Raw genomic sequence first — 72,089 nt, 5'->3', positions numbered from 1 at the left:
CATCAGCTGTTAGGCTCTTTAGCAAAGAAATGGCTGTTTTAAGACCTACCGAATGCATGTATGTACATCTATGTGTATGTATATATGTGCTTCAATATGTATGTGTAAGTATATTTTGGATTGGATTGGATTGGATAACTTTATTCATCCCATATTCGGGAAATTACATTGTGGCAGTAGCAAGAGGGTGATTAGACAGAACAGATGTGCTTCTAGATCTATATGTGTGTATATATGTGCTTCTATATGTATGTGTATGTATAAATGTGCTTCTATATGTGTGTGTATGTATAAATGTGCTTCTACACCCTGAATCGGGACACCCTGAATCGGTGGCCAGCCAATCACAAGGCACAAGGTGTTACGGCTGTCACCCTGGGTATACATTATGTTGTAGGTTGTGTTGTTTTTGTGTTTGGTTTTGTTCTGCAGGTGCCTGGAGCTGTGGCACCCCTGTGGCAGAGCCCTGCCCAGGCCAACACAGCTGTAACGACTCCCCACTCATTTATCGTCCAATGCAGGTCCTCATCCTGCCCTTATTTAAACCCTCCTATTTTGCAGCTCTGGGCTCGACTGTCTGGCATGCAGGTTTTAAGGCAGTGGAGTCCTTACTTGCTTTAGAAGGCACCAATTGTCTAAAGTTACGTAAGTTTTGTTTTCCCCAGCTTCACCTGAGTGAGTATGATATTCATTGTTTATTTATTTATTGAGTATTTATGTGGATAAAGTCAATCATTTTAGGCTGCATAGGGGGACTTTAGATGAGTTTAGACACCCCGGAGTATACATATAGTTTGTTGCACTTATAAATGTAGCTCATTTCTATGTCAAGACTTTTATTCCATCAGTTCTGAGAGTGGCACCCTTAGGCCTTATTTCCTGTATTTTGGGGGTGTTCATTTGAACACCTCTCTGGGAGGGTGTTTTTTTACCTTTTTCATTTAAAGGTGCCACTTAAGTATCTTTTGCTTCCCCCATGTTCTCCCATAGTCCCGGTTTTCTGTGGACTTTGTTGTTAATAAATTATCACTTCATGTTAATTGCATTGTGTTAGTCTCATTGGCCGGTACAGCAATACCTTTACTTACGAGTGCCCCGACATACGAGCAATTTCAGATATACGAGTAAATTTTTCGAGCAAATATTTACCTCGGGATACGAGAAAAGTTTTGATATATGAACATAGAGCCAGGGGTGGTCAACGGCTACTTTGGAGAACAACATGGGCACTGTCTTTCCCGTCGCAACCCCCTCGTGTAAATGTCTCTATGAGCACTGGGTGGACATTTTTTCAGTGTTTTTTCCCCCATTAGTCAATGTAGAACGGCGGAGCTTGCTCGCCAATACGATATAAGTACTACTTCCGGTGCAAGTTGGCAAGTGGCCGTGCGTTATCATATTGTGAGGACATTTCTGTGCATAATTTTTGGAACATTTTGAAGGGGAGACAAAAGCAAACAACACTAGGTTCCTTTTAAAAACTGCAAAAAGTCATGGTGGAGGCGGAGAAAATAAAGCCAACCCTGGAGAAGAAACGTATAAAAATAGAATTAAATTTAGTTAGTTTTGAGTGTCTGTATCGTAATCCATGTTCATTTAAATATGTTTATGTTGCCGTGCAAAAAGTCTCTCTCACTCGCTCTCTCTTTCTCCCCTCCACAAAATCTATCTAATTTTAGTACTATTAAACACCAGAACTACTAGTTATTCATTTCTGTTAATAGATGGTGAATTATAACAAATAAAAATGTTTTTCCATTCCAATATCCTGTTTTTGGTGTTTTTTTAGAGGGTTGGAACGAATTAATTTGTTTTGAGTTCATTTCTATGGAAAACCTTGATTTAAGATACAAGGATATCAACATACGAGCTCAGTCCGGCAAATCATTAAGCTTGTATCTTAGGGTACCACTGTACCATGAAATTAACCTTTGTCAACTTCAATGGGTTCCAGCCGCCACTCAGATGAAGACATGGCTGAGACTGAGGCAGATCTGGCGGGCCATGTAAACAAGATGTAGAACCACCTGTACCCCTTTCCTTCAAGACGGCTGTCGGCTCAGTGACCCGGAGAGATCCGGTCCACCTTGGTTCAGACAATTTTTGTTCAATCACGTTGAACCACAGACATAGTCATAACCGGCTTGATCTGGGAAACGTGGAAGGTGGGGTGGATGTGGAAGGGTGGTGGGAGCTTGAGGCGCACGGTACATGGGTTTATTATCCGTTTGATCCTGTAGGGGCCGATGAAGCGGGGAGACAGCTTCTAGGACTCAGTCTTTAAGGGAAGATCATGAGTGGACAGCTAAACATCTTGACCCACAACGTAGGCTAGTGCGGGGGCATGACGGCGGTTGGCCTGCCCTCGGGCATGGTTGGAAGCAAGCAGATATGGCCACATCTGGTCAGGTGTGCCTGGACGGACGGCACGGCAATCTCTGCTTCTAGAGAAGCGACTAAGGGGGGTTGGTAGCCTAGGGAGCACTTGAAAGGGGACATGTTGGAGGAAGCGATAGGGTTGGAGTTGTGGGCATATTCGATCCAGGGCAAATGTTCGCTCCAGGCGGTTGGGTCGGCATGGGTGGCGCAGCAAATCGCTACCTCCAACTACTGATTTGTGCGCTCACGCTGACCGTTTGACTGCGGATGATATCCCGAGGAGAGGCTTGCGGTGATCTTCAGGGCTGAACAGAAGGCAGACCAGACGTGCGAAGTAAACTGTGGACCCCGGTCGGAGACGATGTTGGCCGGAATTATATGCAGGCAGAAAACATGCTGCGTGTGGGGGGCGGCTTTCTCCTGGGTTGAGGGTAGTTTTCGGAGGTAGATGAAGTGGGCCGCCTTGGAAAACTGGTCGACTATGGTGAGTATGGCGGTGTTACCCTGGGACTTGGGAAGGCCCATAACGAAGTTGACCGCAATATGAGACCAGGGCCGACTAGGAATCTGGAGTGGGAGGAGTAGACCGGAGCTTGGCTTGGTGGTGGACTAGTTGCGTGGGCACACATGGCTGGCAGATACGAAAGATTGCGTATCTGCCCTTAATGTCGGCCACCAAAAGCATTGGCGCAATACCGTCTGTGTGTGGGCTACCCCCAGGTGGCAGGTCAGACAGGAGGTGTGGGCCCATTCTAGTACCTTGGACTACATTGAGATCGGAACATACAGGTCGTTCTGCATACCTCTTCTTGTGTCCGGTTCCAGCTCTTGGGCCCTCAATACCTCGGCCTGCAGCCCCGTCTTTATGCTATCCACCATGCAGGAGGGAGGAAGGATCGTTGGGGACTCCTCCTCCGAGTCCGGGGACTGAAAAACGTGGGATAGTGCATCCGACTTTCCGTTCCTGAAACCCGGGATATAGTTAAGTGGAAAATTAAACCTACTGAAAAACTTGGTCCACCTGGCCTGGCAACGGTTTAGCCTCCGGGCCGACTTGAGGTATTCCAGGTTCTTGTGCTTCGTCAGAACCATGAACGGCTGGCTAGCCACTTCCAGGTGGTGTCGCAATTCCTCCAGGGCCATCTTCACCACGAGCAGTTCCCTGTCTCCAATGCCGTAGTTGCGTTGAGCTGGGGACAGCCTTCGGGAAAAAATGGTGCAAGGGTGTAACTTCCTATCCACCTGCTTGCGCTGGGAGAGGACAGCGCCGACCCCCACCTCCGAGGCGTCGACCTCCACCTGGAACTGCAATTCAGGATCTGGGTGGGAGAGGACGGGAGAAACAGTGAAATGGGACTTCAGGTCACAGAACACTGCCTCCGCTGCGTCTGACCAACAGAACGGGACTTTCATGGATTTGAGTGCTGTGAGGGGGCGGCGACACAGCTACAGTTCCTAATGAAACGTCTATGGAAGTTTGCAAACCCCAAAAACGTTGCAACTCCCTTCTCCCCTTGGGTCTGGGCGACTGAGTCACGCCGTCCATCTTTTTGGTTTCCATCCGCTTTTCCACGGCGGCCACCACATACCCCAGAAAGGTGGTCTCCGATACGTGAAATTCACACTTCTCAGCTTTGGCGAACAGGCAGTTCTCCAGGAGACATTGCAACACCTGGCGCACATGCTGTATATGCTCCTCAAGGATGCGTGAAAAAATCAAAATGTCATCCAGATAAACGAATACAAATTGATTTAGCATGTCCCGGAGGACGTCATTGATCAGGGACTGGAACACTCCCGGGGCATTGCAGAGTCCAAAAGGCATTACCAGGTATTCAAAATGGCCCTGGGGGTGGAGAAGGCCGTTTTCCATTCATCCCCCTCCCGAATCCGGATCAGATGGTAAGCATTTCGGAGGTCCAACTTTGTAAAAATTCACGCGGGGTAAAATCCGAGTCGAGGAGTGGCAAAGGGTACCTGCTCCCGACCGTGATCTCAGTCAGGGAGGGTAGTCGACACAGGGGTGCAGCGAGCCGCATTTCTTGTCGACAAAAAAAAACCCTGCCCTACAGGGGAGGAGGAAGGGCGAATCTGTCCACATGCCAGCACCCCGGAGATGTAGTCATCCAGTGCCTCCCACTCTGGCCTGGAGATGTTGTAGACCCAGCGACTTGGAAGAGAAGCACCGGGCAATATGTCAATGTCACAGTCATAAGGGCGATGTGAAGGAGTGCCGGGGCCTGGTCCTCGCTAAACACGGCCACGCTTACTCCCCGCCATCGGCCGGTGCGGACACCTGCCGGCCAGCCACGCTCGCTCCTCGTCACCGGCCGGCGCGGACGCCCGCCGGACCGGTCATGCCCACGCCTCGTCATTAGCCGGCGCGGACGCCTGCAGGACTGACAATGCCTCGTTTCTGGTTGGCGCGGACAACCGCACGACTGACAATGCCTCGTCTCGTTTCTGGCCGGCGCGAACACCCACCGGATCGGTCATGCCCAACTCTCATCACCGACCGGCGCGGACGCCCGCCGACTTCTCGCTTCGCATGGACATTTGGCATTGGGACGTCTAGGATCCGTCCCTTAGTGATGAGGTACTCTCAAGAGCGGCTCATTTGCCCCTTCTGGCTGGATGTCATTTCATAGCAGCTGTTGACAATCCTTGATTGCTTCCTGATGTGGATATTTAAGTGTGACTGAAGCGTTGGTCACCATGAAGTAACTTCCTGCGTGACACGCCGTGTCACAGCATAGATCATTACAAAGTATTGTTCCCCATGCTTCGGTTCTGTTATGTTTGGGATATTCAAGCCCTAGTTGTTTTGTAAAGCTTTTTTGAGTCATTAAAAGCTACCACCATGAGAACAGCCCGTCCTTTTCCTTCATTCTCGCGAATGGGGCCAACGATAGTTCAGTGTCCTTACATGGAGCATTAGGTATGCAAGCGGGGGGACCTTTTTGCACCGGTGAATCTGCTGATGGGAGGAAGGATCTGTGGAAGCGCTCCTTCCTGCAATGAGGGTGCAGCAGTCTATTGCTGAAAGAGCTTCGGAGAGACTCCACAGACTCACAGGGGGTGGGATGTGCAATATCCTGGTCAGGATCCTTCGCTCTCCCACTTCCTCCAGAGTTCAAAGGACAGCCCAGAACAGAGCTGGCCCTCCTGATCAGCTTATTCAGCCTGTTCCTGTCCCTATCCATCCTCCCGCATCCCCAGACCACTCTATAAAACACTGTAGATGCCACCAAAGTGTTGTAGTAAGTACTCAGCAGTGTCTTGCACACTCCAAAGGACCGTAGACTGGGCATCTATGTTTGTGGACCAGTCTAGTTTGTTGTTGAGGTGAACACCCAGGTACTTAACTTTACCCTGGATGTTCACCTGAGCAGTTTGTTGAGGTGTCCTCCTAAAGTCCATGACCATTTCCGTTGTCTACTGGTGTTGATGTAGAGTTGGTTTTGCCTACACCAGTCAACAAAGGCTGTGATGACTCCCTTGTACTCCTCGTTCCCTTCCGTCACTTGTCCAACAATAGCAGTGTCATCAATGAACTTCTGGAGGTGGCAGGTTGTCTTTATATGTTTGAAGTCTGATGTTACGACTCCCCCTGATGGTGAGATATACAACGGGAGTCTCAACTACCACAGCAGAAGGGTTCAGTCAAGGATGAGTCAGACAAACACTGCAAGTAGCCTTCAGTGATATTTTATTGACAACGAAGTCCACCAAACGGGATAACATAGGGGAAGCAAAAGATATTAAAGTGGCACCCTCAAATAAACACGGTAAAAAACACCCTCCCACACAGGTGTTCAAATGAACACCCACAAAATACAGGAAATAAGGCCGAAGGGTGCCACTGTCAGAATTGATGTAATCAAAGTCTAGACAGGGGAATAACTACGTGTCTAAATGCAACAAAATATATGTATACCCCGGGGTGTCTAAACTTATCTCAACCCGAAATCATTAACTTTGCCAACATAAATACTAAATATAGTAAGGAGTAACGTACTCACAATATTAGGTGATGCTGGGGTAATTAAACTTTACTTAGCACTAAACAATGTGCTTTCTAAAGACTAAGGACTCCACTGTCTCAGCATTTTCCATCACAGGCAGCCAAGAGAGTCAAAGAGTGAACTGACAAATAAAAGGGTTTAAATAAGGACAGGGAGTGAATCTTGATTGGAGGAGGGATGATGGGGAAGTAGTCACAGCTGTGTTGGCCTGGGCAGGGCTTTGTCACAGGGGTGGAGCCACAGCTCCATGTACCTGTAGATGAAAAGAAACAACACACTCTACTACATAGTGTGTGGCCAGGCTGACAGCCGTAACATCTGATGCGTAGAGGGAGAAGAGGAGTGGGGTAAGCACTGTCCCTTGTGGGGTCCCGTGCTGCAAGCTACCACATCAGACAGTCCTGGAGTTTCTCATATTGTGGTCTGTCAGTGAGGAAGTCAATGATCCATGCGGCTAGGTGGTTCCTTACTCAAGCCTCTTCCAGTTTCCCTCTCAGTAGAACCGGCTGAATGGTGTTGAACGCACTGGAGAGGTAAAAAAAACATCATTCTCACCGTGCTTCCTGTGTTCCCCAGGTGTGAAAGAGACCTGTGCATCGGGTAGGTGGTAGCATCTTCCACCCCAATGCCTGGACGATATACTAACTGCAGAGGGTCCAGCTCTGCATTCATCAGGGGGCTGAGGTGATTGAGGAGGATCCTCTCCAATGCTTGATCAGGTGAGAGGTTAATACTACCAGCCTGAAGTGGTTCGAATCCCTGGGGTTCGCAGTCTTTGGAACTGGGATCATTCAGGAAGTTTTCAACAAGGTGGGGACCTTCTGCAGGCTGAGGCTGAGTTTGAAAATATGCAGAATCACTTTGCCAAGCTTAGGCCATCTGGACCGGTAGCCTTCCTTGCCTCGATCTTTTTTTAGCTGTTTGATCACCTGATCGATAGTGATGCAGAGACCGGTGGAAGAGGAGGAGGAGAACAAGGGGGGAGAGTTGCTTCTGGTCTGGGGGGTCAAGGGAGCGGGGGCAGGGCTGAATCTGTTAAATAACTGATTCAGTTCATTGGCCCACTCCCCGTCTCCGGACTCCGGGCCTCTCCCACTGTTGCCTCCATGGCCCGAGATGGTCCTCAAGCTCCTCCAGACCTCTTTGGTGTTGCCTCTTTGACGTGGCTTCTCTTGCCTCCTCCTGTAGCTGGTCTTTTCCTTCCTTATCTCTCTCCTCAGCTCCTTCTGGACCATTTTCAGATTCTCCTTCTCCCCAGACCTAAAATCCTTCTTTTTCTTGTTCAGGAGGGCCCTTAGATCCCTGGTGATCCATGGCTTATTGTTGGAGTAACAACGGACCTTCTTGGAAGGTACAATGTTCTCAATACAGAAGCTAATATAATCTGTGATGCAGTGGGTCAAGCTGTCGATGTTTTCCCCATGTGAATTGCACAGCACCTCCCAGTAAGTCGTCTTGAAACAGTTCTTCAGTTCCATGGTCTCCTTGGTGCTTCATTGTATGATCTGTAAGATAATATTGTAAGAAAAAATGTCAAAGTCGCTTGGCAATTGTTTTTTCATATTGTATCAGTTTTTGTATGTATAGAAGCATCATTGTCATAAGAAACTTGCTATGAGTTTGGTCGTTTTCATGACGACCTTACACTGATTAACCGGACTTCGCCCAAAGTATGGCCGTTGCCATGGAGACTTGCCACTGATTAATCAGCCTTCGCCCAAAATTGGCCTGTTGCCGTGGAGACCTTGTCACTGATTAATCCAACTTTGCCCAGAGTTTGGTCGTTGTCATAGGAACCATACTACGCTCTGTTATTACTATATAAAGACGAACCCACTGTTCATGAAAGAGAGAGTTGCAGGAACACTGCGCTGAACAGCACTCCACTGTTAGAGCCAGTTTGCAGTTTGGTAATAATTCTTTTTCCTATTAAATTGATCTCACTCTTTCTTAACCTGCTCCTAAAGTGTATTTCAGATCTATCATACTTTGGTGCCGAAAGCCCGAGGTCCAACAGCCAACAATTGCCGGAGCGACGACAGAGCAGGGGGACAAAGTTGGAAACCTTCACGTGGCGTCTCCTGAGAGGCCGCTCGCCGCGGCCTGCTAATTCCAACAAATACCACTCAGAGCTAGCAACAAGCAACGTGGCACCCTACGTTTTTCATCCAGCCGGAGATATTTGACTGCCCCTCACCTCCGACTACCCCCCGGATGAACTAATCCGCGTTCCAGTGGCAGCTCTAGTGCTGCCTGAGGGTAATCCTCAGGCGCTTGAAGTGACTCAACAACAACAACAGCAGATTCGATTGCCACAGTCGATGCCAACCCACATCTACCCATCAGGCGTCAACGACGGAGCCTCGATTTCCGCCTCCATGATTGAGTGTGGGGCTCAGATGTCCCCCTCGAACACAAAAACTGGCCAGTCTCCTCCAAAATCCTGATGGCGTTGTTCCCCTGGGTAGGAACAGCGAAGAACATCCTACATCGGGAAAACATTGACTACAGATTCCAGGCCTACATCAATGCATCAGTCTGACTACAACAAGGCCGAGAAATCCAAATGACTGCCATGACCCAGATGGTTATCCAGAACCGCCTTGCTCTCGACAGAATAACCGCCCAGCAGGGAGGTGTGTGTGCCATGGTAGGAGACTCATGCTGCACCTTCATCCCTGCCAATGCATCCTACTCAGTCCATGATGCCTTACAAACTATGAAGAACATACAAAACACTATGACCAAAGATCCGGTTCCACAACAAGGATGGCTTGGCTGGTTCCTCTCTGGCTCGTCATGGACACAGACTCTTTTGAAACCCCTAGTGCCAGTCGTAACTGTTATTGACCTCGTGCTTGTTATCCTAACCTGTTGTTTGCCCTGCTTGATCAAACGTACCATTAATGCCACAGTCGAACGGATCATGATTGTTGAAACCCAGCTAATGCTAACTCGTATACACATGCAACAATCCATATCCCAATCCTGTATGCTGTGCTACTTTCTGACACTGATTAATATATCTTTCCTATTCTGAGACGCCTGGTACCCTTCCTGGTCGGTCTAAACTCCAGTTTGAAATAATTTGTGAAGAATTTCGTTCAAAAGTAGCGTCGCTAACAAACGAGGTTCCGATGTGTTTATACTCACAAACAGGAGGGATATGTAAGATTAGACAAAGTATCTTTGCAAATGCTTGTTCATATTGTATTAGTTTTTGTAAGTATAACAGCATCGTAGTCATCCTTATGGCTGACATGTCAGCATAAACACCCAACTGTCTGACTGAATAATCAATCCTAGTCTTGATATTGGGTTGACATGTCAGCACAAATACTCAACTGTCCGACACTGATCAATTACTTTTTGCCCTGCAAATGACTGAAACGTATCTGTCCAAAGTCCAAGTGACAACTGTCAGTTTTGCCTGTATTTAAGACACACTCACTGGTCATTCGACTAAAGTTGCAAGAACATCGCGCTGAACAGGACTCCACTGTTAGAGCTGTCACTGTCCACTTTGCAGTCTGGTAATAAACCTATTTCCTATTTAAATTGATCTCACTCTTTCTTAGCCTGCTCCTGAAGTTGTATTTTCAGACCTATCACTCTTATTCCTATGTTTTCATACGAACATTTCCGTTATCTCAAAACAACCGTTCTGGAATCCCCAATCCCCGACTCCAGGTATGTACTCACGGGAATGTTCCCTGAACATACTGAAATGTTCCCTGAAGAAACGAAAATGTTCCCTGAACAAACGGAAATGTTTCCGGAACAAATACTCGTGTTACATGAATCACATTTCTATTGTGACTTCTACTCTAAATAAATAAGGTTGCAGAATTTTTGTACTGGGAAGTAACAGGTCTCCTGCATACAACATTTCGGAATCCCCGATTATCTTATTTAATACGATCTTTTAGAAGTTCCTGATTCTCTTATTTAATACGACCGTTATGAATCCCGGATTCCAAATATATATAACAGAAATGTTCCCTTAACAGATACTCGTGTTATATAGATCACGTTTCTATTGTGATTTCTCAATAATTTAAAAAATCCAAGAGCAGCATTTTGACGGTTAAGTAACAGGTATTCTGCTTACCTTATAGATGATTGCAGGCGCCTGACAAAGAAGTCTCCAAAGAAAGATGCCGGGTGTCTAAGACCACCCTTATAAATATCACGTCCCTGACGTGCTTCGAAGTCCGCAACTCCAGCATTAGGGAGACAAAGTTGGAAACCTTCACGTGGTGTCTCCTGAGAGGCCGCTCGCCGCGGCCTGCGAATTCCAACAAATACCACTCAGAGCTGCCAACAAGGAACGTGGCACCCTACGTTTTTCATCCAGCCGGAGACATTTGACTGCCCCTCATCTCCGACTACCCCCCGGATGAAATAATCCGCGTTCCAGTGGCAACTCTAGCGCTATCTGAGGGCAATCCTCAGGCGCTTGTAGTGCAACAACAACAACAACAACTCCAGCATTAACCTTTAACCTTTCCTTAATTCCACGTTCCAAACGTTTTCCTAATAAATATAACATCCCCGACGTGCTTTGAAGTCCGCAACTTCGGCATTAACCATTAACCGGCCCCTATATGTCTACGCAGCCTCTCTCTCCTCAACTCACGGACAGGGTCATCAAAATAGTTACACGGAAAGTATTAGCATCTGACTCCAATTCCATAACTCTGTATTATCCCATCTAACAATGGAGCGTGTTCAGCATCGGAGGAGACAGACCAGGGTATAGCGAGTTAATCCACCGGACTTCACGCTCTCCATCCTGGAATCAACATCGTCCAGGTCTCTGTCTCGGCTTTTCCTTTGAAGTCCACACCATCTGTCTTCTTATCAGTGTGAATTCAACCTCAAAAAAAGAATCTCAGACAGAGCCTTTTGTTCATTGTAACCGAGTTAAGAACAAGAGTTTAATCCTACAGTAGTAATATCAAAATGAGACAGCTACAATAAAATGAATGAGTAAAATGTCATATTCTTCAGTATTGATGGACAAAATATAATGTATGCTTCAGATATTTCTTAGACCAGCAGAGAAGGCCTTGAAGGCCCTGATGGCACATCACTGTAACAATGTATTTGAAGGAAAATCATGTTATTTTGCCTTATTCAAATCATGTAAAACTTTCTCACATCATAAGATCTGAATTTTTAAATATGTAAATTAAAGTGCAATAAATGTAAATCGCTCTGGCTTTCTCTCTCCCCTCCATTTCTCCCTCTCTCCCTGTTAGGTTCATCAATAATCATACTTAATTACTGATACAATAATTATAAAACAATACAGGGAGACATTTGATTAATTATCTATATTTAATTAATTTGGCATCTCTGATGTTCTGATATTCTTGGAAGAGAGAATTCATTCTGACATCGTCCTCGTCACAAATGAAAATCCTGGCCAGCGGTAATTTCTCCTGCCCATTTAAGGCCATGAATCAAAACAATAACAAGGTTATTGATTAATCCAAAATGCGTAAGCAAAAACAACACCTGTAACAATCATCGCATATCAGGTATTCAATAATAACAATTAAGGTCGCAACTCAAAAACAACTCCATTGGAAATTAATCAAACAGGCCTCCATTCGGCAAAATAATTGTATAATCAAGCGAAAAGAGCGTCACGACAATATGCGAGTAATCATGAAGGTTGTTGGATAGCGATCACGCTGCATCAGCAATTTCTTAAGCATCCTTCTAGGTGTGCATTCTGGGGTAAAGGTCAGGCCTATCTTCCAATAAACAGTCCTCGGAATGAGGACTCGTGACATGTTACCATCCCGAACTCGCCCCAGGAAAATTGAAGAAGCTCTCATACAAAAATGATTAAATGCACACATATGTATGTATAATAGTATTACAAAATAACTCCAACACTCCCTCTCCCCTTATCTCCCTCTCTTCTTCTCTCACTCTCTAGTTCTCTCCCTGTCTCCCTCTCTTCCATCCTTCCTTTTTTCCTCTCTTCCTGTCTCCCTCTATTCCTCTCCCTCTCTTGGTCCCTTTCTCTCTCTGTCACTCTCGCCCCTCCATGAAATCTTTCTAATTTTAGTACTGTTAAAAATAATAAACATTACTTATGATTTACCGTGTTAATACATCGCCAATTAGAACAAAGGAAGAATGATTTTCCAACAGAATATCCTGTTTTTTTATATGGTTGGAACTAATTAATTCGTTTTTTTAAAGTTTATTTCTATTGGAAATGTTGATTCGAGATATGAGTAAATCAACACAGTATCTCAAGGTAAGTCAGGAGGATATACTACAACAGGGGTGTCAAACTCCCTTTGGTCTGGGGGCCAAATACAGCTTAATTTGAGATCAAGCGGGCCGGACCAGTTAACTCATTGCAAAATTACATAGAACTAACAATAAGCCCACTTTTTTTCCTTTGTATTAGTCACTAATACAAATAATTAGTGCAAAGAATGAGAAAATTATCAAAATGTTTATTAAAAGAATTTTCCTTTTACATTATGAAAAATATATTATGAACAAGAGAATAACATAAGAACATAAATAAATGTCAATTCATGTTGTCTGCACGTACTAAAACACTGCGCTCCCTAGCGGATAATACAAGAACTACACATTTTAAAGAAAATTCATATTTTTTATACAATGCAGCTTTCTTTCCCGGGCCGTACCAAACCACCAGACGGGCCGGATCCGTGTTGACACCACTGTACTACAACCTTTTACAGAAAACCATAATTTCAAACATCTAAAAGCAAATTACATAAAATTAAAACACGTCCATATAAATGTTGTTAGAGTCAGAGTAAATTGCCTAAAAAAAACTTTTAAAAAATATCAAAAAAAAAAAAAAAAAAAGTCCGAACTCGCACTCAATTTCCACTGCAACCACCCCATGGCAGTATAGCAACTCAGCACGGCTGCCTCCCTCCTCGTGGAAACGAAGTAGTTGTTGTTGTTAGACGTTGCTAAGGAAGATGTCCGTTGGCTCGTTTTTCTTCTCGCTTAAACTTAATGCGTGGTTCAACGGAGCGATAAAACCATGATAGTCTGACAGGCCAAAATATCAAATGTCGTCTCTTAACGACCTTCGAACTCACGTTATCCGATAGTGTATATTTTTTGGCATGTCTGAAGTCTCGGCGTTGGCTAAATGAGTTTAGCAGCATGGCGACCATCCAGTTTAGTGTCTAGAGATGATTTCGCTATCTAAATTGGCTTGAGTTATTTCCACTGAGAGGATGAAACGCGAATTCTCATGACGGAAAACGGTGTCGACGGCTCAAGCCCGGCGACGGTCGTTAATGACGGCCTGTCGCCTGAGCGCAAATTTTGCAAGGAGTTGAAGACGGCCCTCCAACTGCGAAAGGCGGCAGGAGACATTCCTGACCGGCCGCTTCCTGTGAAGCGAAGAGACGGAAAGACGCCAGACGACGGCATCCATGTCCAGAGGCTGAGGTCCAGGCAGGAGAGCCTCAGCAATCCGGCGATCTTATCTGTGGACTCCCTCAAGGAAGCGAGCCGGCCCATCGCAGCCCTCCGAGGGGAGCGCGTTGTGCCGCCTGGTGGTTTACCTTCACCAACCCCGCAGCACATTTCGGCACTGAGTCGCGCAACTAAGCAAAGGTGGGTACTAGTGATCGACCGTTATGGGTTTTTAGGATTGATTATTAGTAGTTAGTGGAGGCGGTAAAGCGAAATTTTTAGCTGATATTAATTTACAATTACTGTAGAAAATAATAATGGAACTTCTGAACTTCATAGAATTTTATCAAAACGCGCATACCCACACGCGCACACACGCACACCAAATTGCGGATTGGCCGAACAAGAACAAAGGACAAACTTGATAATAAGACGAGCCCCTTTTTCAAGACTTAAGTTTGAAAAAGACTTTTTGAACACAACATTCACTTTTCTTTATATATAAGATAATTACAGTGCACCTGAAACAAATGATTATAACAATGCAGTGGCGGACCGTGCATTTCACACTTAGGCCTTCAGTAGTGCTGTGTCATCAATCCAACCCCCAATAAGTATTTTATGGCTATAAAACCTTTAATGCAGCTACAGCTGTGAAACATAAAAAATCAATAATTACCTAAAAAAATAAATATTATTTAGGAAAATAGAAATCTTACTCACCAAAAATTATTTTTATTTATATCTGTGGTACAGATTACATGTGCGTTTCAGGTCCATCCAGTAGTTCTTTTCTATCGCCATCAAAGCTAATGCTGAAAGCCGAGTCTATCCTGTTGTATTTCTGGCATAAGTTTTGATTCTGTTCCAGGCTGAAAATGTCAGTTCGACAGAAGCAGTAGACACGGGGATGGTCACTGTCAAACCCACTAATGTGTATAGCTGCCCCATGCTCACACAAAGATTTTCATGATGAAGGAAGTCAAGGAGATAAGTGGGAGATTTTCCTGTAAAATCATCCGTGGCATACATTACAATCAGTTCTCTTCTTAGCCGAATGATGCAGTTCAAAAAGTGTACCGTGGCTCTGTATTACGATGGAGAAGGCTGCATGTGGAAGTTTTCTGGTATTCCCTAAAAGTCTCCAGGTCGAGTAGGGAGCAAAACATCAGTCTTTCGTGTTCTTGAAATCTGGTCCGCGTTTGGTAAGTAATATTGTCCAGAATCCTGTTGTGTATTTGGTGGTAGTGCGCTTTAGAATCTTGTGCTTGACCTTTTCGTGCGCTTGGAGCACGCAAACTGCATTCAGTGCTCCTCCCGTACTCAAATGTCTCACAAAACTCCTTTACTCTTGCAGGACAAACCTGTACATCTGTTGAAAAAAGCATGTCTGAATGATCAAAAATTCTATAAAATGTGTGAAGCAAACAAAAAAAGTTCAAAATAATTTAGATGTGCTTTAAATCCATCAGCACACCGCAAAGAATCATTCACCCACAAACAGTACTTTTATTTCCCTTCTCATTGCTTCCTCTATCACTTCAGCAATGTGGAGTTTGCAATCTCTGGCTGGCTCACTTTGGTTTCGGTCCGCCTACTCTATCACTAATCCATCATAGTCGGTGAAAGCGATGACGTTTCCCTACAACTGCGAGAAGGCAATGACGTATCACGGCAGCTTACATGTTCTTTGGTCAAGTTTATCGGTTTCTTGTTCTTATTGTACCATTTGTTCGCTCTTCAAGTCCCACGCTCTTTTGGACGTTGCACTTGTTGTTTTTATTGTTGTTGTTAGGCCATTCAGGCGTCTAGGGGTTACCCTCAGCTGCACTGGAACGTGGATTAGTTCATCCGGGGGGTAGCCGGAGGTGTGGGGCAGTCAAATTCGAAGGTGGCGACGGGCGGCCTCTCAGGAGACACCTCGTGAAGGTTCCAACTTTGTCTCCCCGTTGCACTTGTTTGGGCCTGAGGTTATCTTGCACATTGTCTGTAACAAATTAAACAGTTCCTACAAAAAAATTTCAAGTAGGTATTTAGACCTCTGGGACATGGAACACATGCTCTGCCATGTCCATCTTCCCCCCTGTTGAGACATGGCTCCTTACATGGCTCAATTTTGGAATAAATTATTTGGTAGGCACGGTAGGCCTTTAGCTGTGAATAGGCCGACTGTTCTGCTTCTTCATGTATCTATGTGTTACGACTCCCCCTGGGGTATGATATACCAGAGAGTCGCAACTATCACAGCAGACAGGTTCGGTCAAAGATGAGTTCGGACACACATTGCAAGTAGCCTTCAGTTATTTTTATTTACAATAAAGTCAACAAAACAGACTACGGGATAACATAGGGGAAGCACGAGATATTAAAGTGGCACCCTCAAATAAACACGGTAAAACCCCCTCCCAGACAGGTGTCCAAATGAACACCCACAAAAATACAGGAAATCAGACCGAAGGATGCCACCGTTAAACTGATGTAATATAATCTAGACAGGGGAATAACTGTGTCTAAATGCACAAACTATATGTATACCCAAGGGTGTCTAAACTTATCTCAAGTCCCCCTATGCAACCCAAAATCATTAACACCACCTACAAAATATAACATGGAGTAACATACTCACAAGCCTGCAACTCAGCAAGGCAAGGGCCAGGGCAAGAAGGGAAGGTAAAAGGCAAAGGGGGCTGAACTGACTACTGAAAAGGCTTTAAATAAGGGCAGGAGGGATGATTGGGGAATTAATTACAGCTGTGTTTGGCCTGGGCAGGGCTCGGTCACAGGGGTGGAGCCAGAGCTGGAGATAAAACACCTCCTACTGGTGTGTGTCCAGGCTGCCAGCCGTAACACCTCCCCCCTCAAGAGTCAACCTGTTGACGAAACCGAACCACCAACCTGCCCCAATCAATCAATACACTCCTGTTAAAACTCTCCTAAACTTGAGATAGGGCATTGTCCGGTGGGCGTCCGCGCCAGCCGATGACAAGGCGTGGCCGGTCTGGCGGGCGTCCGCGCCGGCCGGTGATGAGCCGTGGCCGATCTGGCGGGCGTCCATGCCAGCCAGAAACGAGACGAGGAAGAGGTCGGTCCGGCGGGCGTCCACGCCCGCCGATGACAATGCCTGGCCGGTCTGGCGGGCGTCCGTGCCGGCCGGTGATGAGCCGTGGCCGATCTGGCGGGCGTCCATGCCAGCCAGAAATGAGACGAGGAAGTGGTCGGTCCGGCGGGCGTCCGCGCCGGCCGGTGATGAGCCGTGGCCGATCTGGCGGGCGTCCATGCCAGCCAGAAACGAGACGAGGAAGTGGTCGGTCCGGAGGGCGTCCGCGCCGGCCGGTGATGAGCTGTGGCCGATCTGGCAGGCGTCCACGCCAGCCGAGGACAAGGCGTGGCCGGTCTGGTGGGCGTCCGCGCCGGTCCTTTAAGTCTTGGCCAAGCCCCCTTCCTTTAGGAGACACTAGAATTTTAGAACGGTCAGGCACCTTACCCTGGTTGTTCGGAGGGTCGCCAACTCCCTCGTCCAGGGGTGCCAGAGCTTTGCCGCTCTTGCAGTTGCCGGCACCATCATCCAGGGGCGCCGGAGCATTGCTACCACTTCTGGGCGGGCAGTCGCTGGCCAGAACGGTGCTTGGCAGAACAGTGCTAGAAAGAACTGTGCCTGGAAGGCCGGCCGGCACCGGAAGCCTGGTTAGTGGCTTCGGCACGGGTGCGACTGGCGGCCCCAGTGGCGACAGGAGTACTTTGCGTGGCCTCGGCACCGAAACTTGGGGTGCTTTCTGCAGGCTGATCCTCGCGGCGGGCATTTTCTTCATGCATTGTGCTATTTTATTTCTTTCTTCGAATCCGTTTTCCTTTTCAAGCCACTCTTGCTCCAATTTTTTTCTTTCTAAATTGTCCTGCTCCAAAATATTTTCTCTTTCAATCAGTTCTTTTTCTTTTCGCTCTGCTTTCAAGGCCTTTTCTCTTTCTAGTCGATCTTGCTCTGAGGCCTTTTCTCTTTCTAGTCGATCTTGCTCCAAGGCTTTTTCTTTCTCTTGCCTCTTAAATTCCAAAACTCTTTCTTTCTCAAGCCGTTCTTGCTCAAGACGTGCTTTCTCTAGACATGCTTTCTCTAGACGTGCAAGCTCCAAAGCTTTTTCTCTCACTTGCCTCTTAAATTCCAAAACTCTTTCTTTCTCAAGCCACTTTTTCTCAAGACGTGCTTTCTCTAGACGTGCAAACTCCAAAGCTTTTTCTCTCGCAAGCCATTCTTGCTCCACACGTGCTTTCTCTACACGCTCAAGCTCCAAAGCTTTTTCTTTCTCAAGCCGTTCTTGAGCTACACGTGCTTCCTCTACACGCTCAAGCTCCAAAGCTTTTTCTTTCTCAAGTCGTTCTTGAGCTACACGTGCTTTCTCTACACGCTCAAGCTCCAAAGCTTTTTCTCTCGCAAGCCATTCTTGCTCCACACGTGCTTTCTCTACACGCTCTAACTCCAAAGCTTTTTCTTTTGCAAGCCATTCTTGAGCTACACGTGCTTTCTCTACACGCTCAAGCTCCAAAGCTTTTTTTTTCTCAAGCCATTCTTGAGCTACACGTGCTTTCTCTCCACGCTCAAGCTCCAAAGCTTTTTCTTTCTCATGGCCAAACTCAGCCACGGCCTGTCCAGGCTTTAATTTGTGATTTCTGAACTTTTGGCGGTACGTCTCAGGCACCAGTTCGTAAACGCGCAACACTGCTCTATTTACCTTATCATATACCAACCTGTCTTCTATCGACAGTGTACTCAAAGCTTCGAGGCCTTTCCCTGACAGTTTCCTTTGTAAGACTAGAGCCCAGCCTTCTTCTGGCCATTTATTGGACAGTGCTATCCGTTCAAACGCACCAAACCACGCCTCGACGTTCGTCTCACTGAAAGGCTGTACAAGCGGAAGGCTTTCACTAACTTTAAACCCCCTACTTTCTACCATATTAGAACTCTTTGAGAGTTCAATTTCCCGCCTTTTTAGTTCAATCTCCTTTTCAAACTCCATTTTCTTGAGGGCCAGCTGATGAGCATACTCCCTATCCCTAGCCTCATATTGCATACGTAATATCTTTAGAGCAATGGGGGCATTTTCCCCAATAGATACAGCACCATATCCCTCTGGTTTTCCTTTTAAACAAGCCCTGGGATTTATAACTAGAGCCTTTACATTCAAGGTGACACCATCCCTGCCTACCTCATCTTTCTCCATCCTGCCTGATTCCTCAGAATCGACCAGAGACTGAGAGGAAACACCCGCAGATGCTCCTCCTGTGGCTTCTAAGTACTGCGCTGCTATTAATATATGGATAACCTCCTGCTTCAATTCAGCTAGCCTGGTAGTCCTGGACAGAGTGAACCCTAGATGAGCGGCAAGACCTAACAGATCTCTCCTCTTACATTGGTCAACCTGATCTACAGTGCCAAGTTAAAAAAAAGGAACTCTTCCGCATCAAAGTCCATCCTGCTAGTTACAGCACTACACTAGACTGAATGATAGCTATTAACTGTGCCTACCTCAACTCTGCTTGCCCAGCCTTCACCGGCCTACTGCACATGCAGTCCGTACCACCAATGACCAAACTGCTGCTGTGATAACAGATCTTAATGATCTCCCGGACGAGCCCCCACTTGTCACGACTCCCCCTGGGGTATGATATACCAGAGAGTCGCAACTATCACAGCAGACAGGTTCGGTCAAAGATGAGTTCGGACACACATTGCAAGTAGCCTTCAGTTATTTTTATTTACAATAAAGTCAACAAAACAGACTACGGGATAACATAGGGGAAGCACGAGATATTAAAGTGGCACCCTCAAATAAACACGGTAAAACCCCCTCCCAGACAGGTGTCCAAATGAACACCCACAAAAATACAGGAAATCAGACCGAAGGATGCCACCGTTAAACTGATGTAATATAATCTAGACAGGGGAATAACTGTGTCTAAATGCACAAACTATATGTATACCCAAGGGTGTCTAAACTTATCTCAAGTCCCCCTATGCAACCCAAAATCATTAACACCACCTACAAAATATAACATGGAGTAACATACTCACAAGCCTGCAACTCAGCAAGGCAAGGGCCAGGGCAAGAAGGGAAGGTAAAAGGCAAAGGGGGCTGAACTGACTACTGAAAAGGCTTTAAATAAGGGCAGGAGGGATGATTGGGGAATTAATTACAGCTGTGTTTGGCCTGGGCAGGGCTCGGTCACAGGGGTGGAGCCAGAGCTGGAGATAAAACACCTCCTACTGGTGTGTGTCCAGGCTGCCAGCCGTAACACTATGCATCTTTTCTTTCTATGGTGCAGTGTTTTCAAATCAATGAACAGTTTTTAGATCGACTCAATTTTTGTTGTTGTGTATGCTGTTTGGTGTTTTCTGCTGCTGCTTTTGCTGCTGTATTCTGTTGTTGTCTTCAGCGTGTGCTTAACATTTGCTTACCGCTCGCTATGTGGTTGGGCTTAAAATCCCAATGAACAAAAATCATAACAATCTTACTTAATTTATAACTATATGCCTTATCAGTCAAAATTAAATATGCTAGCTGGTATTCTATTTTGATCACTGCTTCCTTGTTAAGATCAATAAGTATATTTGTTTTTTCCTTTCCTGAAATTTCACAAATTAACTAATCATACCAAAAATAGGTAAAATAGAAAAAGCAAATCAGGCTGCTTTCTCCTCAGGAAAACAGCTTTTCCGTTGTCTGCAACAGTTACATTCAAATCAATTAGTATTCAGAACAAATGCACATATTTATAATCTTTGAAGTTTGCCAATCATCTCCTATAAAACTTTCTTAATCAATATTTTTCAATAGTCTGTCATAAAATTAAAATCCAGTTCCATTTCTATCCATTTATCCATCTATTTGTTCACATTAACTATCTGTAAGATGGTTTGGTCTCAATTGAAACGCTTTCGCTCTTTTTATGGAGACAATAAAACCAATATGAAAAGTATGGCCTTACTGGCTTACGGCATTGCTCCCGGAGCAATAATCTTTCCAATCCATATTGGAGTGCCTGCCACTACATCTGATCGCGTCAAAAAGTTTATCTTACTTGTCTCCTCAAACGTTTCCACTGAGAGAACCTTCTTACAGTTAAAGGTGGATCTGCATCCTCATTTTCAGCTATTTTGATGTCTGCTGGTTGGTCAGCAAAACTTGATACGGACGTTCTCATCTTGGGTTGCTCGTGCGTCTTCTCCATGTTTCCTGTTGAAAAACACAGTCTCCTTCTGCTAACTCAAAATTTAATGCGTTTCGTTAAAGTTTTATTTTATGCAGATAGCCAGATTAGACTCATCATTCAGCTCCAATCGTGTAGTGAATGATGGCATTTTGTCTATAGTCTACTAAATAAGATTTCCATATTTTGTTGTCCAGTTGACCTCGTTATGTGGGCGCAATGATTTCATAACGAAATATGGAACCTTTCGTCAATCCTGTCAATTAATCTGTTAACACAATTTGGATGTCATTATCCCTATAAATCAATGGTACTTTGGAATTTCATATGATGCACTGTTTTTTTCATTTCAGTGCTCCAAAATTTCACATTGCAGATTTGTTCCTCCAATTCAATGCATTATCATCAAACAAATTCTTTGGACTAAACAATTTTCCATAATTTTTCATCGCCATCCAAAAAGGCTTATTGGCAATTTCAGAAATTGATTTCAAATTTCCAATCCTTCGCTGCCATCCCTGAAAAGGGCTTATTGGCGGTTTCAGAAATCAATTCCAATTTGCTAAATCCTTTTCTACCTTGATATCTAACGGATTGATTATATCTTGGTGGATGGCCAATCAAAAACACAAAAAGACAAACAACCATTCACGCTCACACTCATTCATACTCAGACATCAGTGGTCTGCAATTTTGGTCACTACCTTTTGCTGTCCTATCAGCACTAATCATTCTCAAAAGAACTAGGTTAACGCCATTTGGTTGACATCAATTATTTGATGCTAATGCAATCTGTGATATTTTAATAGTCCTTAATATGACTCACGCTAAAACATTTCATCTAGTGATGGAAAAAACAATGAATCATGTTTTGTGCACTAAACATGTTCATCTTATTCCATCCTATAGAAATCATGCTTATCCTAAATCAATTATTTTATCTAAACTCGACAGGTACAATTTACCCAATAATTTGGATCAATGCCATTTTTGCATTGTTTTCTTCTCGTTTGATATCATTAATCCTAATCTAAATCCTTATCTCTCTCTGCTCTTCCTTGGTGCGAGGTAACTTGAGATGTCTCTTGCATGGCCTTCCAGGAGCCCCCGCACCCCTTGTGTCCTTTGTTTGTAAAAGGTGCCTGGTACGGCTAAGACGAAGAGGGGGCATAGGAGGGGGCCACTGTCTCTTAGCAGGCCTGGTATCAATCAAAGCTGTTATGCTGGCGAGTTTTGGGATGGTTAGTCGGAGATGGGTTAGGGAAAAAGGCTTTTTTCACCCCATTTGGCCGCCATTTTTCCTTTGATTCTATCGGCTCAGCCAATTTTTCTTCACGTGTGCTTTGCCCTTTTCACCCCCCACCCTTTGTCTTTATTCTTCCTCCACTCTTTCATATATGTGCAATTATCCTGGAAAATGCTTTAGCATAAACTTCATGTCGGTTGAGAGTTCTTTGCTGTTTGTCAAACCCATTTTTGCAACTTTTCTTTCGTTTGAAGATTTTTGCTTATTCAAAAATTATATTTATATATTCCGTTATTCTTATAATGTTTTTATTTAGTGTTTACTCACCTTCTCTAGGGACGTCCCGTTTAATTTGCTATCTTATTTACACGCCTAGATAGTCGCTTATACTCTTATTTTGCGCGACAAACGACATGATTTACGAGCGTGTCACAAGTGCTCTGGTTTAAATTTCTCCTTAGGAAGATTACTTGCAAGTTTTATATTTATTATTCTCTATATATTTTTTTTATTTTGAGCTCTTTCATTCTCTTGGCACAGTATAATAATATTTTTTTTCTATATCTTTAATGCAATCCTTGGAGTCCCTGGCGGAGAATTGCGACCTCCTCCTCTTTGTCTGGTGATTCACTCAGTTATAACTCTTCCAGAAATCTCGAGAACCTTACTTGATCTCCCGTATACGTTTCCTAACTTCTCTAATCCCGAGAACACTTCCCCTAACTTACGGGGAGCGGCATACGAAACATTTTTCTCTGAACCTTGGAGCATCTTTCTTCTCTAGAAAGACGGGGTCTCAATTCTGGATTGGATTCTACAAATTAATTTTAAAAGTGTCTTACCGCTCAGATGTGCTCTGCGTCCGGTGGGATGGATTTGCTTCCTTCTTCTGGATAGCGGAAAATCGATCACCCTTCTCCTCAATGGGGAGACAGCTGACGTCAGATTTTTGGATAAATTTTTCGCTATCCAAAATCAGGAGGCCAAACCTTCCGGGTTTCGGGCACCAGAATGTTGGGGCACACTGAGTACCAGTGTGAGCCACATCATCATTGCTCGCTATAGGCACATGTTGGGGCTATTGGCCAACACTTAAATAAACTCGAACACAGGAACACACACTGAGGCAGATAAAATGAAAGTTAAAGGCCGCGTCTGCAGAGGCGGGGGAGTGGACCATCCTGAGGCCCGAGAGTGTGACTACTCTCCAAGCTCCTCGAAGCTATCTCCCGCCGAAAAGCTGCTTCAACGGTGGTTTTATTTAAAATAAGAAAGGTCATAAAAATGGGAGGGGTTAATACTAATGAAGGAGGTGGAGTGCAAAAGGTGTAGTGCACATTTTAACCAATAGGTGTAAGATAAATTCTATTCTAGTAACTTTTAATACATCATAAAGAAAAGGGTGCAAGACTAAATATAAGAATACAAATATATTTCACAGCACACCATTATCACACCTGCCATAAGCAGGTGTGATAAATCTGAAATACACTTTAGGAGGAGGTTCAGAAAGAGTGAGATCAATTTAATAGGAAAAAGGTTTATTACCAAACTGCGAAGTGGAGAGTGAAAGCTCTAACAGTGGAGTGCTGTTCAGCGCGATGTTCCTGCATCTCTCTATCTCATGAACAGTGGGTTTGTCTTTATATAGGCAGAACAGAGCATAGTATGGTTTCTAAGACAACGACGAAACTCTGGGCAAGGTTAAATTAATCAGTGACAGGTCTCCATGGCAACGGGCCAACTTTTGGCGAAGGCTGATTAATCATTGGCAAGTCTCCATGGCAACGGCATACTTTGGGCGAAATCTGTTTAATCAGTGTGAGGTCTTCATGAAAACGATCAAACTCGGAGCAAGTTTCCTATGACAATGATGTTTCTATACTTACAAAAACTGGTACAATATGAACAAACAATTGCCAAGCGACTGACATTTTTTCTTACAATATTATCTTACAATTCCCTCCTATTGTAAGTATAAAACATCGGAACTTCGTTTGTTAGCGAAGCTATTTTTGAACGAAATTCTTTACAAATTACTTCAAACTGGAGTTTAGACCAACCAGAAGGGGGCGAAAAACCTTCACGCAGTTGAGGGAAAATTGTTCACTTGACCTCCCGCTGGGGACCTCATGGTCTGGTGTCTCAGAATAGGGAAGACATATTAATCAGTGTTAGACAGTAGCGCAACATCAGTGTCAGATTGGGATATGGATTGTTGCATGTGCAAACGAGTTAGCATTAGCTGGGTTTCAACAATCATAGTACGTTCGGCTGTGGCATTAATGGTACGTCTGATCAAAGCTGAGAATCAGGGTAAACAACAGGTTAGGATAACAAGCACGAGAGCAATGACATTTACGAATGGTACTAGGGCTCTCAAAAGAGTCTGTGTCCATGAGCCTGAGAGGAACTAGTCAAGCCATCCTTGTTGTGGAACCGGATCTTTGGTCATAGCATTCTGTATGTTCTTCATGGTTTGTAGGGCATTATGGACTGAGTAGGACGCGTTGGCAGGGATGAAAGTGCAGCATGAGTCTCCTACCATGGCACACACACCTCCCTGCTGGGCGGTTATTCTGTCAAGAGTAAGCCGGTCTGGATAATCATTTGGGTCATGGCGGTTATTTGGGCTTCTCGGCCTTGTTGTAGTCGGATTGATGCGTGACATAGGCCTAGAATCTGTAATCGATGGTTTCCAGACGTAGGGTATTTTTTGCTGTTCCTACCCAGGGGTTCACACCAATCACTTGGGGGGCCGTGGCTGGACTAGTATTGCAGATGGTGATAGCGAAAAGGGGGTCTTTTCCTGGTCGGTCTGGTCGGAGGTATACGCCGATGCAGCCTATTTGTTGGATATTGGTCGTGAGCTCCAACACTTTTTCATTAGCCTTGACGGTGGTGGCCAACTTGGTAAAAGTAGCGGTCACGGTGGTAGCTTCTTTGGAAAGGGGCCATGTGATGGTTCCGTAGCCTGTGTGGAGGAGGACCTGGTCCCAGGTGTCTGGCCAGACTCCCCGTATATTAGGGGCTTGTAGGTACTAATAATAATAATTCGAGTCGGTCCCATGTACCGTCATGTGAGTAAGCTGTAGGGTGATAAACGGGACTTGGACAATGATGGGTGTCTTGGTTAACGGGTTGCAGATCTGGAGGGCCCCTGATCGTTTCCGGAACCAGCTAGTGGGGCATTCTCCTCCGGTGGGAGTGTAGCAATGTTCCGTTAGGTCCCCCCATGTGGTGGAACACAGAGTGATGATGATGACTAACCACTTCATTCTTGTATTCGTTTACAGTGGGATTGATGTACCCAGGTGTCTCTTCCTTCGACTTCGACGGCAGTGGGGGTGGCCAAAATCACACAGTGAGGTCCGTCCCAACTTGGAGAGGACCAACACTTTCTTTTTTTATCACCTTGACGAGTACCAGGTCACCTGGGGACACGACCTCCTGTGTGGGAGACAAAGAAGATGTCGGAAGGTCATTTGCATTCATCACAGTTCTTCCTTGGAATATTTTGCATAACCACTGAGTGAGGGGATCTGTTTCTCCTTTCTCTTCTACCAGCAGATGTTTTTCCCACATTGGTAAGTGTGTCAATAATCACAAGACTACTTATATGTGCCACTTTGGTTCAGTTCGATGACCTCCATGTTCAGGACCTCGAGGGGATGTGTCCCCTGTATGCCTTATTCTGCACTATGGTAATTCATTGTCTTGAGAGTTGTCTACAGCAGGTGAGACAGTTTCTGCAAAAATGTTTTAAAGTAGGTTTGCAGACCTCTGGGAACGTGCATTGTTTGTTGTACTATACTGATCATCCCCCCCTGTTGAGACATGGCTCCTTCCATGGCTCAATTTGGGAATGACTTCAAACAATGATTGTGGGACGCATAGCTTGTCTTCTACTGTAGGGAGGTCGTGCTTGTGTTGAGTGGCTCCTTCTGTTTCCCATTGTAGTTTCTCTTTTTATGTGGCATGATTTTGCATGTCTCTTGGGATTTCAGCTGGGAATGGGCTGTGCCTTTCCTTGGTGATTGCCGTCTGGATGTTTGCAGTGTGCGGCTTCTTTGTCTGCTTCATCTGCTCGCTTGTTCCCCAATGAGACGGGGTCTTGTACCGTTGTGTGTGCTTTAAATTCGCAGATAGTCAGCTTCATTGGTAGTTGTAAAGCTTTGAGGAGTTCTGTGAGAAGCTCCGCGTGTTTGACTGGGGATCCATTTGACGTTTTCATTCCTTGTTTAGCCCACTGTCCAGCGAATAACTTGAGAATGCATAATGGCTGTCTGTCCACACCATCACGTCTTGTCCTTGGAATAGTTTACAGGCCTCTGTCAGGGCCACTATTTCTGCGGCTTATGCAGACCAGTTGCCGGGGAGTCGTCCTGTCTTGAGGGTGACTTTTTGAGTCCACGGCATATCCGGTGTGGTTTCTTCCGTCCAGGGTTTTTGATGATGATCCATCCACATAGACAATGTGTCTGGTGGGCAGTGGGTTGTCCATTAGGTCAGGCTTTGGTTTATAATTCTCTTTGGTTCTTAGTTGACAAGTGTGTGGACCTCCATCTACTTCGGTGGGCAACAGTGTGGCTGGGTTCAGGGTATTACATCTTTGAACGGTGCGGTGTGGTTGTGAAAGCAATGTCGCGGTGAGGAACAGGTGTCGAGCTGGATATAGAAATGCCATATTGGTCTGGGTTAATAACATGTCAACTGCGTGACTGACCCATAGCGTTAGTGGATGGAAGAGTATGAGTTCAGTGTAACTTTGGACGGCCATGGCTGCTGCACATATGGCTTTTTTAATGGTGTTGATAGCTTCTTCGGCAGCTGGAGTCCTTTCTACGGGATCTGAGAGGTTGAGGTCTTTGTCACTCATGAGGTCCAAGAGTGGCAGGGTGATTTGTGCGAAGTGAAGGATCCATCCTCAACAGTAATTGGCTAACCGGATGAAAGCCATAACTTGTTTCTTAGTCTTTGGGTCCGTTAGCCTTCGACCTTTTTGTGACAAGAGATGTCCTAGAAATGTGACTTCAATTTGGCAAAATTGAAGCTTGGATAACGAGGCCTTGTTCCCCGTCTTTTCCAGGTGTTGGAACACTCTGATGGACTGTTTTCGGTTTTCTTCTTCTGTTGGGCTTGCAATTGGGATGTCGTCCACATAAATGAGGACTTCTGTGGACTCTGGATGTGGATGCATCTCTGGATCTTTGTGGAGAATATGGTTGGGCTGTCGCAGAATCCTTGTGGCAATCTGGTGTAGTTGAACTTTCTGTTGCCAAAGGTGAAGCCGAACCGTCCTTGTGTTGTGGCATCCAATGGGATTGAGAAAAACGCATTACTTAAATCAATGACGGTGAAGTATTTCTGTGTCGGTTTCAGTTCGTTCAGCAGCGTGTAGGGGTCTGTCTGGGACGTTGGGAGCATGGGATTTCACTGCTTCATTGACTCGAATCTTGGACCATCCTCCATCCTCCCCCTGGTTTCTTTACGGTGAAGATTGGCGTTTTGCATTCTGCACGATCACGTTCAATGAGTATGCCTGCATCAAGCATCTCCTGAATGACTGGGCGAATGCCTTCTGTTTGATCTGGCTTGAGCAGGTACTGCCGTATCCGAGGGCGGGAAGAGGTTGTGGCTTCGATGGCGACTGGTTTTGCTGTGGTAATCCGTCCGACATCAGTTTTGGACTTGGACCATAGATTAGCTGGTACAGCGGAGAAATCTGTCTTGCTGTAGAGGTGGTCCACGGGCTTGTCTATCCATGTAATGACCCAGTCCAAGCTCCTTCTAGTCACTTGTCCAAATTCTGGGGTCTCACACCACTTATCCCCTTCATCGCTGTCTTGACACTCGGATTTTTTTTGTTTGCAACAGAAAGTCGGTGAAGGGTCCAAAATCCTTCCATTCCATGGTGTACAACTTGTTCAGTGGGGCACGAGGGCGGTGTCCCGTTGAGGCCAGCGTTACTGATGCCGGCGGGAGGGTCACAGTGGCAAAACAGACTCCTTAATCAGTTGAATATACGTGGTTAATTATGATTCGTTGAGTGGGCAACTGTGAGAATTGGTTTAACCACTTGTCGTCCGGTCTCCCATGAACTTCAGGCTGTCATGTAACGGCCATGTTTGTTGTTCCTGTCCTGGTGCTGCTGGGCAGATATCTACAGCCTGTTCTCTCAGACTTTCAGCTACCTTGGCAGAATAATTTCCGACAATGTCGAGAGAGTAGAAGGTGTTGGTGTGAAAGATGTTTTTGGTCTGTAATTTCCTGGGTTGCAGGCCATTTTGGGTGGCCACTTGGCTTAGCCCAAGATGGACCATGATATCTCGTCCCAGTAGGTTGATCGGACATTCGGAGCATAGGACAACGGGGGCAGTGACTTTGATTCCATCCTCATCTTCTAGGACGATGGCTTGGGAGTAGAATCTTCTCTGTGGGACACCGGCTACTCCTATCACCTTGTTCTCCCGTTGTTTCTGTGGTCCTGAGTGATGGAGTCCGAACCGTCTTTCTAGGTAAGACTTGAGACAGTCTCGGGCCCAGTGTCCTTTCTAGTGACAGTTGTTGCATCGTCTTTCAATTCGGTCACGGGTTTGCTGGTCAATGTTGCGGGGTCTCGGGGCATTTCTCGGGGGTCTGTATCCTCTGGCGACAAACATGGTAGTGGCTTGAAGCGCCTCGGTTATCATTTGTGCGCTGACTGTCACCTGGGCCCTTTCCTTCTTGGAACAAATCTTTTCCTCTGCGTGTCTTGCCCATTGGAGTAGGTCAGCGGATGAGGCAGTCTTGTAGGTGACGAAGTGTTTTCTGATGAATCCGGAAATGGGAACTTGGAGTCCTTCGATAAACCATTGTTTCAACTGGACTCGGAATGGGCCATTTTCAGGGTAGGTGGGACTGGTGGGTGGCACCGCTGGAGGAAGAGAGTTGGGCAATCTTTCAGCAGCTCTGGCTTTTTCTGGCTGTGTCCGTCTCCGATGAACGTTGTTTTCCTCTTCCGCACTGATTTTCATGGTGGTGATGAGACCTCGTTTTTGCTCGTTCTTCTTTTTCTTATTTTTTTCGATGTCGTGTAGACATTTCACACTGTTCTATATATTTTCAATACCAACAACTGTTTCTCACTTTTCTTTCGCTTTCTCTCCCTTTCCTTTAACAATTCCCTTTCTAAGCTCATCAAACCTTCCATATCCTTCAAATTGGGACAGAAACCATGTTTCTTCACCCATCTTGGCAGATACAGACAACTCCCCATACAATGCATTTGCATATATTTCACATCCGGTAACTCTCCAATTTTCATTTTGCAGTTTGACAATAATCCCACCCCCTTTGTTGCTTTATGACCCATAGTAATCACTTACTTAATAGTTTAAACAACATTTTTTTTCTAAATTACCCGAAATTGATCTCTACTTCATGATTCACCCAAAATCTCTGAATACACCAAGACCAAAAGTCCCTGACTTTGTCTTGGGAGAGTCCCTGACTCAATTAACAGATCAAGACTATAAGTCCCTGACTTATATTTACGTTGGTCCCGGACCAAAAAACTATTATGTTCTACGCAAGTTGGTCCCCAGACCGCAAACTGTTAATACTATCACAGTGATAATACTTATTCAAATGATCACACTTCACGGAGACAGAAATCAAAGGGTGAACTCCATTCTTTCTTGTTCCGAACCCGCCTTAGTTCGAGACCCGTCACCAGATTAACGGAGCGGCGAGAGAAAAGCCGTCGGGTTGTTCCTTTCAATGGAGGATGCTGTCGTCGTGCTCCGTCGTCGCTCCGGCAATTATTGGCTGTTGGGTCTCGGGTTTTTGGTACCAAAGTATGATAGATCTGAAATACAACTTTAGGAGTAGGTTAAGAAAGAGTGAGATCAATTTAATAGGAGAAAGGTTTATTACCAAACTGCAAAGTGGAGAGTGAGAGCTCTAACATTGGAGTCCTATTCAGCGCGATGTTCTTGCAACTCTAGTCGAATGACCAGTGAGTGTGTCTTAAATACAGGCAAAACTCACAGTTGTCACTAGGACTTTGGACAGATACGTTACAGTCATTTGCAGGGCAAAAAGTAATTGATCAGTGTCGGACAGTTGAGTATTTGTGCTGACATATGAACCCAATCACAAGACTAAGATTGATCATTCAGTCAGACAGTTGGGTGTTTATGCTGACATGTCAGCCATAAGGATGACTACGATGCTATTATACTTACAAAAACTGATACAATATGAACAAGCAATTCCAAAGATACTTTGTTTTACCTTACAGGTATAAAAATCCATTCCCATTTGCTGAATAAAGTCTGACTTGGAATTTTAATGAACTTAAGTATCTATAATTATGCCTCATACAAATCTTGCCAAAAAGCCGACCTGCCGTTTAATATATTAAAAGGCAGCGGTATATTAAATCGCGCACAAACGGGAGTCTCAAAATAGAAAAATCATTTCATATAACCGGGTATATTAAACGGCAAAATACGGTACGTGGCCATGGTCTGTCCAGACTCTGCGACTGGAGATCCCAAGTTGTGACTTTAGACTCGAAGAACCATTTATCTCAAGTTTGCCAATTAGACATTTTGTAAGAGCATGATAAAATGAACGATAAAACACTCTTATTCTGTTGAGGAGGAAAAAAAGCGTACCTCTTTTCTCTGTTGTTTTTTCCTCCAACACTTGTTAGTTGTGCACTGTTTCATTCTTCAGAGAATAGTGTGTGGGTACAGGAATGGTGTGTACTGTCCAAATCAGAGCATCTGGTTTCCATTAAACAGTCTTGTATTTTCGCATAAGCAATTGCTGAGATCACATAATTTGCGGGAATCGCTTTTTTCCAGTCCTGGACAAACTCCCAGAATGTCGAAACCCCTTCCAAACACCATTCAGGAGATGGGAAAGATATCCAAAGTTCACGGTCCTCTCAGAGAGCTCACAGGAAGCGAAATTATTCTTCATGCGTACTTCAGCACTTGTAAGACAAAACGGAAACATATAACAACAGATACAGTGGTACCTCATGGTACAACATACTGGTGGCACGACAAAAATTTCGATCGAATAATTCTCCCGGGTTGCGATCAAAATTTCGAGATGCGACCAAGCCAGGTGGCTACGGCATTGTCATTTTTACAAGCACTGGGCGGACTTTGCGTTTTCCCCACCCGTTTATCCGTCAACCATATCCACCATCCTTAAGCAGAAGAACGCAATTAAGGAGAATAGGCCTTCCAAATGACTAGCTATAATTTCCTCGGTAATCAGACATTGGGAAGCAGGAATTCCAATTCAAAAGCCGCGGTGGAATTTATCAAGACATTTGCCTCGATTGTCACTCGAGAAAGTTACTTCCACAGCAAGTGTTCAACTCCGACGAAACTGGTCTTTTTGGAAAAAGATGCCCAGGCGGTCATTCATCGTGGCAGAGGAAAAGGCATTACCGGGCATAAACCTATGAAGGAGCGAACAAAGGACCGCTTTGTGTGCCAATGCCAGCGGTGACTGTAACATTAAGCTGCTACTGGTGTACAATGCGGAGAACCTGCGTACGTACTTTCAACAGACACAACATCAAGAAAGAAAACCTACAAGTTATGATGCGTTCCTTTTGAAGACTCCGGCAAAACGTCCGAGTGGGGTCAACCCGTAGAACTAAGGTATAACAAACAACTCTTGATGCGTTCGTTTTGACGACTCTGGCAAAACGTCCAGGTGGGGTCAACCCTTAGAACCAAGGTAAAAAAGATTTTTTTAAAAATTAGAATTCAGTTTTGTGTGAAGTTACATTAAAAGTTGAATGTCTGTATGTAGTTATCCAAGTTAATTTAAATGTGTTTGCTCGTTTACGATTGCGTTGTTGTCGTGAATAAAGTCCCCCCGAACAGCCCCCACCTCCGCCTCCGTGTGTGTCATTGTCTCTCGCCTCTGTCAAATGCGTCTAATTTTACATCTATTAAACACATTTTATTACTATTAAACCACTCGTTATTTATTACTTTGTCACTATATGGCGAATTAGAAGAAATAAAACCTATTTTCAAATTATTAAACTTTGAGTGTCTGTATATATTTATCCAAGTTAATTGAAATTAGTTTGTTCATTCACGAGTGCCGTGGATAAAGTCCCCCCGAAGAATCCCCCTCCACCTCTGTGTATGTCTTTACCCTCCGCGAAATGCGTCTGATTTTACTTCTATTAAACACATTTTATTACTATAAAACAACTCGTTATTTATTACTTTGTCAATATATGGTGAATTAGAAGAAATAAAACATTTTTTCCAATCCTATATCTTGTTTTTGGAACGAATTAATTTGTTTTCAGTTCATTTCAATGGGAAACGTTTGCTTGAATTACGAAAAGCTCAGTCTCGGAACGGATTATGATTGTATGTCGAGGTACCACTGTACAGGCAATTTATTTATTGTTTTGGGGGATTTGTAACTTAGATGTTGTTTTCATATTTTGGATCATTAATTTGCTTATCCAAGGGTTTTGTAACCTTAAATTTTCATATGTAGAAGCATTTGTAAGCCCTCAAATGTTTGCAACTTTTTTGTTGTCTTTTGACACTTGAGAAATGACACCTTGATACAAAGAGAGTTGTCATTGGAGAGATAAGACATTAGGTTAGGTTAGGTTATAACTTTATTTCATCCCGTATTCGGGAAATTTCTTGGTTGCAGTAGCAAGACACAAGACATTGTAAACCCAGGAAACTGGAGCCACACACTGGAAGTCCACAAGGTGGGGACCTTCTGCAGACTGAGGTTACTGCACAGTTTCATTAGTCTGGAGGTTTTAAAGATTATCTTCCTTGCCTATATCCTCCTATGCTGTCCTATCACCTAATTAGCAGTAGCAGAGAAGACAGTGGGGGGCTTCAAAGCACACAAACAGCCCAGCTCCATCTGACCTGGGAGAGATACGCGTTCCCATAACAATGATGGAATGCTCGGACTGGAGCGTTGCCTTTTCTCCCGGCACTATCATCCACTGCTCACAGCAGATCCTGCTTGTATCACAGTGGAGGCATGGCTGAACGGCTTCGAAGATGTCTTGGACAAACAGACTAAATAAAATTCATTGTAATGTAATGAATGCCAACAGGTACTCTGGCATATTGAAGCAGAGCATGACCCCCTGCTTGGCTTTGGAGCAATAGTCCAACATGATAATGACACCAAACACACCTCCAAGATAATCACTTATAACAACAACAAACAGACATATAATCAATGAATAAGAAACAAAAGGGTAAGCAATGGCAGCCCTGTGGTTGGCCCGCCGTCCTCACAGCTCTGAGGTCCTGGGTTCAAATCCAGGTCACGTCCAACTGTGTGGAGTTTGCATGTTCTCCCGAGCCTGCGTGGGTTTCCTCCGGGTACTCCGGTTTCCTCCCACATTCCAAAAACATGCATGGTAGGCTGATTGCACACTCTAAATTGCTCCTAGGTATTGGTAGGAGTGTGCATAGTCCGTCTCCTTGTGCCCTGCGATCGGCTGGCCACTGGTACAGGGTGCCCCCCAGAGTTAGCTGGTATATTGCCCTTTTTGTTTTAATATCATAAAAGCTAAATAATCGGAGCCCATGAGAATGGCAGGGTACCAAGTTTTCTAAACGATGAGGTGCAACCAAGAAAATTTGGCATCAGGAAAAAAGCCCAGGGTAGCAATAACGAAAAAAGGAAAATGTAAACACTGCTATCAGTTTTTTCACTTTTGCTTGATACTTTTGAGATGACTTTGTTTGCTTCAATGCTTCTACATATGACTTTTTGAGGTTAGGAAAAACATCGATGAGAAATCTTTGGTTCCATTAAGACTTAAAACAATTCAAGTTATGAAATCAAGCCTCCTTACTTTCTGTATCCAGTATTTGTGTTGTGGTTGCGTTGCTTTCACTTCACTATCTCCCAACACCTCCCTGGCCTCCTATTTGCTAGGGTTCAAGAGGAGAGCACGGCATCACCCTGACCTGAAAACGGTGCATTCCAGGCACATGCTCAAGCTGGCCCAAAATGAGCTAGTGGCCACTGGCAGATTTTGACTGTCTGACCAAAAGCCCCCTTTCTGGGCAGTTTGTTTTCTTCTCTGGGACCATGGCTGATCAGCTCTGGCTGGCGGTGAGTTCGTTGGGGGTTTTCTGAGTGCATGTATCATAATTTTTACGTTGTGTGTGCCTGTTTGTGAGTGTTGTACGTGCGTTAGTGTGTGTGTCTGTGTACTTATGTTTACTTAGCTGCCAGTTGCAATTCCACGTCATTGGAACATGCTATTTATTTTAATGGGTTAATTAACAATGTTAATTTCTTTTTTGCATACATATATTTGCATAACTATTTTAATACAACATCAAGATACTTTTATATTATTTAAAGGGTTTAGGGGTTTGTATTAAAGATCGTTAAAAAAATTATGGTAATCCATTTTGGGCTTTTCCAAAGTTATTTTTCTCCTGACTAACCTTTTGACTATTTTTACGATTATTTCTAGTGGTTAATTTTTATTATTATTCTAGAAGTTATTTTTTTTGCCTTGATGGTTATTTCTCATTGCTATTTGCTAACAATTGTTAAAAATAAAAAAAACAAATTGTAAACTGTCCCATCTCAGCCAATTTTCTAAGTCAATTTCGAAAATATAAAATGAAGTCCAAATGGCAACTAGATGGTTTTGGTGCATGTACTTGGTTATGAGTATTTTAAATATTTCATATTGCAGTTGGAAAAAAAATCTTCCCACCTGCATTATTTCGTGGGAATCCTGTGCCAGCAAGAAACAAAAATAAATCATTAATAACAATAATATCTGGTGCATTTTGTGTTATTATTGACAGTATTGTAAATACATTCTTCTCTATATAACTTTAACTTATTCACTCCTATTGACAATGAAATAAATCCATCTATTTATTTGATTATTTAGAGATACTGTGATCCTTCACCACTTTGCATAAGTATAAAAAAAAGAGTTCCTGAAAATGTCAAAATCCAAGTTGAATCTCGCAAACGGAACACGAGATGAAAAATGGTGGTGGTCATGGCACCGCTTCTTCTTTGGCGTTGAAAGGAGTGGTACTCGGCGCAGAAGAAAACTTTGACCGTTGAAGAATGACCCGCTGAATAATACAAAAGGTCAAGAAGGATATTGTGCTTTTGCTTCGAATTACATTTCACACTGTGCTCAAAAACACGACGCTGAGCCTCTTCCAACATTCTATGGATTTTGGATTGGCGTTGAAAGTGCCTTTAAAATGTCCTGTGCCATCTAATGAATCATAAATGAATCTACCGTGCATTACATTAAGAAGGAAGAAGGGGGAATAGTTGGTAACTACTAGGAATCAAATCATTGTTAAGATGGCGAATGTTAAGATCATTCCTCTGGATATCCACATGATTAACCAAACCTTTTACGATCGCTTAGCTCCTGACATATACAAAGAAGCTAGATGCCCCTTATCTTTGTTCCAGCACTGTGAGTGAGCCTCCTTGGCAGACGAAGAGGCAGCGAAATGCTACGGCGAGGAAGAGTTCCCTCACATAATTCAAGAGAATGGTTAATACACTACCCTCAGCCGACAAACAAAGCCCCAAAGGTGAAACATTACCACTTGGCCTGACGATGCCCTCTCCCGACTACAAGACTGCAATGAACAGAGTATAGTATGGTAGGAAATTTTCCACCATGGGGACTTGGCCACATTCACAGACACAGTAGTGGATTTAAATTACTGCATGGCTACAGTCACTGTAGAGAAGACCATCCAGGTTTACTCAAACTGGAAACCGTGGATGACCTGCCAGGTCCGATCACTCCTCTGGGCCTGTGATGAAGCCTTCAAATCCAGCTAAAGAACACTCTACAACGCAGCTAACACCAACCTGAGGAGAGGCTTCAAGGCTATAAAACAGACTACAAGAGGAAGATAGAAAGGCAACTCAACAACCCCGAACAATTTGGCATAGCATAGGGTCGAGGCTGCGACTCCTGCGGACTCAGATGCGGCACTGGCAGCCTGCTTTGAGTCCCAAGCCCAGCACTCAGTCACGGCACCTCAACCACCAATTTGATGATTCCATTTACTTTGAATTGCTTTGTACTTTGTGCTTTTGCTTTGCTGTTCTGTCTAATCACCCTCTTGCTACTGCCACAATGAAGTTTCCTGAATATGGGATGAATAAGGTCATCCATAATCCATACCACACCGAATGTGTGGAGCATGTGGGGACTTTAAAATACCTGGGGCTCCTTATCTCTGCTGAAGTCACTAGTGCACGAAATACCACAGCACTTGTCAAAAAGGAACAGCAGGGGGTACATTATAATCAAGACGGAGCAACTAAACATCAGCCTGCCTCTTACCTTCGCTGTCCTTCATCTTCAAATCCTGGTGCTTAGAAAGGGAAAAGAGCATCATAAAAGACTACATATCCTAGCTTTCACCACTTCAGCCTTCTACCCTCTGGTAGGCACTCCAGGACCATAACAGCCAAGTCAAATAGACCCAAAGACAGTTTCTTCCCCAGAGCTGTCACAATACTCAACTTGAGTTCTCCAATAAGAAAGACCTAATCAAGTTATCTTGTACTTTCACAAAAAGTCCATAGGCTGCTCACCACTTAAGTCACTTATTCATGTTGACTACTTATCTATTGTTGACTACTCATTTATTTATCACTTATTTATTGATTATTCATTTATTATTATGTATTGATTATGTATTTTTTATTATATATTTATTATTTGTCTGTTCCTTTTTTGTTCTATTTATGCTGTTGACTACTTATTTATTTAATTTTTATTTGTGTGTTTGTTTGTTGTTGTTATTTGTGCATTTTGTGGTGACGCTTTACGTCTCATTATTCCGAGTCGCTACACAGAAATCTATTCGGTGTATGTTGGTCCGGCCGTTAAATATATACGTTTTCCTGATCTTTTCCGAGCTTCTGGATGCTAGAAAAGTCACTCTCACTCCACGTTTTCATCCTTCACTTTGCATTTTCAGAAAATACACTATAGTATTTACATATACATATAAAAGTTTAACGTTTAGTATAATACTATACACGTCTGGGTATTGTATAGAAACGATAAAATGTAAAGTATTGCAGTGATCATAGGGTAAGTATGGTATAGATATAACAGGAGTGGTCCTACTTTGCGGTTTTTGGATTATGTCTGGTCTACATTAACTGCAAAATTTGAGGGAAGACTGTACAGCCTTTTCAAATTCGACCTCCGGCTTGAAATGAAAAGAAATCATGATAATAATTGATGAATGCTATGTGCTTGGGACTTATTTCTTCTAACATTCTCCTGAATAAACTTTTAACTTAAATAATATTGTTTTGAAGTAACATTAGTTTTACTGTTGTATACTTTTTTGCTCTTCTATCCAACCCCACTAACAGGACAGAGCGGGATTCCTTGGACGATGTCACTGCCGATAAGCCACAGCTGCACCGGATGGTGAGCGAGGATGACTGCTGCTCGCAAAGCCTATCGGCCAATTCATTGAGATCTGCTGTAAGCGCACTGCGTCCCATCAAAACTCAGGATGTTAGGAACAGGTAGGACCCATTGACAGTGATAGGTGTTCAATTAATTTGGACTAACAAATGCAATTGGATTGGACTTGCATCTCCATCTCTGGCCAGTCATGAGATATTTTGTATATGGGGACACCTTAAAGCAAATAGAAACATCTCAACAATGAATATTTGTACCTAATTATTAAAAAAAAAGAACAAATGTCCACTCTCACTCATTATAGTGAAGTTGTTACCGCTGACCGGGGAGCAGTGTAGAGCCATTATATCTGTCTTCCAGTTGCGAAATTTAGCGCAGATTTAGACATTTTTATGAACTTTTTTTTATATAAGGTCGGTCTTTTGGTCGCTGTAAGGGTTGTCAAATGTACTTAGATATTAAACCCTAACTCTAACCCTAACGGCGACCAACGGGGACCAAAAGACCAGCGACCAAACGTCCGAGGACCATTTTTCAAGGCATTATCAATGCACAAGTCCTCTTTGTCAGCCACACAATGTTGTTCAGTTAGGTGTGGTATTTAATATATATGACTAGCATTTTGTGTACTGATATGTCTGTGCTCTCATCTACTATCAGGGTATGCCAGGGTGCATTTTTAATACTGCTCAGTATCATTCTGCACTAATTGATTGAGTTCACAAATTCAAAGGCATAGTTTTTGCTTTGCCAGCTTTCTGGTATACTCGCATACTTTTTCTTCTATTTGCCCATACTCCGACAACCTCTCCATCCTAAAAGAACTGCATTTATTTTTTACTGTGGCTTGGTGAGTGGATGTGTCGCTGCCTGTTCGTTTCGCCATGATGCAGGGTTTGTATTAGCATCTATTAACCTGCTAGATAACTTGAAAGGCGCATATAGGAAGGGCCCAGACACAACCACCATCAATGCCATGATTGGCTTCGTACCGTAAGTGAACCGTATCGTATCATTGGCTGGACAGCTGTCAGTCACTGAGTGAGAAACAAAAAACAATATTATTGGGCGAATTAATTAGATTAAGTCAACTATTAGATATTAATTAATATGTTATGTTGATGTTGTTTGTGCTGGATATATTTTCTTGTGCGCTTAGAATGTGGGCAGTCCACGCAGCTTAGAGGGAACAATGGTTATAAGTAAATGGCAGAAAAAGCCAAAGATGGGGGCAAGAACAGAAAATTTACATAAATACATGATAGCTTTAAAATCCCAAATATTCACCTAGAGCAGTGGTTTTTAACCTTGTTGGAGCTACCGAGCCCCACCAGTTTCATATGCTCATTCACCGAACCCTACTTTAGTGTAAAATAAAATTTGTTTATTCAAATTCAAGATATATAAATTCCTTGCAGCACTGATTGGCCAAGCAATGTCATGTGATAATCTGCAGCTAGTGATGGTCAAGCGGGCAATGTTATCACGAAAAGATATGATGAGCCGATTTTCCAGGCACTCCGCTTTCCTCCCACGTTCCCAAAACATGCATGGTATGCTGATTGGACACTCTAAATTACCATTAGGTGTGAGTGTGAGAGTGCCTGGTTGTCCATCTCCTCGTGCCCTGCGAGGACAGCTTTCGGCCATGGTAGAATGGGCTCTTGCCGCTATCTGGCGGAAAAACGCGGGTATTACGTCTCCCATAAAACGGCCCCCGGAAGGCACATTTTTATATGCTATATATATTTCAAGACATTAATAAATCATGTCCTTATAATTTTCTCTTATTTTTGTGTTTCCTCACATCTTTCATACAATATTGGGAAACTGACCAATTTTAAAGGGTTTAGTTGGTAGTTGTGTGAGGACTGGAACGAATTAGAGAATTTACAAATAAAGTACTTCTGCTTACGAAATTTTCAAGTTACTTAAAAATTTTTGGGACCAATTAATTTTGTAAGTAGAGGTGTGATTTTTTAAAATAATGGTTCAATTAATTATATTTCTCTGATAAAATGGAGAGATGAGATTATATTCGTAAGAAGAGCAGGACCTTATATGTAAATACTCACATTCTTTCCACGGTTCCCACAAAACTACCAACTTAACCCTTGAACATTTATTAAAGTGCCCCAATTTTGTAGGAAAAGCATGAAGACATACAAAAATGAGAGAAAATGATCATAAATGTATTTAATAAGCCATTAAAATAAATAAACATGCAAAATGTATTTGTCTTGAAGCACATGTGCACCAGTGTCAGGAAGCTAACGTTAGACAACAGGCAGAGCACATGAACACACAACTAATAAACATAAAATTAAGAATTCAAAACAATATTACATTGAATTTTAATGTTTTTCATCAACATTTTATGATCTCTTTGGCATCTAATTTTCCCAACCATTTTATTTATTGCCACTGCTTTTTACATGTTTGGATTAAAGTTCTCCTTCAGCAGTGCTTGTTGACAGAGGTTTTGAGAAGAAATGATCTAAAGACAATTGCCTTTGATCACTTTTCATAATGTTTCCGTTAGGTTCATTAATAGCTATACTTTAATATAATATAAAATAATACAAGGAAGACATCGGAGCACATAATCCAGCGTTATCTTGCAAGTGAGAATCAATCCTGACTCGTCCTCGTCATGGATCTTTCTAAAGGACTGAATTCTCTCCTGCCCATTTAGGACATTGGATCAAAACAATTACAAGGTTATAGATTTCAATCCAATTGCATAAGCGTTAACCCGAATAACACAATTAAGGTCAACAAAACAAATGCAACAACAATTGCATATCAGGTATTGGTCGGAAATAAAAAAACAACTGCATAAGAATTTAAACAAGCAGGCCTCCATTCGGGCAAAACAATTCCATATTAGGTGAACCGAGCAACACTGTTTTAAAACAATTCTCGAGTATTCTCGGAGGCTGACTCGATAGCCATCTGCTGAAATCAAAACAATTTAAGAGTCCTTCACAGATTTTCATTGCAAACTTGCAACTGGGTAAAGGGTCGAAGTTTTAATCCAAGTCAACAGTCCTCGGACACAAACTCGTTGAGGTGTTAAGTCAAATAATCAACGAGCTCGGAGCCAGCTGCCGTGGAGAGAGACCTTCGAGCTTGTTTGATAACAAATTAAAGTAAGCGTTTATCAAGCATATAATGATTAATATTCCACACATACATATAACGATTAATATTCCACACACATATAACGATTAATATTTCACATACATATAATGATTAATATTCCACACATACATATAATGATTAATATTCCACACATACATATAATGATTAATATTCCACACATTCATATAATGATTAATATTCCACACATAATAGTATCCAGAATAACCCCAAGATTCCCCCTTTTATTATATATTTGTATGAAATCCCATAATCATTTTTTATTCATGACAAATACAAATACACTTGGGGGAAGTCCGTTGTCTCGATCTTTACCAGAATTCACCTTAATTGAATATCTGGCCTGATAAAGGAAGAAAAAAATCATTCTCGTTCAACTCATTTTCAGCAATTCCGAGCCGCCAATTGTATCTCCTCCACTCTAAAACAGACACTGGTAAAAACAATGAAACCAAAGTACATAGTTTTGTTTCTTTTTGACAGGAGTTAGATCAATTAGTTTAGTTGCCCCACTTCTCCATCATAAGACAAACCATGGAATCAGTGACGCAGTTTGGCTACCGCACCCAGATTCAGACCATGCCCTGTAAGGTTCAAACCGGTTAAGTTAGCACAGTGGAAAATTGTACTTGCCATTTACTGAGTAACAGGATAGACACTTTCAATATTTTTCTGTACAAGTAGAACACGTTTTTCCCCAAAGAATGGCGATTGAGGGAGTTGTTATATCCGATCGTATTTTCCCTTGTCTGGTCATTTGTTTTAACCCTTTGTAAGATGGTTTAGTCTCAATTCAAACGCTTTCATCTTTCGCATATCGAGACGTCAAAACCAATATAAAAAGAGCGCCCTCTAATTTTATGGTATTGATTGCTGAGCAATAATCTTTCCAATCAATATTGGAGTGGTTCCCACATTGTATAGTATGTATGCAAGTCAGAAAGCTTATCTTACCCGTCCCCTCAATGTTTCAACCGAGACAAAACGTAGTGCTTCTTTACACTCCAATAAGAGCACCCACTTATCCCCCGTTTGGGAAATCCCTGTTTAAGAAGTAAATTTCACAAGTTAATATGTCAGTCCAAGCATTCCAATCTTGACCAGTTTCTGCAACAACGCTTTCCCAATCTCCGTTTTGGGCTGTTATGTACCACACATATTCCCCACCATAGGATGATCCCTTGTATGGCAACAGGGTTGTTGCCGAGTTCAAATATATTTTTCAATCTCGAATGCATGTCTTTAAATTTGATTTAGTAGGTAATGTTAATCAAATGTAAATGTTGCTCGCTTTACCCTCCCGTAAGAAGGTGTATCCTCATTGAAACGCCTCTGCCTTTCTCTCCAACTAGAGAAAATAGCCGTACTGTGGAGAGAAAAAGAATCTGTCTCTCTTTCTCTCTCTCTCTCTCTCTCTCTCTCTCTCTCTCTCTCTCTCTCCCCTCTCTCTGTCCCTCTCTCTGTCACTCTCTCTGTCCCTCTTTGTTTCTCTGTCTCTCTATGTTTCTCTCTATTCATCTCTCTTTTTCTCTGTCCCTCTTTGTCTCTCTGTCTCTCTCTGTCCCTGTCTCTCTGGCTGTCTCTGTCTTTCTCTCTCTCTCTCTATCCCTGTCTCTCTCGCTGTCCCTGTCTCTGTCTGTCTCTCTCTGTCCCTGTCTCTCTCTGTCCCTGTCTCTGTCTCTCTCTGTCTCTTTTGTCTGTCGGTCTTGTTTCTCTCTCTCTCTGTCTCACTCTCACTCTCTCTCACTGTCTCACTCTGTCTCTGCCTCTGTCTGTCTCTCTGTCTCTGCCTCTGTCTGTCTCTGTCTCTCTGTCTCTCTCTCTCTGTGTCTCTGTCTCTCTCTCTGCCTCTCTCTGTCTCTGTCTCTATCTCTATCTACATGTACACGCACATGCACGCACACACACGCACACACGCACGCACACACGCACACACGCACGCACGTACGCACGCACACGGGAGTAGAGCTGGGAGTAGAGCCGGGAGTAGAGCCGGGAGTAGAGCCGGGAGTAGAGCCGGGAGTAGAGCCGGGAGTAGAGCCGGGAGTAGAGCCGGGAGTAGAGCCGGGAGTAGAGCCGGGAGTAGAGCCGGGAGTAGAGCCGGGAGTAGAGCCGGGAGTAGAGCCGGGAGTAGAGCCGGGAGTAGAGCTGGGAGTAGAGCCGGGAGTAGAGCCGGGAGTAGAGCCGGGAGTAGAGCCGGGAGTAGAGCCCGATGTAGAGCCCGAAGTAGAGCACAATGTAAGGTACAAATGAATGTATTAAAAAATATTCAAATGCAATTAAAAAAAGATAGAAAGGCTTTAAAACACGAAAAACACATGAGTGGACAGAGCTACCTTCACCGGCTGCCGCCTGATGGCGCCATCTTAGAAAAAATGGGATGGGTCTTTAATGGATCTTTTTTTAATTATTTACCACAAATTTTATTTGTAGTTTTGAAATAATAAATATCAATCCGTAACAACAAGTGCCATGAGTATCTTATCTGCCCAGGAGTTTCTTGGAGGGTGGAGGTCTGGGCAGCGGCGCCTTGCTGGGTGTTGAAGAACTCCTGCGCTACTTCCCCGACCGCCAGGTCGGCATCTACGTGGTCACCTGGAATATGCAGGGTGAGAAGGTAGGTGGTGTATGTGGCGCCTGCTCTGGATAAATCCCATGGATGACCTGTTTGCTATGCTCGGCGCACAGGGCCTCCCATCCAACCTGGATGACCTCCTTCTTCCGACTGACTTGGAATTTTTGCAAGACTTTTACATCATTGGAGTGCAGGAGGGATGCCCTGACAGGTACTCCGGGGCTGGTTTTAAGAGGGTGCGGGAGCAGGTGAGAGGGCCACCATTCCCAACCACACAAAATGAATGTTATTTAGTCACTTACTACGATTAGGTCCAGGGAAGGGAAGAAAAAAAAGTGGTCTCAGTTGTGCACATTAATACAATTGACATTTACACAAATCTCCTTTTATGCTGTTATATTTTTTTTATTGCTTGATTTATTATGATATATCCTACCTCGGTATTTTGGATCCTAAGACAAGGCATGGGCTCTTCTAATTGCCAGAGCTGACCCAGTAAGCGAAAAGGAAATACTGGTTGGCAGGTGAAACTTTAATCTGGATTTAATGGTTAAAATGTAGCATATTGTTTGACGAGCACTAACCTTCTTTCTGGCTGCTTGGTGATGCACATTATGGTCCTTTTCGAATGTGTTTGTATGAAAATACAGCTATGAACCTAGCTATATTGTCACTTTGCACAAAACTTGTGGTTGCTCGATACGTACTTATTACGTATGCATATACATTGTGGGTTAATTCCACAATTTGCAGGTTAAACACCATTGAAGTCTTCTTGTGTATTGAAAGAAAGTGTTTCGGTAGACAGGCTTTTTGATGAGTTCAGATACTCATTCATTCATTCATTTTCTCTACCGCAGGGCAAAAGGGGACACACATTCACACACACGCAAACAGACTCGAATGGAAGATCACATTCCTCATTATAGTTTTCGTCGTTGTCCACTGCCTCTTTTTCCTCACTTCCCAATGGGATCATTCCGACGACCTTCCTCATCAGTTGATGGGGCGTGGTGGTTTTGAGTGTCTCTCAAGCATTGTGTTGACATCCTCGTCATCCCAGCTTCACAGTTGTATCTATGGCCTAAATCCCATTAATTTATGCCGCAATAGCGTGTAACTCCTCAGTCACTGTCATCATGTCTCGTTTTTTGGGGGGATTCGTTGGATGCCTTAAATGTTCCAAGACACTTGAGAGGCATTTTCAATGGTGACTCAAAAACCAAACAAAGTTGGAATAAGCACGGCATATTCCTTCTCCACAGGTTATGTGCACAGAGAGAAATCCACTCGTAAAAAATAGTATTAAAAAAGGTATTATTTATAATTGTGCTTCTTTAGCGCTGGGTGCCACCCAATTCAGTACCAAAGAAAGGGCAGAGCCCTGACTTTTATATAAACATTTTTATATAAAAATGGAATTTGATGGTCAAATATTCTTTTTCAAACTTGTGTCTTGAAAAAGAGGGGGTCGTCTTATATTTGGGTAAATACGGTCTACATGTGTGTGTGCGTGTGTTATGGTTGCGTCGCATAGCGCGGCGCAACCGGGGCAAAGTTCACCCAGATGTGGAGACGCCGAAGGAAAAGGGAGGCGTTCCGTTGTATTTGATTCCTTGGTTTAATTACTTGGCAAAATCGTACAAAAACAACTTGGGCTTGAAACAACTAACTACTACAGAAATGAAACATGATATCCCACGATGCAGCGTGGCGTCAAGTGACGTAACCATGACAACGAGGAAACAACCAGTCCATCCGACGACGATCAACACAACCCATAATCCTTAAGTAGCCCAGGAAAAGATAATCACGTAATTGCACACAGCTGAAAACGACAATAACATCACGCCAGGAGGGGCAAACGAGCCACTCCTGACAGCGTGTGTGTGTGTGTGTGTGTGTCTGTGTGTGTGTGTCTGTGTGTGTGTGTGTGTGTGTGTGCGTGTGGGTGGGTGGGTGTGTTTGTATAACTTTTTTTTGACTGCCAAAAGTCCTTGAGCCTGGTGTTTTTTTTCTTCACACAACTATAATTTTGAAGTACATTTTTTCTCCAATGGTTACACAAGTAATTGCAATGAAATAAATGTAAGTTATTACCAAAAATATCAGGAAGCAGCCCTGCTCCTTGAACTGTTTTTAAGCGTTTCACATGCTGCTGCCCTTCCAGACGAGAATGGGAAATGCGTCTTCAAGAGTGCCTGGGCCCTCACTATGTGATGCTGTACGCAGCGTCCCACGGTGTCCTGTACCTGAGCGCCTTCATCCGTAGGGACCTGATCTGGTTCTGCTCAGAGGTGGAGCATGCTTCTGTCACTACCAGAATCATCTCGCAGATCAAGACCAAAGGTGCCGTAGGCTTGGCATTCACCTTCTTCGGAACCTCCTTCCTCTTCATCACCTCACACTTCACTTGTAAGATGCGTGACGGGTGACAACCGTCCTGAAATTGGACTGCTGATGTTGCACCCAAATGCCTTTCAGCCGGAGACTCCAAAGTGTATGAGCGGATCCTGGACTACAACAAGACCATAGAGGCTTTGGCGCTCCCCAAAGGATTGCCGGATACCAACCCATACCGATCCACATCCTGTAAGATGTCATTGTGACGAGCCACGTAATATATTTGGGTTTTAGTTCCTTCCACTTTTTTTGCTACACAGTATACACACACTTAGACCATTTTGACTGTGATTTTTGCATCATAAAACATGATGGAAGAAGTCTTTACATCTGTCACCTCACGGTTACGGTTTTGGCAACAACATGGATATTTCGTACAAAAAAAAGAAATTTAAAAAACATTTACATTTTCACGTTTCAAATTATAAATCGAAAAATCTATCTCATCTTTAAAAAAAAAAAATGATTCAAGTTTGGATTACAATTTATCTTCTGAAAAAGTTTTAACAAAATTTGACACAACTTCCACATTTATTTTTCAACAACCCCTTTCATTTCCAATGGGAAAATGAACAGAATGTACTGGAAATTGCCCTGGAATGCCCCAAAATATGCATATTCGACTTGCAACTGCTGGCTGTTGTATTGCCTTCAAAATATTCCAAAAAGGATGCGCACAAATGTCCTCACAATAGGATCAAGCACGACCACTTGCCAATGAGAAATAGTCTTTAAAGAACGCGGGAGCTTCTTTACTTAGAAAGAATAACAGGAAATGCAATAGCTGAGCTTACCCATGTATTGAGTGTGGGTAATGAAGTTTTATTCTGAGAAAGGGTGCCATTGCCTATGGGTGTTGTGTGGACGAGTATACTTCATTATCCAGAAAGCCCTCTTTTTGCATGGGCATGTGCATTGTGTGTTTAAGTTATACACAAAAGTGATGCGGCAAAAAAGACAGTGCGCTACAATGATAAACAGCCTCTCATGTCATGGCCACCTGGTTTAGTCGGATCTCGAAATTTTAATCGTATCCCAAGCTAATTTTTCGATCGAAATTTTCGTCTTACCACGAGCATGTTATATCATGAGGTACCACTGTATATTAAAATTGGACGGATTTCGCGGAGGGGAGAGAGAGACAGAAAGGGGGGTAGGAGACTTTCCACAGCAATGCACTGGTAAGTCATAAAAGAACCAAACATCATGAATGTTTTTTTGTGTGTGACAAAGAAGTATTTGTTCCAATGACTATCAGAGGAAAACAGGGTTGCAGAAATAAAATAAATGTGTATGTAAACTTTTGACAACAACTGTACATTCACACTTTACACCGTTGGTGGACCGTCAGGGTCTGCAAGGGCTTCTTTGCTGGCTTAAAAATATCTTAATCACAGACTAATGTTGATTAAATTTTGTCCATGAAGAATTCCTAATTGTCTGTCAGTTTCCTTCCATTGCTTTTCCCCTGGTTGCGCTGTTCTCAGCCATAGTGTCAGAAAGAGCTATCAGCTCATCAAGAAAGTGCTTTGGCAAATGGAGCTCCAGAACGAAAAGCTGAAGAAAAATAGTTAAATCTTGAAAAGACTGATAGACTGTTATTTTTTTGGGCAAGAAGGGAGTTTCATGTCAGGACGATGTAACCGCTGGATCCAAATACAATGGAAACTATTTGGAGCTTCTTTCACTTATTGCTGAGAGAAACACAGATTTGCATTACTACCTGTCCAATATTAAAGTGTTATGTGGGGTTTTGGGGCAAACAATAAAATGATCTGCTCTTACTGAAGTGATGGGGAAGAGATCAGGAGGGAAGTTAAGAAAGCACAGATTTTCTTTGTTATGATAGATGAGAAGACAGACACGAGTAATGCAGCGCAGCTCACACTTATTTTTGGTGAGTATGGCTCTATTCCTAAACGATATTTCGATGTCTTGCAGCTGTAGATGCAGTAAAGGTTTTTTTCCACATCAGGGTCACAGCTGAATCCGGGCCAGAGGCGGAGGACAACACCCTGAATCGGTGGCCAGCCATAGGGCACAAGGAGACGGACAACCATGCACGCTCACACCCATACCTAGTGGCAACTTAGAGTATCCAATCAGCCTACCATGTTTTTGGAATGTAAGAGGAAACCAGAGTACCGGAGGCAACTCATGCAGGCCCGGGCAGAACATGAAAACTCCACACAGGTGCACTGACCTTGATTTGAACCCAGGACCCCAGAGCTGTGAGGCCAACGCGCTAACCACACATTCCACCGGGCAGCCCAGTTTTATAGCCATAAAATGCTTATTGAGGGTTGGGTTGATTCAAACGTATCACTACTGAATACCTGGGTGTGAAATGCACGGCCCACCACTGCTTTACACAGGCTGGAAAACTTTTCTCACAAGCAGGTCACAAGTTTTGATTTGTCATCAATGAATAACTAAAGTCAAGCAAAGCATCCTTTAATAGCAAGGCCAAGCTTATATTTTGTTGCAGGCCAATATATAATAAAAAGAAATAAGAAGCTCCTTCGGATGACTGAGCTTCTCACATCATCCCTAACGGAGAGTCAGGACACCCTTTCTGACGCTTGTATCCATGATATTGTTCTTTTAGTCATGACCCTCAGCTCATGATCATAGATGAGGATTGGAACGTAAATCAGCTGGTTAGCTTAGCATCTTCTACACCACATCAGATTGATGCAGAGTCCATGTCATTGCAGATGCCGCACCAACCCGCCTGCCGATCTCCCGTTCCATTCTTCCCTCTCTCGTGAACAAGACCCCAAGATACTTGGACTGCTCCACTTAGGGTAGGACCTGATCCCAGGAGAGGACACGCCACATTTTTCTGATCTCATTCCGATTGCTTCACAATCGGTTGTGAATCGTTCCAGAGAGAGTTGTAGATCAAGGCTTGATGAATCCAACAGAACCACACCATCTACAAAAAGCAAGTATGCACTACTAAGGCTACCAAACTGGACCCCCTCCACGCCACGGCTGCGCTTAGGTATTCTGTCCCTAAAAGTTATGAACAGAATCGTCGTAGGACAGCTCTGGCGGAGTCCAACCCCCATTCCAAACCAATCTGAATTACCTCTGGATACCTGGACCAGGCTCTGACACCAGTCACCGAGAGACCGGGCCCTCCAAATCCGGAATCCCATTCCCCTGGAGTACACCCTGTAAGACTCCCCGGTAGAAATGGTCGAACGCCTTCTCCTAGTCCACAGAGCACATGTAGACTAACTAGTCTGACAAGCTCCCATGAGTAAAGTATTCAGTCGACCAATTTGGAACATCCCAAATTGAGGTCAGCACCTTCTGTCAGGGGACTGTGCCAGGCGTTCCTAGCACACCCTCACAAAACGTTTGGGTCTCCCGAGGCGCCCTGGCATCCTCCCCCACCATCGGAGCCAACTCACACCGCGTGTTGATCGGTTGACAGCTCCGCCATTTTGTGTACCCGAGTGTCCAAGACATACAGCTGATGACACGACCACAAAGTCAATCAAGCTGTGGGCTAAGGTGTCCTTGTGAAAATTTCTCTATATGGCTTGAATATGGTGTTTATTATTGTCAATTCTACAATAGAACCCCACTCGAGTTCTGATCAGGGGGGCTTTCTTCCCTATCCACTGTTCGACAATGTCTTCATAAGAGGTCTTCTGAGCCATTCTTTGTCTGGATGAATAAATGTTACTTTTACATTTTGGATAATTTATGGTTGTTTTTGTTTGGTTTCATGGGCTTCAACTTTTGGTCTGTGTGAACACAAAACTGCATTAATGTTACGAGATAAAACCGAGTTTTACAGGATTAATTCGATCTCTTACTTATTTTTATGTTACATGAACCGGACGTTGTTTGGTTTGGCAGATTACTTTTTACAAAGTAAGTCTGTATGGAAAGAACTGTACTTAAGACAACAGGCCTAGTGCGATCAATATGTTTTCGTGAAATTATTTATTTTTTATTTTAACCCATTGTCAAAGTAGAAACGATAATACACAGTCAAAATCTGTGGGTGGCTTTGCTTTTGCAAAGTATCCACACAATCAACTTATTTACTTAGAGTCCATCAGGAGATGCTTCAACACTATTTTAAAATGGCTTGTATGCTTTGCAGCTGATGTCACCACAAGGTTTGACCAGGTGTTCTGGTTCGGGGACTTCAATTTTCGCCTTGGTCACGAGCGGGTCGGTGTGGAGAGCATCATCAAGCGTGGAGCAGGACACAACGTAGATGCTCTAGTAGAGCATGACCAACTAGCAAAGGAGATGAGAAACGGTAACTTCTGTACTTCTCTCTCTTATAAAAAGAACAACAAAATGAACTTTGGGTCGAAAATTGTTAAATTTTAGTAAGAAGAAAATTTTATTCTTAATTAAAAAAAAATAAGACATATCCTTTATTTCTGGTCAAATAATTTTAATAGATGAAAAAACTAATAACATTTTTTGGTCGTGAGTTCAAAGATTATAGAGGTCAGAAAATGAATTTTGTGATTTGCAAATAACTTAAGAACAAACTAAATCTAACTTGTTTATAATATGGAATTAATGGTTAAATTTGGGGGTTATGGGGTCATCCCTCACAGAAGCAATAACTCAAGGGTAAATAAAATAATTATAATCAAACTTGCAGATGTTTTTAATTTTAAATATAAAAAGTTGTTGTCTTGAGGTCAAAGGTCACAGGGTTAAGCAAATGAAGTCTATGATAACTGATGAATTAAGAGAGGATTCCCTAACTTGCAGGATATGTTTGTAATATGAAAGAAAGCATTGATTAAGTCTAGGGGCAGTAAAGTAGGTAAAAGAATTTTGCACTAACTCAAGTATGATGATATTTTTAGGTTCTATCTTTAAAGGATTCCGGGAAGCTGACATCCAATTCCTCCCCACCTACAAGTTCGACACTGGCAGTGATGTGTACGACACCAGCGCAAAGAAGAGGACGCCGTCTTACACTGTAAGAAATGCCGGCTATATGAAACGACTAAAGATCAACTGGTGTATAATGCCGACATATGGGCTTTTTTTCAAGATAGAGTCGTATGAAAAGTTGTGGGCACCTCTGATCTTTTCCGAGGTTTGTCTTAATAAAGCATTTGTTGTTTGGATCACCAATTTCAGTTAAAGATATCATATAGCAGACAAATTGATATTTTGGAAGTGAAATGAAGTGTTAGGTTCATCAATAATTACACTTTAATATAATTATCAAACAATACAAACAATATCAAACAATTAATTTGGAATCTGATAATAATCTTGCAAGGAGAGTTCATTCTGACATCGTCCTCGTCACAACTGAATTTCTGGCGAGCGGCAATTTCTCCTACCCATTTAAGGCCTCAAATCAAAAGAATTACAAGGTTATTGATTAATCCAATTGCATAAGCAAAAACAACTGCAACAATCCTCGCATATCAGGTATTCATTAATAACAATTAAAGTCGGAACTCAAAAACAACTCCATTGGAAATGAACAAACAAGCCTCCATTCGGCAAAACAATCCCATAATCAAGTGAAAACGAGCGTCACGATTCACGACAATATGCGAGTAATCACGGAGGTTTGGTTTATAGCGATTAAGCTGTATCAGCAATTGCGTAAGCGTTTGCATCACGAACTTGCATCTGGGTGAGGCGTCGAGGTTTAATCCAATCAACAGTCCTTGGATCCGTGTGAGAAGCCAGGGTTTCTAAACAATTTTGATAAGTCCAACTTGATAGTGACCTTTCCCTCTGCTCATCAAAGCAGATGCACCAAAGTGGCCCCTTCAGCGTCAATTTGCTAAGTTAAACAGCATTTCCAATATATAATAATGTGTCAACTTAAAGAAAGCAAAGCACATATATAATAAACCAAACATGAAGTTTATAGCATTTACAGAAAGTTCAGTAATTATAAATGTAGGCAGGTGAATACATTTGGCAGAAAAAATACATCAATATTTACTAGATCCTCCTTTTGCTGGAATAACATCCTCTAAACGCTTCCTATAGCTTCTAATGAGTGTCTAGATTCTGCTTGAAGGTATTTTTGACCAATTTTCTTTACAAAACATCTCCAGTTCAGTCAGGTTTGGGTTTCCGAGCATGGACAACATGCTTTGAATGCCAGCACAGTTTTTGGGATTGCCATTTCAGAACGTTGTTAGGTAATGCCTTCAGATATGAGCTTAATTCACCCACATCTCAAATCAATTTTCCCATAGAAATGAACTAAATACAAATTAATTTGTTCCCACCCTCTGAAATCCCCCCACCAAAAAACAGGATATTACAATTAAGAAACATAATTTTATTAATTCTAATTCACCTACTCACAAAGTAACAAATACCTATCTAGTGGTTATGATCCTCAATACTAAAATGTAACATTACTCAGCATGGACAGGAGAGAGACTCGATATGGCACTCGTAATGTAACATAAAATTTTAATTTAACTTAAATTGATACAAACACACTTATGCAATAAAAAAATATTTCTAATCTTACTTTACACTAAATTTGAACCTTCTTGTGCAATAACCGAGGCATAGATGTTAATATATTCCTCTGCTGCTTTCAAAGCAGAACTTTCTGCTACCCCAGGCCTCAGAACCGAGTATTTGTTTCATCCAGTTACTTTTCTAAAATTATCAAACCAGCCACAACTCTCTTTCTCTCCCTCTCTCCCTCTCTCCTTTTCCCCCTCTCTCCCGCTTCCCCTCTCCCCCTCTGCCCCTCTCTCTCTCCCACTCCGTCTCCCACACCCAGGGACTTAAAATTCTCCACGATTTCATTGACTGTACCCTGGATGGTCACCTGAGTAGTCTGTTGAAGATTCTTTTGAAAATTGATCACAATTTTCTTTTTCTTACTGGCGTTGATGTAGAGGTGGTTTTCCCGACACGAGTCAACAAAGACGTCCAACAATAGCGGTGTCGTCAGAGAACATCTGGTGGTGGCAGATGTCTGTATTATGTTTGAAGTCTGATGTGTGAAGGGAGAAGAGGAGTGGGGAGAGCACCGTGCCTTGTGGGTCCCCCGTGCCGCAAGCTACCACATACGTGCAGTACAGTCCGGAAGTCTCACATATTGTGGTCTGTCAGTGAGGAAGTTTATGATCCACGTGGCTAGGTGGTTCCTTACTCCAGCCTCTTCCAGTTTCCCTCTCAGTAGGACCGGCTGAATGGTGTTGAACGCACTGGAGAGGTAAAAAAAAAAAAAAACATCATTCTCATCTTCCCATGTTCGCCAGGTGTGAAAGAGACCTGTGCATCAGGTAGGTGGTAGCATCTTCCACACCAATGCCTGGATGATAGGCAAACTTCAGAGGGTCCATCTCTGCTTTAATTAGGGGGCTGAGGTGATTGAGGTTGATTCTCTCCATTGTCTTGCCTAGGTGAGAGGTTAATGCTACCGCCCTGAAATGGTTTGGCTCCTTGGGGTTCGCAGTCTTTGGAACTGGGACCACACAGGAAGTTTTCCACATGGTGGGGACCTTCTGCTGACTGGGGCTGAGGTTGAAAATATGCAGAATCACTTTGCCAACCTGAACCACAAAGTCTCCCATTAGTCTGGAGCTGAGGCTGTCTGGAGAGGTAGCCTTCTTTGCCTCAATCTTCTTAAACTGTTTCATCACCTGATCGACAGTAACGCAGAGACCGGTGGAAGAGGTGCAGGAGAAAGAGGGTGGAGAGTTGCTTCTGGTCTGGAAGATCTGGGTAGTGAGGGCAGAACTGAATCTGTTAAAGAACTGATTCATTTCATTAGCCCACTCACTGTCTATGGATTCCGGGTCTCTCTCACTATTGCCTCTATGGCCCGAAATGGTCCTCAAGCCCCTCCAGACCTCTTTGGCATTACCTCTGTAGTTGGTTGTCTAGCTTCCTCTTGTAGATGGCCTTTTCCTTCCTTATCTCTTTCTTCAGATCCTTCTGGACCATTTTCAAACTATCTTTCTCACCAGACCTAAAAGCCCTCTTCTTATCAGGAGGGCCCTTAGATCCCGGATGACCCATGGTTTATTGTTGGAGAAACAACGGACGTTCTTGGAGGATAGTGTTCTCAACACCAAAGTTAATATAATCTGTGATGCAGCCGTTAGCTGTTCCATCTTATTGGGAATAGTTCTTACGTTCCCCATAATAATAGATGGAATGCTGGGTCTGAAGTGTCGCTTTCTGTCCTGACATTTTCGTCGCTCTGCATCTTCTTCCTCTTTAAGTCCGTGCGGAAGTTCAGGGGCATCCTATAATTTTCGACTACAGAGGGTTAAGACGTGTAATTTACGAGTCAAAATTTTACTACAAGGGTCCGAATATTACGAGATTGAAATTGTAATTCATTCATCTTTGATACTGCCCATCCTCGAAAAGTTTGCGCGGGTTGCTGGAGCCTAACCCAGCTGACTTCGGGCAAAAGGCAGACTACATCCTAGACTCGCAGTCGTAGGACACAGAGAGAAAAATGTCCATCCACACTCACAATTATAACACCACCAGCAGGAATCAAGCCTGCGCATGATGCCACACCGATGTCAGGCAGGTCAACCTCTACACTACAAAGCGGCTCAACTTGCAATGTTGTGAGAAAAAAAGTCCTGATATTAGAAAATGATATTATATCAGTTAACCTCTCCAAACGATGCATTGGGGCCCTCCCACAGGACCGGATTTTGTTCCGGACCAGATACGCCGAGGCCATCCACGTGCTGAAATACTCCAGCTGCTCCAGCATCAAAACGTCGGATCACCGGCCTGTCGTTGGTATCTACGGAGTCAAGCTCAAGGCTGGCCGAGATACGTGAGTAGTAAAGTTTGACCGATACACTGGCTGGCCAGCCGGACGGATTACTCTTGTTTGTTTTTTGGGTGATGATCCTTCTTATATTTCAACCGATATATCGGGTGGCCAATATACATATTCAATATAAGATTTTTTTTCAAGATTGACCCAAACCTGCTAAATAAATCCACCTTGTGGACTTCCTGTGTATGGCTCCAGTTTTTTTTACCTAGGTTTACAATGTCTTGTGTGTCTTGTCTGTCTTGCTACTGCATGCATACATGCATACATGCATACATGCATACATGCATACATGCATACATGCATACATGCATACATGCATACATGCATACATGCATACATGCATACATGCATACATGCATACATGCATGCATGCATTCATACAGACAGGCATGCATGCAAATATCCATGCATGCATACATGCAAATATCCATGCATGCATGTATCCATGCAAATATCCATGTATGCATGCAAATATACATGCACGCATGCATAATTATTTCAACCCGTATTCGGGAAATTTCTTGGTTGCAGTAGCAAGACAGACACAAGACATTGTAGACCTAGGTAAAAAAATATGAGCCACACACAGGAAGTCCACAGGGTGGATTTATTTAGCAGGTATAGGCCAATCTTGAAAGAGAGAGGGACAGAAAGAGAGCGAGAGAGAGACTTTTTGCACTGCAATGCACTCGTTACACAACAGAAATTTAATTGAACTTGGATAATGATACAGTCACTCAAAAATTTAGTGCTTGTAGAGACATTTACACGAGGGACTTGCGACGGGAAAACAGCCTCTCGCATTGGCCACGCCTGGATGTATGCTCTTATATCAAAATTTGTCTTGTATGTTTAGGTAAATATTTGCTCAAAATGTTTCTCGTATATCAAATTGCTCGTATATCAAGGCATTATTGTACTTGATGTCAAACACAAAAATAGAAAATTAGAAAAAAGAAAGATTAATGATCTCTTCAGACATAAATCAGACAAAAACATTTTTAAAGATTCCAAGGGATAAAAGCACAATGCTTATAATAGGCTTCTTTTTTGTACAAATGGAAACGCCGTTTTATATATCATGTATACATCAGGGCCATCTTTGGCATTACTTGCAAGGAGGATCCATCTTGACTTCGTCCCCATCACAGATTATTCTACCTGAACAGCATTCTCTCCTCCCTATTCAAAGCTTGCAATCAAAACAATTACAAGGTTATCGCTTTAATTCAATTGCGTAAGCAAAAAACAACTGCAACAATAACCGCATATGAGGTATTCATTAATAACAATTGAGGTCGGAACTCAAAAACAACTCCATTGGAAATTAAACAAACATGCCTCTTTTCGGCAAAACAATTCCATATCAGGCGAACCGAGCGTCACAATGTAAAAACAATATGCGAGTATTCCCGGTGGTTGATTGATAGCCCTCTGCTGGAATCAAAACCATTCAAGAGTCTTTCACGGCTCTTCATTGCAAACCCAGATCAACAGTCCTTGGAGCCCGGGACTGGGTGAGATGTCAGGTCAATAGTCCTCTGAATAGGGCAAAACAATTAAACGTCCTCGGAGCCAGCTGCAGGGAGAAGTGTCCTTCGGTGACAGTTATACTGAGCGTTTGTCTCCGTTGCAAGCACATATTAATATATACATATAATGATTATTGCTCACATTTATGATAGTATCCCAGAATAACCCCAACAATACCCCAACATACACCGCACAGATGTACACAAAAATAGAAAATTGGAAAAAAAGAAAAATCAATAAACTTTTTAGACATAAATCAGATAAAATGTTTCTTTAGATTCCAAGGGATAGAAGAGCATAATGCTTTATAAAAGGCCTCTTTTTTGTAGTAATGAAAATGATGTTATACTCAGTAATCCCTCGATTATTGCAGCTTCATTGCATTGCTTTTTTTCTGGGGGATTTTTTTTGTTAATTACATATTTTCGTAAGTTTATAAAAATGTGAAAATCTACGCTGAAACTTGTAAGCAGAAGCCCCACCGCTGTCCTCCGCTTGCTACTAGAACTCAGCACTGAAGTAAGTTTTTATTTTTATTTTTTTATGATTATTTTTAAATAGGGACGACCCTACTTTACCTTCGTTTATCGCGACCATGTCTGGTCTACATTAACCACGATAATCGAGGGATTAATGCAGGGGTGGCCAACCCGCGGCTCCCGAGCCGCATGCGGCTCTTTGCCCGGTTTCATGCGGCTCTTACGTCCATATCAAAGTTTGTATTTGTGTTTTATTTTTATTTGCGTGTGCGCTTCGCTTGAGTTCAATGCGGTATTTTCGTCCAATGCGCATGTGCTTGGGATGAAAATACCTCAAAGTTTCCCAGTAGGAGCAAGGTCATTTGAGTAAACGTTTTTAACAGAGTGGGAGAGCTCCCGTGAACCAGAAGCGACAATGAACGGCGTCGCGCACACAAAAAGTATCCCAAAGATCGAGCGTCGGCTGAAAAAGCCACACCCCCTGCGAGGCAGACCAAGGCGAGAGTGCTCAACCGGGAGCAGCCAATAGGAGAGCGAGGTGTACACCCACGTGGTGGGCCCGCGAGTTAAAAGCCATTCATAATAAATGACAGCTCACAAGGAGCGAATGTTGCGCAAAAATAGGCTCTGATTTTATGACAGAAGTCCCACTAAGTAACATGCATAGTAAAAGAAAAACGCTATTGTAAATTATTATATTTTTGTTTGTGGACTTGGTTGAACTGAGAGTTTGTCTGTGTGAGACAGTGCACACAATGTTCATTGTTGATAATGACTGGCCTGTGCTGTTAGTACTGTAGGAGTCAATTTATGTCATTACTATGCTGGTGTGTGACATTTACAATGAATCTGGCTGAGCAAAGGTATGTGTGTGATGTGACTCTTTGCGGTAACAGAGTTAAGTCCCTGTCTCCTTCTGGCCTTGTCTGGTCTACATTATCCACAATATTTGAGGGATTATGGTACTCGCCTGACTAAGCGTGGGATGGGGACATGTCAGATTATCAAACCACCTAAAAAAACACCATTGTCTGTTCTGAAGGAAACGGTTGAACCTGTTGATTAAAGGTGGCTTTACCATGAAGCCAGGCAGCAGCATTCCCACACATGAAGATGATGATCCGCAAATTCAGCTTTAAAACAAGAAAAATGGTTGATAACTGGCAGACCTGCCTCACCGCCGGACGATAAATTAAACTTCCACCTCACTCCTCTGGGCCGTCCAACTGTCACTTAACCGTCCAGGGAGCTCTATTTTCAAATAAGTACAACGACATCATCCCACTACCCGGACTTAAATGGAATCTTAACGTCAACGTTGCTCCGCCTTGATGTCCTGCCGTCCCCGCCGAAGATGTGCATGCTGCTGTCTGAAGGAGGCTGGTGACATTGTCCATGTAGCTCCTCAATTGGGGTAATCTCTGGCCAGATGGTAATTTGATTCCTCCAACCATTTGTCTTGCTCATATGAGGATTACCTCAAAGGCTTCAACAAAGAAGATTGGAGATATGGCGCACCCCATTGCAATTCCCACTTCTCGCCGCTGCCACCCGGAGGGAAATTCCGGGAGGGCATAGCTCATCTGCAGGTCACTGAAATACAGTGTTACCAGCTTCTTGATGTAGGATGCTTGTGGAACTCCAACGTGTAACTGATCAGCAGGTGACAGATCCATATGCGTTGGCGAGATCGAGCCAAATGACGTGTAGGTCGGTCTTCTCCCGCCTGGCCTTCTGGATTTGGTCCTAGATCATGGCAGAATGCTCTGTGCACCCTGAAAAGTCCAGGATTCCTGCTTTTTGTCAGTTGGTATCAATGTAGCCATTCTCTAGTAGGAATGTGGACATCCTTCTCGCTAACACCATGAAAAAGAACCCTAACCCCTAACCCTCTACGTTCAGCAGGGTAATGCTTCTGAATTGGCCTATTTCTTTGGAATTCGCTTCCTTCCTGATATAGACCGCTACAGCCTTCTACCACTCCGGTGGAATGAGCTGCTTCTTCCGGGCAGTTCTCATGAGGTACCAGAGTAGCTCTAATACCTGGGGCCAGTTTTTATGTAACTTGTAGGGGACTCCATTAGGGCCTGGTGCTGATGAGGACTTTGCCTTAATCACTGCTTGCCTAACTTCGCTGAGCTTGGGGGGCAATGATGTTATATTCAGCCCTTTATGGTGAGGGCCGTGGTATGTACCCTGGTGTTCCTAGTGGGACGTCTCTCAGTTTGTCGCTGTACTGCCTTCTGACATGCTGTTCCATTAGCTCCCTGGTGGTCTCGAGCTTTCCGGACTTCTCCATAAGTTGTCTGGCGGGCATGAAAGTGTCCTTGTAGAACCTGGCTCTCTCTTTCTGCATCCGTTTGCTACGCTTGTCGATGCGTTCAGCTCTGCGACGCCTGGATAGGCTTTTCCTGATCTCTTCCCACAGAACTTTCAGGCCCTCTCTCTCTGACTCGGTTGCCTTCCTCCAGTTCTTGTGGAGTTTTCAGCGCCTGGGTGATCTCCTTTTCGATCCTCACCGTCTCTTGGGGTGGTCTTCTGCTTGAAGGTAATTTCACCTGTCACATGTCTCTGCAGGTCTGGTATATGACATCACCAAACAGGTTAAGCTTGGCTTCGACACCTCCCTGCAACCTTTCCTCCAGGGTCTCGATCAGGTCTGTGTCCAAAGACTGCCATATCTCTGTTTCGTTTTATTGACAATGTATTTTCGCGAAAATAAAGGAAGTATTGAAACATCAACAAATCTGTCGAAGTCCTCATCTTCTTTATCCGAAATAAAGAGTTGGCCAACAATGCTGGGTTCCATCACATTGTCAGGGTCATCAAGTTCGTGGTGGGGTTTCGTAATAGTGTTTTCAGCTTTGACGAAAGCTCAAACCACTCGCCGGCACTTTCGCCCAAGCATCTGCAATTCATTCCAAATCGTCACGTAACTCGTGTGAGTGACGCTGTCTGCCTGTCTTTGTATGGAATCTCTGTGTTGTCGGCCATCCGACCTTCATTACTCCCAAGCCGTTCGCAAAGATGTTCCTCCTCGCTGTTAAATTGTGTTCGATCCATGGCTTCAGTCCATTTTGTCCACACCCACATTCTGTTGTCATTCTCATCAGGCATTTCCTCTGTATAGGTCTTAAGTGCTGTTTCTTTGAGTAATGAGAGTGTTTTTTAGGGGTAAAAGTGCTACGAACACACGAAAGTCAAACGCCTTGCCACTCGCCTGGGATGATTGCATGGCTTTACCGTAATGCTTGGAATACACAAGGTGACTGATAGGTTCACCAATAGGCATTCCCAAATGCACGCACAAATTAAAGAGACAGGACAACCGTTTGTGAAATTCTTGCAAGAGAGAATCGAACCCTCTCCTCTTTGTCCAGGTTCTTTTTGGCGTTACACACATCTCCCTGTTTATTAGCTTCAGGGACCCTAGTTACAATTGACGTTGGGGCTACTGGCCAACACTTCAATAAACTGAACAGAGGAACACACTGAGACAGATAGAGTGAAATTTAAGGCCCAATTCAGATGCCAGAGAGTGTGACTACTCTCCAAGCTCCTCAAAGCTACTTCCCGCCGGAAAGCTGCTTCAATGTTTTTTTTAATAGAGATAAGACAAGTCATAAAAATGGGAGGCGTTAATACAAATGAAGGAGGTGGAGAACACAAGGTGTAAATAAAATTCTATTCTAATAACTTTTAATACATCACAGTGCAAAGGGTGCAAGATTAAATATAATAGTACAATTCATATTTCACATATCCCCCTGATGTAACTTTGAAAGAATTTTCATTTACATCAATCTGTATCCCTCCTCTCCAGGTTTTAGAATACAAATATCATTAATAGTCACTCAACAGGGTATGGAAAATAACAAATTCACTTGTCAAGAGGTGGACCTGCTGGTGTGATTGGGATCATTGTCATAATGCATGCTCCAATAGCGCTAGAGTTTGAATGCATTCAAAATTTGCTGATAGACAGCAGAATTATTTCTTCCGTCAATTACAGCAAGTCCTTGTCCTGAGGCAGCACACAGCCCCAGACCATCACACTGCCATCACCATTCCTCACTTTTGGTTAGTTGGAATGTTGTGCCATATTTCGTCAAATGTAACGAGCCGCACACCTTCCAATAAGTTCATCTCTTGACTCATTAGTCCACAGAATTTTCTTCTTAAAGTGGGAAGGAGCAGCAAGATGGTTTCCGCCTTGGAACTCTGTCATGGATGCCAGCTTTGGCCAGTGTTTTTCTTCTACTGGAGTCAGGAACGTTAACATTGTAAGATAATATTGTAAGGAAAAATGTCAAAGTCGCTTGGCAATTGTTTGTTCATATTGTATCAGTTTTTGTAAGTATGGAAACATCATTGTCATAAGAAACTTGCTCCGAGTTTGTTCGTTTTCATGAAGACCTCACACTGATTAACCGGACTTTGCCCAAAGTATGGCTGTTGCCATGGAGACCTGTCACTGATTGATCTGACTTTGCCCAGAGTTTGGTCGTTGTCATAGAAACCATACTATGCTCTGTTTGCCTATATAAAATCAAACCCACTGTTCATGAGATAGAGTTGCAGGAACATTGCGCTGAACAGCACTCCACTGTTAGAGCTTTCACTCTCCACTTTGCAGTTTGGTAATAAACCTTTTTCCTATTAAATTGATCTCACGCTTTCTTAACCTGCTTCTAAAAAGTATCAAAGTATCAAACCTCAACTGAGGTCGGCAAAGCCTGCAGTTCTTTTGATGTTTTTCTAGGTTCTTTTGTGAACTCCTAAATGAGTCATCATCACACTTAGAGTAACTTTGGCCGGCTGACCACTTTGGGGAATGTTTGCCACTGTTCCCCGTTCTCTACATTTGTGGATAATGGCACTGACAGTGGTTTGCTGGAGCTTCGGAAATACCTTTTTCACACTTTTTTTCGCATTTCTTCTTGAACTTCTTTCAACTGTGCATGATGCCCTGATCTTGTAGCCAACTTCACTTTGTTTGACACATTGTATTTAATTGTATTCTTCATTAAACATGTCATGATAATCAGGTGTGGGTGTGACCTGTTAAATTGAACTCAGTTTTCCTATAATTGTTATTAGTCAGTTATTTTGTGATTTCACAAAAGGGCCCAATTCATTTTAAAAGAGCCACACAAGTTTGTATTTTTTTCTGCCTTGGCAAATAAAATCATTTAGAAACTGCATTTTCTCTATACTTTTGGTGTCTCTTTGTCATAAGAAAAATGATTTGATGTTCTGAAACCTGTTAATGATAAATATGCAATAATCAGGAAGGGGCAAATGCTTTTTCACGCACTCATGATATTGCTATTTTTTTCCTCCAGAATTCCATTGGGAGCGGGCCATTTTGACTGCAGCCTATACCTTGAAGGCATCAAAAGGAGGATCAGCAGGGAACTAAAGCTTAGGGAAGACAGCAAGAATCAAAGCAGCGTCTGCACCATCTCCTGAAATGCCAGGGTCACACTTCTGTGAAAGGGTTATTCGTTTATTTGTTCATTCTCTGTCATTTGTCCCGCATCAAATTGATTGAACATTTACTACTCTTAACAAAAAGTATGGAAAAGGCAAGCACTCAATCAGACATTTTATTCTGTAGAACTCAAATCACAAACATGAAATTATAATGATGTTTTTTCGAAAGTGCAACAGCATGGCTTTCAGAAACACTAAAAGAAATGATGAAAAAAACAGATTTGCCGGCACATCCGAAAATTAGACAGACTCACCGCACAGAGGAAGAAAACGGAACCAAACCACACACACAGAAAGGGCAAATGGATCCACAACCTCACACAGCCAAAGCACAGCATACTTACACAAGAACTCAATTACGCCATCACACCCAAAAAAATACATCACAAAAAAATAATTTTAGCAATGAATATAGCATGCGAAAAAATACAGGACCCATGACAAAAATCAACGCGACACAACGAAGTAGAAGAGGTTTAATAAAACGGAATATGACTATCACAATCAAAGACAAGGACTCCACAATCCTCTCAGCAGATAATGGTAGAACCTCAGTATTTAGGGGAGGGGGACACATAAACAGGCATAATTCTAGGTACGAAATTTTCAGTTTACAAAAGCCTTTTATTGAGTGCCTCACGATACGGAAAAGATCCAAGTTACGAAATCCCCCAAAAAGTAAATGTATTTCCCTATTTGTTATTTTATTTTGAAACTATTGTCGCTGATGCATTGATTCTCACGTTAGAATCTTGCTCCTCTACCGGGCTCTCATTGACTGTCTCACAAAAACTATCCATGTTTCAAGATTCTTTTTCTCTGTCAACCTTGGCTAAATGTTCCCCTTATTAATGATTGTAATTTCCTTTAGTAAGCAATAAAAACCGTACAATGCAAGGCGCTACATATTTACAGATACACGCATGGGACCCACATTCATTCATTTTCTGAACCGCTTTATCCTCACTATAACCGTCTAAAATCTACTACAAAGTGGACTGCTTTCTGACAAAAGTTCCAGGTTACCAAACTTTTTATATGCAAATGAGTGCCTCGAGATAGGAAAAATATCCCTGTTACGAAAACACCCAAGAAGTACATGCATTCGTTATCCGTTATTTTATTTTGAAAATACTGGCGCAGATGCATTTATTCTCACTTATAAGCTTTCTACTCTCTATTGGGCTCTCATTGGCTGTCTCACAACAACCACTGTTTCAAGATTCTCTCTTATGTACTTTTGACCGCGGTTCGTCTTCATGGAGTTCTGACTTTTATTTTTGAGTTTTCTAAGTGTGGATAAAGCAGCTGCTTCTGTTTTTATCGTCATGCCTCACAAGAAAATTACTAGTGTGAATGAAACGAGGTCATCGTGGATAACCATTTGATCGAGGGGGGCATAAAAACAAACTTTCTCGAGTTAATGTACACTCCACAATACAGAGGAATACAACGAAAAGGTAGACCATGTGGTAGCAGCGAGCATTGCAACAGCAAAAAATCAAAAATGCTGGAGATATTTCACTTCTGGTCTTCGTAGAAAAAAAACACCATCCAGAAAGTTTTTACGATTCGTGTGATTGCCCACTTTGATAATGTTTGTCTGTTACATTATTTAAACATTATTAAAAGTTGTCTAAGGCAGTGTTTCCCAACCACTGTGCCGCGGCACACTGGTGTGCCGTGAGCAATGGTCAGGTGTGCCGTGGGAAATTGCAAGAAGTCATACAATGTGATATTGAGAGAGAAAAATTAATATGAATATAAGGAGATTAAAATGGAATTATTGCAAGATTCAAATCAAAATATGACGAACGTTAAATTGTAGATTATACTATTATTTGATTCAAGTTGTCAAACAGTAATTTTTTGCTCTTTCTCTTAGTCGAAACGGAAGTTGTCTGGTTTCAAGGGCATCAACTTTTGCCGACGTAAAGTCTGTGTGAGCACAACATTTTTTTGAGGAATATTAGGAGATTTAAGTAATATTTGGAGAAAGATTATAAAATTATGCGATTAATAACATTACTCTATTTTTGCATCACTTAAACCGGAAGTTGTTCAGGATCCACAGACCAAATTTTGATGACATTAGGTCAGTGTGAAAAAATTGATTTTGGAATAATTTTGGACTGTCATGCGATTTCTGCTGATAAAACTTTGATGAGAATGACTATTGTAAATATAGGCGACATAGTTTTGAAGTAAAAGAATTTCAGATGGTGGTGTCCCTTGAGATTTTTTTCAATGCAAAAAGTGTGCCACGACTCAAAAAAGGTTGGGATACACTGGTCTAAGGCAATCATCTTTGGATAGTTTTTTTTTTTTCAAAAATGTCCGTTAACCAGCACAGAAAGGCAAAGTGAAACCAAACAGGTAAGAACCAGTAGCGACGAATAAAACAGGTGGGAATTCCAAAGAAATCATAAAACGTTAATGTTTTTGATTAATGTTGTTTGAATTCTTAATGTTGCGTTTGTAAGACCTGTGCTTATGTGTCAATGCTGTCCTCAGCTTTAGGGTGGATGTGTGTGTGTGTTTGCTTTTTTTTCCTGTTGTGTCCCCGGACCACGGGGCTTAACTTGCTCCACACTGCCCCGTAGGGACACAATGGGGATAAAGGAAACACACTCATAAGTCCACCCAAAACAAAACAGTGGTTGTGTGTTCTCTCTTTTGCATATCATTCCTCTTGATCCAATGCGTTTCAGCACGGATACATTTTGTATTTTATTGCTTTTAAGACATTAATAAAGCATTTCTCTCATTTGTTGTCTTTCCTCACATCATTAATACAATATTGGGACACTTTAACCAATGTTTTGTTGGTAGTTGTGTGAAGACGGTTTCCGAAAGTTACAAAAAAAGTTCTGAATCCAACTAATTTTGGTAATTAATGGTGTCTGTACAATCTCACTTTCAGAAATAATAAAACCCTTACTCAGACAGATCAACATTGCAAAAACTAAAATAATTCTACAAAACTCATCAACAAAAAAGTACAGAAAAAGAAACTGTTCTTCTCACATGATGTAATTTCATTTTTCACCAAAACACCTACACAGGCCACCACCTAGATAGTTTAGGGTTAGTTAGGATTAGATAGAACACTAAAAAAAGCTCTAATCTAATAATACTGGATATCATCCAGTTGCAGTTTCATTGCTAGATCATATTTATTTCAATTCACAGGTACCATATACTTTCAGAAACAAGGATTTGATTTGAGAAACCCATTCTCAACCATCCTCTGTCGGATTTTCTTGGAGGATCTGACAAAAGGCACAGTTAAAAGGCCCGGGAGTAGACAATCCATCTCTATGAACACGCGGCTACATGGACAACATTCTTGAAAAAATTAAAACAAGTATCCTTCTCTGGACATCTGAACACCCCCACTCTCCTCAAAGAAAATTAAATGAACATGTGGCGTACCCAGAGGAAGGAACACAGGAGGAAAATCCCATACTTTAATACCTTAACATACGAGTGTCCTAACATAAGAGAAATTTGAGATGGAAGAGGAAAATTCTGAGCAAATGTTTGCCTTGAGATATGAGACGAATTTGAGATATGAGCATATGAGATGGTTTCCGATGTGGCTGTCCAGGTGGGAGTATACGAGAAACTGCTTATGAGAAGAGCATCAATGTCTCTCACCGCATTTCCCTTACATAAGATATCTCTGAGCACCTGCGCCATAGAGGTGTAACTGAGTCTAAAATCTGCGAAAAAGCTGGGGGATTTTACACAGATTTCAAAGCAAAACAGGCAAAATTTTAAAAACCAACAGTTATACATTTGGTTCTGAGGCATGGAGAAGCCCGGAAATTCTGACTTAAAAGCGGCCGTGGAATTCATTGTCGTCCTCAATTTTCGCACAAGGTTAAAATATAGTGTAATGTTTAAACAATTAAATGTTACATTGTGATTTTGTGGTGACTTGGGACAAATAAAAAGACTCACTCACTGACTCGCTGTCCCTCTCTCTCACTCCCTTGCTCTCTCTCACTCTGCCATTCGCTCACTGTCCCACTCGCTCACTCTCTCACTTGCTCACTTACTCCTTTACTCTCTCCCTTGTCCGCACACTGATAAGCTGTTACGGTGTGTCTGTCCAACAATAACACAGAACGGGGGAAGAAAAACAAATAAACCAGAATATAGAAGAATCGTACGTTACTGTACGTGAGCGAGATCATGGAATGCATCCAAACTATGACAAAGCATAACGTAATCAGAGAGTTAACACACTTGTCAAAACAACACTGCAAAATTTTGGTTCATTCGAAGGACAAAATCTGCCTCTAAAATAAATGCAATTCTATTGATAGGTTCATTAATAGGCATTCCCAAATGCATGCGCAAATAAAGAGAAAAGAATCTTCTGGATTTTTTCTTGCAAGGAGAAAGCGAACCAGTAAGGTCAAGTCCCCGCTTCGTTCTGGCATCACACGCTTCTTTTCTTGTTTATTAACTTCAAGGACCCTAGTTACAATGGACGTCTCCACTCTCAAGGGAGGGGTGAGAAACACGTGGGAGGTCAATATAGTAAAAAAAAAAAAAGTTTAAAAGTCATGTGCAGCTGAAGGCGTTTTGAGTGTTCTTTGTTTAGTTCATTCCAAGTAGTCGTCCAAGGCGTTTCGATGATTAGTCTACCTAAAGTTCTTAAGTGCAAAGCATTTACTTTGTTGCAAGCAACCATAAAATAATATGAATCTTAGTTTAATAGTAAAGCAAAGCATATTCTTCATTGCAAATAAAAATATATAATAATGTAGAACTAATGATCCTCACATCACCCCGTAATTATATATTTACATAATCCCATAATAAAACTTCTTTATGGTTATATATCTTTAATTCATTTTTTATGACAAATACATATAGACTTGGGGGAAGCCCATTGGCTTGATCTTTACCCAAATTTAACATACTGGCATGTCTGCTCTGAAAAAGGAAGAACTAAATAATTCTCGTCCAACTCAATTCTCTCCAGTACGCTGTCTAATAAGCAGATACAATTCTTGCAATTTGGAATTTGTTCAAGCAATTGGACTAACCATAATTCGGTTTTAAGAAGAGCGTAAGCAGGGGATAGGACAATACCCACACATTGTCATAGTAGTAGTAAAACAGCCATTGATATCACCACAGAGAAGGCAAATTTTTCCACTTGCCAAAGGTCTTATCCCACCAGTCTTTCCAGAAGGACAGTTCCACTCCAAAATGCCTCTTCATTTCCATTTCAGGGTCTTCGGGCCTTCAACGGCTCTGGTTAAGGACCCATTGGGTGACGTGTCATTGAAAATAAAGGTGCAACGTTTCCAAACATTGCACACATGCCCCCTGCCACCACAAGCATATCAACCGTCAGAAGCATATCAACCGCATTGCGGTCCTGGAAAGCCATGAGACTGGTCGCTGCCATCTGTTCCTTCATTGCTACAAATCCCTGCTCAGTATAATTTCCTAGTTTTTTTACACTCTAATGGATGTTGTTTACCCTATTCACTTTTTTTATGTGAAGTAACCAAACAAAAAATAGACTCCTGATGCAATTCAGCCAATCAACCCATAAGTTGGATCGACATCCCTTGATGACGCTCGCCGTCGAGAGAGGCCAGCCGCCACACCAAAATTATGAGCCACCTATTGTATCTCCTCGAATGTAGATGGAAAAACATACTAAAAACAGTGAAACCAAAGCACATAGTCCTGTTTCTTTTTGACAGGAGTTATATAATTTATTTGCATCACTACACCACCATAATTGAAAACGTGGAATCAGTGGCGCAGTTTGTCTTGAACAATGGGCACATCATGTCCGCACCCAGATTCAGACCATGCCCTGTTAGATAGAAACGGTTAAAGTTAGCAAGAAAAAAATTTACTTGTCATTCATTGCTTTTGCAACAGGATATAGACAGTTTTTTTTTTTCCTCAAGCAGGGCACAAGTTTATTTTCTTTTGTAAAAACACTTTCCCCAAAGAATGGTGATTGAAGGAGTTGTTGTCAATAATAATAATCGAACATAGGCTTTATCATTATCATTGACTCGACAAAAGCCCAATTGTCATCCTACCCAGCTACGTATGACGAAATTGGTAGTGCTTCTCCATTAAGTGTGATTTTCCCGTGTTTGGTCATTTGTTTTAACTTTTCTAAGAAGGTTGAGTCACAATTGAAACACTTTTACCTTTTTGCACACGAAGAAAATAAAACCAATATAAAAGATCGCAATAATCCTTATAATCAATATTGGAAGGGTTAGCTTGTCCATTTCGTTTCATGACATCAGAAACTGGTTCTCACCTGTCAACTCAAACATTTCAACTGAGAGAACTTTCTTACAGTGCAAAATGTGGATCCACAGCCTCCTCTCGGCTATTCTCATGTCTGCTGGTTGGTCAGCAACATTTTTTATGGACGTATCCAATTTGGGTCGTGCTAGTGCTTCTTCTTTATATTGTAGGTTGGGCACAGAGGCTCCTGGCACCACCATTGGTCCAGTCCGTTTGCTGTTGAGAAGCAGTGTTCTTCTGCTAAGCAAAATTCAATGTGTTTCCCCATAAGATTTTTTTGTATGTAGTCAGCCAGATTAGCCTCATCATCCAGATCCAATCGTGCGGTGAATAATGGCGATCTGTATAGTCTACCAAATAGGATTTTCATGTGTTTATGTCTGGTTGAACTCGTTATGTAGGTGCAATGATTTAATAACGAAATGCCAATCCCGTCAATTATTTTGTTGACAAAATGTGGGTGCCATTATCAGTATAAATCAAAAGCTCTTTGGAATTCCATATCGTACACGGAAATGCCGCACACAGTTTAAGCATTCACTGCAAAAAAAATTCCGCAAACAACTGAAACCCAACAGTTGTGTAATGGCACCATACCAAGAGGTTTTTACACATTTGGGTCACTTACCATCAGTGGCTTGCAAAATTTCATCACAGGTGGAAACCGCTGTCCCATGTAGGGCTTCTAGGCAGCTCATCCTTTTTTGCTATCCTATCAGCAAAATATTTCCTGAAGGAAATAATTAATGTATTAGATATGGGCGCCAATAATGCAAAAAACTGACACGTATAAACACACACGCACCCCCACCCCCGCACAAGTATATGAACTGTTTGTTAAAAAAATGTGTTGCATTAAGTTACGCACCTGTGTTAATGCTATCAGTTGAGCTGTTTGTTCCTAGAATTGATGGGGGCAATATTTTTGCCTCTGAAAGTTTTTAATAGCAGTCAATATGTATTCCATTCGAGTTTTGCCCATATCATTGATTATTGGATAACTGGTCTACATAAAGAATTTTGCATTACTCAGAGGTTGATATTTCGTAATTTGGCAGTGCTATTTTTACTATAATTCCGGCAATTGTTTCATGCCTTGAAAGGCCCAACAGATTTTGGGCATCCAGTGCAAAATAGAGCCAATTTCCGAATTTTCTCAAATAAGTTTTAGAAATCGGATTTCCATTCCCTAAATATTCCAGAACTCATAGGCCAACACATTTTGTCAAACCCAAAGCGACAAACATAACCTGTTTCTTAGCTAGATTTTATAGCTTAGAGAATTGTTGATGTCCCATTTATCTAAGATTGTCCTTGCCAGTCGTTACATCTGTACTCTAAAATGTAGCTGCATAAACTCCAAAATTGCAATGCCAAGTCTCTAAGTTTTAAGATAACGTTCTCTTAATTTGTGTGCCTTTATAGCAATAGAAAGCAACCTCATTTGGTTGACATCAATTGTTCGATGCTTATGCAATCCATAATATTCGAATAGTCATGAATATGACCCATGACAAAGCATATTTCACCCGCCCAGGGCAGAACAGGGAATGTCTTCCGTGCACTGAAAACACTCCATACTTCTTCAGTCCTAGGGATTATGCCTATCCTAAATCAATTATTTTATCCAAACCATTCTGGTATTATTTACCTAATTGTTTGAATGAATGCCATTTCTTCATTGTTGTTATCATGTTTGATAACAATATCAACCAAATAATTCTTCATAAGATCCAAATTGCAAATCATCCCCCCTGTATTGCTAACCTACCCAAGGATAGCTAAAATCAATGGCTGAGTTCTTCCAGCAACGGACTTGTCTCGCCCCCAAGGAGACAATGTTTACTTAATATAGGAGCCATTTTGTGTAGCTCACTCTTGCCATAATTAAAACCTACAATAAGTGAATTAGTGAAAAGAACCTTTCACTCGGCATTTCCTAATGACAAATTTCAGTGTGTAATAAAGGACCCACAAATTGTTGACAAGGGTTATGTCATAATATTGTCAATTGTCTCATCGTTTTTTTCTCTAACAACTATTCCCTCGTGTAAAAGTATTTTGAACAAACCAACCATTCAAAAACAGTATTTAATATCTTTAAGTCCTTAAAAAGCCAGTTTTCTTTATCTGAGAGCCTTTCGAAATTAACCAATTGGTGAAAAATGGCTATCTTGCTCTCTTCCCAATTTTGAAGCCAAACTAACCAATCTTTTTACCAAACCAATTCTCTATAACCTTGAAAGACATTCTTGGGTAAAATCCTTAATTTGCAAAAGTAACGCAAGCACGCTCTTAGCCACTAACTGTGAAATTTAGACTCGCTGCAAAAGCAGGATTTCCCCTCTTACAGTTTATCTATCACAAATTCCCGGTTTTGCTCTGTTTACAAATGCCTCCCCAGCGATGTATCATGTTTGAAATCTCGCTTTTTAGCTATGAATGTTGCATTTTAGAGCAGACTACCATTTGTCCATAATAAGATAAATCCCCATCTGGTTTCCAACCACAACCCCAAGGACCAATTGATATTTCTTCACGGAAGGGATCTGCCAATGTTTTTTACTTTAAGAATCGTGTAAAGACTGATTTCTATTTACTTGACATCTTATTATTTCACTTCCACAGACAATCTTTACTAAATTTTTGCTGATGTATTCCCAAATCAGATGATCAACCGACTGAACTAATATTTCAGATACCTTGGAAAATTCTAATCATTCCACTAGACGCCAAAAAATGAATTGCTTGGACACACTACAATATATATTATAGTCACAACTTAAAAGAGTTTCCGCAATTAGGTAAATTTGTTAATTATTACTATTATTATAACATATAACAGTATAACAAAAAATAAGTCATCAAGGTGGCACCGTCAGGCGGCAGTACATCTGTCCACTTATGTGTTTCATGTATTACAGCCTTTCTATCCATTTTTATTACATTTTAATATTTCTTAATACATATTTTTTGGAACCATTCAACCATGCCTACGCAACACCTCAATGCCACTGGAAATCCGGAGCTGGACAAAAGTGCCGGGAGAAGAAGCGACGCTTCAGACCAACCATTCCATCTATCATGGGAAAAGTGATATCCTTCCTCGATAAGATGGAAGAGCTGTCGTCGCTTACCAGGCCAGAAATTGAGTCGAGGGATTGTACCCTGCTACTGCTGATTCTTCAACTCCAGACTATCGAGGGACTGTGCGGATAAGCTTGAAAAGAATGACTCTGCATATTTTCAACCTCGGTCACGGTCTGCGGAAGTCCCCCATCTTGTGGAAGACTTCCTGTGTGTGGTTCCAGTTTTATCCAACTCTGCAACGTCTTTTTCTTGTGTCTATCCGTTTTTGCTCCTGCAACCAAAATGGTGCCGCTCAAGTGGCAGCTTGTTGCGATAGCTCTGTACGCTCTTGCTCGTTTTGTGTTTTTCTGCTTTTATGTCTTTTCTGCTTTTATGTCTTCTTTTTCCATAACCGGACATTTGGTCGCTAGTCTTTTGGTCACCGTTAGGGTTAGGGTTAAGGTTAGGCTCACGGTTTAATAT

General features: G+C 42.6%; 2 protein-coding genes across 8 annotated transcripts in view; both read left to right on the top strand.

Moving 5' to 3' along the window:
* Positions 1 to 1,715, top strand: part of LOC144211930 (neurogenic locus notch homolog protein 1-like) — a 34,845-nt gene extending 33,130 nt beyond the window's left edge. The window contains exon 9 of the mRNA XM_077739506.1: positions 1 to 1,715. This exon is cut by the window's left edge and continues 2,758 nt beyond it. The gene's annotated coding sequence lies outside the window, so the exon portion shown is untranslated.
* Positions 1,716 to 13,322: 11,607 nt separating this feature from the next.
* Positions 13,323 to 64,998, top strand: inpp5e (inositol polyphosphate-5-phosphatase E). Of its 7 annotated transcripts, none has more exons than XM_077738351.1 (12): positions 13,902 to 14,042; positions 14,713 to 15,046; positions 34,249 to 34,428; positions 37,720 to 37,878; positions 43,433 to 43,556; positions 43,628 to 43,725; positions 45,685 to 45,929; positions 45,999 to 46,106; positions 50,044 to 50,205; positions 50,774 to 50,889; positions 54,581 to 54,717; positions 62,081 to 64,998. In XM_077738351.1, exons 4-12 carry the CDS (start codon positions 37,775 to 37,777, stop codon positions 62,205 to 62,207), a joined length of 1,221 nt encoding a protein of 406 aa, XP_077594477.1. In that variant the 5' UTR covers positions 13,902 to 14,042; positions 14,713 to 15,046; positions 34,249 to 34,428; positions 37,720 to 37,774; the 3' UTR covers positions 62,208 to 64,998. The 7 variants fall into 7 exon arrangements, with proteins under 7 accessions (XP_077594472.1, XP_077594473.1, XP_077594471.1 ...); XM_077738352.1 differs by lacking the exon at positions 14,713 to 15,046 and adding an exon at positions 25,584 to 25,874 and having other exon boundaries at positions 13,914 to 14,042; XM_077738349.1 differs by lacking the exon at positions 14,713 to 15,046 and having other exon boundaries at positions 13,895 to 14,042.
* Positions 64,999 to 72,089: the final 7,091 nt, after the last annotated feature.

Source organism: Stigmatopora nigra, chromosome 18 (assembly GCF_051989575.1).
Source record: "Stigmatopora nigra isolate UIUO_SnigA chromosome 18, RoL_Snig_1.1, whole genome shotgun sequence".
Lineage (NCBI taxonomy): Eukaryota > Metazoa > Chordata > Actinopteri > Syngnathiformes > Syngnathidae > Stigmatopora > Stigmatopora nigra.
Note: the sequence above shows the minus strand (reverse complement) of the source record. Positions and strands in the feature narration are given on the sequence as shown.

What these genes read in the sequence shown, in the direction of transcription:
- inpp5e (XM_077738345.1), top strand. Translation starts at nt 13,675, where the DNA reads ATGACGGAAAACGGTGTCGACGGCTCAAGCCCGGCGACGGTCGTTAAT. An exon ending in CAGGAGGGATGCCCTGACAG is followed by an intron (nt 43,726 to 45,684) that starts GTACTCCGGGGC and finishes CTGCCCTTCCAG; the next exon opens with ACGAGAATGGGAAATGCGTC. An exon ending in AGAGGACGCCGTCTTACACT is followed by an intron (nt 50,890 to 54,580) that starts GTAAGAAATGCC and finishes GCCCTCCCACAG; the next exon opens with GACCGGATTTTGTTCCGGAC.